The sequence below is a fragment of the Petromyzon marinus genome, chromosome 17 (assembly GCF_048934315.1).
Source record: "Petromyzon marinus isolate PM22_M1 ecotype Great Lakes invasive population chromosome 17, UKy_Petmar_22M1.pri1.0, whole genome shotgun sequence".
Lineage (NCBI taxonomy): Eukaryota > Metazoa > Chordata > Hyperoartia > Petromyzontiformes > Petromyzontidae > Petromyzon > Petromyzon marinus.
The window spans coordinates 9,345,733-9,414,040 of NC_133683.1; the positions used below are offsets into that span (position 1 = coordinate 9,345,733).

The 68,308-nt window shown below is 46.8% G+C and overlaps 1 protein-coding gene across 1 annotated transcript; it reads left to right on the forward strand.

Moving 5' to 3' along the window:
• The first annotated feature begins 3,829 nt into the window (after positions 1-3,829).
• TMEM62 (transmembrane protein 62) lies at positions 3,830-43,491 on the forward strand. The gene is made up of 15 exons (XM_076067594.1): positions 3,830-4,513; positions 4,547-5,088; positions 7,459-7,570; positions 9,063-9,200; positions 11,005-11,050; positions 14,899-15,040; positions 25,323-25,447; positions 34,321-34,443; positions 34,873-35,028; positions 35,765-35,933; positions 36,188-36,304; positions 37,238-37,322; positions 39,301-39,405; positions 42,509-42,627; positions 42,849-43,491. The coding sequence occupies exons 2-15, from the start codon at positions 4,939-4,941 to the stop codon at positions 43,161-43,163; spliced, it is 1,902 nt and encodes a 633-aa protein (XP_075923709.1). The 5' UTR covers positions 3,830-4,513; positions 4,547-4,938; the 3' UTR covers positions 43,164-43,491.
• Positions 43,492-68,308: the final 24,817 nt, after the last annotated feature.

Sequence of the window (68,308 nt, forward strand, 5' to 3'; positions counted from 1 at the left end):
ACCTATGAAGGCCAGCTGAGTCGACCTAGGGGAGGCCCAGGACCGGTTCAGATAATCGTCACTGGTGTTGGCCGTGAGTGGGAATCGAACTCAGGTCGCCAGATTCGAAGTGCAGGGCACGAACCGCTACACTACCGCTCCCCATCACATACACACATTACGTTCGGAAGCAGTTCGTAATGAGCCGCACAAGCGGCTCCTGAGCCGCAAGGTTGCCGACACCCCTGTTCTAGGACAATGTTCCACGAGGTCGGGCCCTTGACTGAATCTCGCCAGCTCGTACCGCGCCGCCGCACAGCATTCTCTCGACCTCGGAAGAGAGGGAGAACGAATTCTCGAGGAGGAACCATCGACGAGTGTGGAGAGGACGGGGGAGCCGCATGTAGGTTTTTTTTATTTTCAGGGTGGTTAGGTTACCCCAAACCACCCTCCACAGCCCCCCTCCCCAAGTCAGAGGTACACCTCCTCCCCTCCTTATAACGCCCCATGGAAGACGTCCGCAGATCTCGTAGAACTTACAGGCTAACCTGACCGCATGTGGGCGAAGATAGAAGCATCGGTTGGACGCCGCACCAATGTGTGTTGAAAATATGAACCCCGCGATGCATTGTAAGGGGCCTGCGAGTTGTTTGGTTGAAAAAACGGGGATTTTTTTCCTGTATATTCGTGTTTTTGGCCAACGAGTGAATGTTTGCACGTGGGAGGAGAGAGAGAAAACCCCGCTATTTGTGCGAGGGGATTCACACTTTACAATACAGAAGGAACAAATGATAGCATGAAAAAAATAAGAATAGGTATGTACCCTATCTGGCAATAAAGCAGGTGTTAAAATTTTCAAACACCAAATAGAAACTTTTTGCAAGGAATCATGTCTGCATTAACCACACGTACTTGTGGTGACCATGCAAACATAATGTACATGCTAATAATGTATGCATTGTTTTTTTAAACTGGTTGGTCTATACCAGAGACAGACTTATTTATAACCTCGTCTCAGCAGTGTCACACCAGAGAACGCCGAAAGGCGAACAGTACATCAGAGCATGAATAGCTTGGGGTGAGTAGCTACAAAATTGGACCTTTTTACCAGGATCAGATGATAGCACTTTGCTTATAGCGCTATCTCCTGGCTAGCCATGGTATAAACTCCTGCTTGACGCCCACGGGAAGGGAGTTTCACAACATATGTACGATCCATTCTAGATTTTAAGTTTTCGTGACTGCAAGGATCCATACTCTTTGGTTCTTTCGGAAAAGTCACGTAGGTAAAATAATAATAAATAAAAACAACTAAATTAAATCACGACGTTTCGGAGGCAACACAAGCTTCCTTCATCAGGTGTAAAAAGCACAGCAAAATTACTGTAGAGATTTTATTTTTAACCTACGTGACTTAACCGAAAGAACCAAAGAGTATATGTACGATCCAGCAACCCTCGCTGGCTCCACAGTGCTGGTGGGTTACAGGGGTGCATAGCCACCTCCTGGCTTTAGTAGGAGCCTCCCAAAGCCTCGTTACAAAGTGCTTGCCACAAATAAACCACAATACTGTATTCTTTGGGTCTTTCGGTAAAGCCACGTAGATAGAAAAACAATATAATCAAACTAATAACAATATCACGACGTTTCGATCACAACACAAGCAATCGTAAGCACCTATAAAGGCCCTCCTGCGTGCCACGAGAAATCCGCACCATCGCCACTGCCAACCGGTATCTGAGGTTGATGAGCCTCTGGGCCCTCTGGTGTGTAGAATATTGTATTTATAACTAGTTCATAAAGGCTGTGTTCGCCTGCCAAAAGTTTTAAATACATATAATGAACCTGACTTTTTTTTGGCAATTTGTATTTTACGATCAAGACACTGAATTTTCCCACAAAACAAAAATTGTTGACTTGATTCAACTTCTTATTTTTTTATTTAAAGCTTTCGTGACTGCAGGGATTCATATTCTTGGTTCTTTACGTGACTTTACCGAAAGAACCAAGAATATCAACTTCTTATATTTAAAGACGTCCCTAAAGGAAAGAACAAAAAATAATCAACTTAAGTCTCTGAGGGGAAGCTCTTGTTATCTTTTACCACTTTCGAATTATTCTGATTTGATCATGAAAAAAAATTTCGTTCAAAGCCACTGGAATCCGAAATATCTCAAAAACAATTAAAAGATAGAATGGTTCTCGCTTTAATTTTATTTGCCGTCTAGCACTCTATCAAACAAAAAACCCCGTAATCGTATATTTCGAACTGTTTCTAAATGACACCATGCACGTTACAGGGCACTTAAAATCGAGATTTGCGGACCTTAAAATAAAAAAATCACCGATTCTCAGAAATGTTTCCTGTTGTCTGTGTCCTAAACGCTGCCTATGTACCACATGACAGCTTTCTAGCTTCTTGGGAAGTACCCTGGAGGTTTAGTGAGACACACTACGGTCTTTATTGATACAGGTATTTAGTTTAACACGTAGGCTTTCGCGACCAACATCATCCATGAAATAGGTTGGGTTTTTTTTGGGGGGGGGGGGGGTTAGATCACGTAAATATATAAATGTTGTGTCGTTAAACCCGCCACCACCCGACACAGCCAACTAGTAAAGGTTGTCACGTAAACAGAACGTGGCCAATTCGTCACTAGTACAGCATTAGTGTGTAGTGTATAGTAGTGTATAGCAGTATAGTGTATATTAGTGTATAGTAGTGTAGTGTATAGCAGTATAGTGTATAGTAGTGTAGTGTATAGCAGTAGTGTATAGTAGTGTATAGTACTAGTACAGCACACCAGTGTGTTGGAGAGCCAAGCCACATTTACAATCTGAAGTTACGACGTTTCGCCAGTAATCATCTTTCGAGGAACGCCAGTGAAGACAGCTTCATTGGCATGTTCTGTTTACGTGACAACCCTTACTAGTTGGCTGTGTCGGGTGGTGGCAGGTTTAACGACACATTTATAAATGGTCGCGAAAGCCTACGTGTTAAATTAGTAAGGTTTGTCACGTAAACAGAACATCCTAATCCGTGACTAATACAGCACACCGGTGTGTTGAATGTTGTGGATTTGCTCTCCAACACACCGGTGTGCTGTATTAGTAACGAATTGGCACCTTATGTTTACGTGACAAAGCTTACTAACAAGCTGTCGGGTGGTGGCGGGTTTAACGACACATTTATATAATAGGGTTTTCCCCCTTTTTTCTGGCAACAAATCTGAAACCTTTTTACGAGGATTCATGTTACTGCATTAACCACAATACCTGCAGTCAAAATGCAAACAAAAAAACATACTATGATAATATATGATGCATTGTCCTTGAAACTGATTGGTCCACACCAAGGGACGGCTTTCTCTTGAGCCTCCACCAAATTGGTGCTCGACCAGATGACACCAAAAGGCGTCACACAGCTCAAGGACAATGCGATCTAACCCCCCAAAAAGGCCTCTATCACAGAGACGATATTTACATCTCTAGAGAGTTGCTGAGCACAGGCCCAGAACGTCAGAGCGAACAGCAACACGCTGCCACAGTCGTAGTTGACACGGATTTAGTTGCTCGCTGGCGTCTCGGGCAATGGCCGTGTTGTTCGCACCCCCCCCACCTCGGGACCAACCGACTCTGCCCTGGCTAAGCGGCATCGCACGAAACGTCGAGCCGCGAAGCAGCGTGGGCGCGCGTGCACTGTACGGTGGTGGGGCGGGGCGCGGAGGGCGGGGGGTGGGGCGGGGCGCGGAGGGCGGGGGGCGGGGCGCGGAGGGCGGGGCGCGAGGGGCGGGGCGCGAGGGGCGGGGCGCGAGGGGCGAGGGGCGGGGCGCGGGGGCTGTCGCGTTGCTCGGTGTGCGATGACGGCAGCCAGAGTTGGGGCGGAAGCGAGCAGTCGACCACCACAACCACCACCACAATCACAACAACCACCACCACTAACTAATACTACAGCTAGACCACCACAATCACAACAACCACCACCACTAACTAATACTACAGCTGGACCACCACAATCACAACAACCACCACCACTAACTAATACTACAGCTAGACCAGCTACAGCTACTACAACCACCAACTACTACAGCTAGATCGGCCACAACCACAACTAAAGCGAGACCAACTATAGCAACAACCACCACTACAGCTAGACCAGCTACAGCCACAACAACCACCACTACAGCTAGACCAGCTACAGCCACAACAACCACCACTACAGCTAGACCAGCTACAGCCACAACAACCACCACTACAGCTAGACCAGCTACAGCCACAACAACCACCACTACAGCTAGACCAGCTACAGCCACAACAACCACCACTACAGCTAGACCAGCTACAGCCACAACAACCACCACTACAGCTAGACCAGCTACAGCCACAACAACCACCATCACTCACTCCAGCGAGACCGACGACAGCAGTCAACAACAGTCAACAACAGCAACGAGGAAGAGCCGGTGGCTGTGGCAAACGACGTGGTGGTGTGGTGGTTGTGGTGGAGCCGGTGGTTGTAGAGGTGGTGGTTGAGGTTGTGGTGATTGAGGTGGTGGTGGTGGTTGAGGTTGTGGTGGTTGAGGTTGTGGTGGTTGAGGTTGTGGTGATGTAGCGGTGAGCGCTGCGCTACGAACCCTGCGATCCGAGTTGGATTCCCGCTCACGGCCACCAACACCAGTGACAATTATCTGAACCGGTCCTGGGCCTCCTCCCCTGGGGTCGACTTGGCCTCAGATGAGTACCTGGTGCGGTGTGTAGTAAACATCGCCACTGGGGAGACAAAGGCGGCCGGGCGTGGTGCTGGCCACCCACCCCCATCGTGTGACGTTCCGGCCTTCAGAGGTGCTCGCCAACAGTCTGTTACAGGCTATACGGGGGATCATTGGTGGTGGTGGTTGTTGAGTTGGTGGTGGTTGTGGTGGTTGAGGAGGTTGGTGGTTGAGGAGGTTGGTGGTGGTGATGTCCCGCGTGTGTCTCGCTGTGTGCGCCGCCTCCTTCTTGGCGCTCCTCGCGCTGATGGAGGCGCCGCGGGCCGCTGAGCCCGGGAGGCGCCGCGCGGAGCCTCCCTACCCCGGGGCGCTGGCCCGCAACCTCGCGTGGTTCCTGCAGGTGCGGCCCGGCCTCGGCCCCCCTCGGCCCCCTCGTGCCCAGGGCCCTCCTCCCCGGTCGCCCGCGGCCCGGCTGGAGCGCGTTCGTTGATTGTCGTCGAGATTGCCGCGGTTTTCGGATTAATACTGCGATGTGTATTCATCAAAAATTAATACCGCAGTATTAATGATGATACGGAAACGTGCCACCTGCTTCACATGGGAGTTAAAGATCCCGTGCAGGGATATGCCTGGTCCAACATTTCCCAAATTAGAACAATTAAGTAGTACGTGACGAAACCCATAAATAAGAATAGGCTTTACTCTGTTCGGCAGTAGAACAGGGGGTGTCAAGATGTACAAACACCAAAATAGATACCTATTTAAAGGAATCAAGTCGGCAATAATCACAAACGTTCTTTTGACAAAACATGCTCTGCTAATAATATACGGCAATCTTTGAAGTGATTGGCCTCCATCAGAGACGGCAGTCTTCTTCAAGGCCTTGCTCTCACCACCAGCAGTATCAGCAGACCAGAGAACAGCGCCAAAAGGCGAACGACACAATTGGGTTTACGTATACAAAGTGTAACATCAACCCGCAGACTGATACCAATTGCATGCCAGGTGCTCTGCCACCTTGTGTTGGCACAGGGACAGCGCTCACTGCGGGGGTTGTGGGGTGCCTTTTCAAGTGTGCTGGGATGTGAAGCCACACGAAGACTCGCTGGCTTGCTACCAGAGGCCGCTGTATCATCAACAACAACACGTGCGCCTGATCACTCTCCAACTCTACATCGTGCTTGCCGCACGTTGTCGTGCAGTGTTCTTTACTCAGAGAGGCGGGGGTGCACTTTGGCCGATAAGAGATCATGACTGTGAGGCCCGTCCCACACCCACCGCCTTCAATGTGTGTGTTGAGCCTCTTTCGCACCATAGTAAGCCAACCGAGCTAATCGGAGGTGCGGAAATCGAAATGTTTTGCGATTTATACAAATAATGCGGTGTTACATTTTGGCTCGTGGAGAGAACGGAAATGTCGAGGGGTGTTATCACCCTTTGTGGATTGTCGGGGGGCCGCGGGGCCTTGCAATGAAGAACACCGGGGTAGACGGTCATCACAGTGACTTGGGTTATGAACGTGGGTTGTTTTGCATTACCGATAACTCCCAATAGGTAAAAACACGGTTACCAGTTCGCAGGACATGTAGAAAAATAATTAGAAAAAACACGTCTATTTTATGGCCGTGTGTAAATTTGTTTTAATCATGCATATGCGTGATTTACTCCCTGATGGCCGTGTATGGCTCATCATGGTATGCACTTAATTAACTAGACCGAGGTCTTCATTCTTGCAGAAGGCTGCAGGTGCGTCTCCGTTAATAAATGTGGACAAAGTGGTAATGTAATTCAATGCATCCATTCTGTCACCCACCAGCCACTGACAGCGATGGATGGTAGTGCACCGGTTGGAATAATAACACTACGCGCATTTGTTTTTTTAACTATTATAGAACAAGGCTACCGTGACGAAGGAATACGCTGTGTTTTAAGTACATAGCCTCCACAGTAGGGGGGCTATGTTGCCACGTGTAATCCCAGTGGAGTAAGTTGCGAGCAATTTTCTAATTTGGACCTGTTTTTGGATGATGTTAACTGGAATCTTTAATGTCCACTGCGAAAGAGATGGCACGCATTTTATGGTTAATGCACCTGCAGTAGTAACCAGGGTGGCCTGTGGGATTCGAACTGCGAACCTCTGTAATAAGCGGCGAATTGGCTGGGCCATGTAACCACCCCATGAGCTTAAAATGTGGTGACCCTGTGGCATGTGACACAGTATTGTATGCATGTTGAACTTATTCCGCACTGCACGTAGCCAACCGTGCTAATTGGTGATGCGGGGAAGGACAACAAACTAAACGCAAAAAGCAGTAATAAAGAAATGTTTTTTCAATCTGTTCCCAGGTTATGACTACAATTTTAAATCTTGAAGGATGAGTTTAAATTATCCAATAGCAAGAATTGATGGTTGTTATTGTGTGAATATATCTGATGATGCGGATGCCTTCATCATTGCCATCATCTCCAGTCATCGGCAATGCCACCGCAACCACAAAGTACAACATGTTAACTGGCCATCACTGCACCGTACCTCACATGCAGCGTTTACCACCGCATGCACTGTTATCCGTATTTATCTGCCCCTATAATGACTCGTGTCTTAGAGGTCAGGATCTGATGATTATCATCTGAATTGTATGGTCAGGGTGTTAGGGTCACAGGGTTTTATGATTAGTGTCTGGGCTACGGTCAGGGTCGTAGGGCTACGGTTAAGCCTCTAATAATGTGTGCCAATACATCTGCATCCTCTTCTCTCCTGGTTGCAAAGATCTCGGATATTCACATCAGCCGTTTCCAAGATCCCGCACGTGCCTCTGATCTGGAGCGCTTTTGCACCGAGGACTTGGACGTCCTGAAGCCAGCGCTGGTTCTTGTTACCGGTGAGTGTGTATGGAGAGACGTAGTGTTGTAGCGATTAGCCTGCTGCACTATGAACCCGTGACCCGAGTTCCATTCCCGCTCAACGTCAGTGACGATTATCTAAAGCGGTCCTGGGCCTCACCTAGGTCGACTCGGCCTTAGATGAGTACCTGGTGCGCTGTGTAAACATCGCCAATGGGGAGACATGCAGCCCGGGCATGGTGTTGACCACCCACCAACCTCGTGTGTTGTGCCGGCCTTCATAGGTGCTCTCTAACAGCACTTGCCCCAACAGTCTGTTCAGGCTATATGGGGGATCTTTGTCTTTATAGTGGAATGACCAAAACTTAAACCTCAACATGAATTTTCTTGGTGCTTCTTAGATCCCCTTCTTGCCCTGTATCAGCAAACACTGAAATCCATCTCAAGTGTCTATTGCTTTTTATGATCCCACTGGAGATAATTTACTCCTACTTACATTTTTATACCACCTCTTGTCATGTTTAAATCGATGCGAAGACGTATAAAGTCTACGATGAACTTTTTAAGCCAAAGCATCCCAGCTGTCACCCTCCCACCTGCACCAAAGTTCGTGTCCACGTGCAGGTCCATTGTCCCAGGGGTGGCCCCAGACCACGTGGAAGAGGGGGAGGGTGGGCTTGTGGAAACGGAGGAGCTGAGGGGGATAGAATTCGTGGTGACACCTTAGGCCAAGGAGTTTTGTTTATATTTACACTTTTCTCTTGTTAATCGCGAGGGATACGTTCCAGATATGATCGTGAATAACACGTTTTGCGGATAATAATGTTAATGAATTGTCTAAAATACATTCATATATAAGCTATTGTATACATACAAATTGTCATAACATTAATTTTTTTTATGATTAGCAAAGGAAATACAAATAAATATTAAAGTGTTAAATAATAATTTATAAATGAACTTACCTTAAATGATGATGATGCTGCAGAGTGGAAGGACGCAATAACGATGTTGGTTTTGACGATAATGATGATGGTGATGATGATGATGATCGCTATGATGTCATTACTACTGCTACATAGATACATCCGGATAGACTTAATCTCACTTAATCTCATCAATTTATTGAATCACTTTCTTGAATCACATTCTCTTTCATCACATTCTTTCTCTATTGATGCAGTCGTGTAGAGTTCCAGATGCGATTTGCAGATAGCCAAAATCGTGAATATCAAGTTCGTGAATAACGATGGAATACTGTATAGGATTGTGGACTGATGGCTTATATGTGGCACTAGGCCCATGGATGATCCTAGAGTCATCCTTGCATTAACACGGTCACGGAAATGTAGCTTTAGCAGTTGAATTGGTCATCGTAATCTGGGCTCTGTGACTGTCTTAGTCCCGACACAGTGGTCGCTTGGAACTTGCCATTATGATTCTATAATTGCACTTCCTGTTGTATTAGGCTACGGCACTGTCACTGGCGCTGTGGTTTGTTTAGGTCTTAACAAGTCAGGTTTTTGGCAGGTGACTTGACGGATGCAAAGACGGAGAATCGCGTGGGATCCATGCAGTACGAGGTGGAGTGGCAGGCCTACCAGACTGCACTCAAGCGCTCGCGTGCTCTGGAGAAAACCGTCTGGATTGATATTCGCGGCAACCATGGTGAGGTTGCATTATCCCCATCAATCACTTTTACTATACACATAAAAAATTAATCATTCTGAGAATGTGAAAATTCCACTTTGGTGGAAACTAGTTCAGAATCAGAATATTTATTTATACTGGAGGAATCTGATGAGCTATAAAGCTCTTTTTCACAGTACAAGAAAGGTAAAAATCACGCAAACACATACAAATACGACTAAACCTTCCCCATCCTACCAGGCAAAGCCCACTGAGGTATTACCTTGTTTTTTAGAAGCAACCTGACCACAAATGATAGCTCAACGAAGTCGACCATCATTTGGACATTTATAGCAACAAAATAATCTAATAATCTCAATGCATGTGTAAAGACTGTCAGCAAGTCTCGATGTGAAGACAGGGTGTCAGCGAGGCTGGATGCACAGAGTCTGGAGAATCTTGGTTGGGAAATTCCCCAGAGGTCCTTGGTTGGGGAATTCCCCAGTGTCCAAAATAGACGGCTGGGGAAATTCCTCCTGAGAATCCACGAGGATTAAAGCATAACAAGAAGGGAAGTTCGGGGCTGTCGAGAGGGACGAGAGCCATCATCGATGTCTTCACGTCGTCGCTGTCTTCACGTCATCACTGTCTTCACGTTGTCACTGTTTGCTCGGTCACACGATCTCCACGTTGGCATTATCCCATGACGACGGGGTCCGAAGCTACATCACGTGCAATAAAATAAACCTCTACAGCTCGAGTCCAGAGTCGTTACACATGTTTATAAATGAGAAGGGAAAAACTAGAGGACCCGGAGAAAAATCCACGTTACCACGTGGAGAACACACAAACTCCAAATATGCAGGTGTTATGAAATAAAAATCGAATTCTGCTGTTCTATTTGAAATGACGTTTTTTGTAGGTAATTTCAAAGGTATGTGTTATAATATTTGAAGATGTTTAACTGCAAGTGTATGAATGAAAACGGTGTTATACTTTGAGGTCGATGGTCAATGAACCAATTTCATTCACCTATAACTAATACCATTCATATTTTTATAAAATCCAGTAGTTCCAGCCCCCATTCCCTATGGCGGCGAGAGGTGGCACCCTCATGAGTAGGAGTCACATGAGAGTGGTGTCAAAGGAGTTGTGGTGACCTTAAAGTGCACATAGCCTGGCACAAGTGCCGTAGTGACGTCACTGCCACTTAGTGGCGAATTGCCGTTTTTGTTGTTCTAGTACAGATACCAAATGGCAGGTGTGTCCAGAACCATCAAGGCAATCGCAACACGGCAATGGAACCGTTAGTAATCATTGACAGCAAAAGCAGATAAGCCTCCACATGGCCAATGGCTTTCCGGATGAGAGAAACAGCCTGCTTAAGAACCTCTTTGCTGGGACAAATGCCAGTGTACGTAATTGTTTTAAAAGATCATTTGGTTTTATTTAGTTTTAATTTTTAATATCGTATATCTCATATATTAACTCTTGCCAAGTCTGTCTGCTGGCCAAGTTACTCTTGAAAAAGAGCTGTGTAGCTCATAGGGTAATTTACTCGGATGATAAACTTCTGATTCTGCTTATGTGCTGACACAAGTAAAACAGCTAGAAGTGAATAGACTCCACACAGATGGGTCATCAACCCACTTGCACAACTGGCTCATGCATTCACCACCTCTCGTCGTTGCATCATATGGGGGTGTCGCACGCACATGACGTCTATACAGTCCACCACACCCGTGCCTAACAGTACTGCAATTAGTATGCCTTATTTACTGTTGTAGGAGCTATAGAATGCCCACGGTGAGCTTACTTCCCTTCCTTCTTCTTTGATTTGCAGATGCCTTTAACATACCTTCCCTGCACAGCATCCAGAATTACTACAGGTGGGTGTGGGTCGGTGTCCATGGGTGTGCAAAATGGGGAGCAGTAGTATAGTGGTTAGTGTGCTGCGCTACGAACCTGGCAACGCGGGTTAAATTTACGCTAACGGCCAACATCAGTGACGATTATCTGAATCGGTCTCAAATGAGTACCTGGTGCGGCGTGTAAACATTGCCACTAGGGAGACAAAGCCGGCTGGACGAGGTGCTGGCCATTCACTCCCTCGTGTGCTGTTCCGGCCTTTAAAAGTGCTCACTAACAGCATTTGCCCCAACAGTCTGTTTAGGCTAAACGGGGGGATCTTTCTCTTTGTTTATCTTTGTGGGTGTGCAAAACCCCATTTCCATTCAGGAACATTCTGGGTTTTGAGGACTTCAGTTGTGGTCTGTCCAGGTGGTGCCTATAGGTACAATGAATCATGGCGTCTTGTCCTTATTGTGGTCCAGGATTGAAGCCAATACTGATTTGGCAGACTGTAACTATGTCGAACTATCTCACCACATCAACATCACAAGACATTTCATTAAAAGCGGTACCCTTTCTGTGATTTACTTGAGGGGTAGAATGTGGAATGAGGTGTGGGCCTTACTAGGGGTGCTTGGCCAGTTCCTCACACGGGATTTCTGCACGTAGGATGGAGCTGTTGCGCTCAGAGAAACCCTTGCCAATTACTGTCGACTCAATTTTCCGCGTGCGGTTTATTAACCACACACCTGAGATTTTGAGATCAATTAACAACTCATAGATTTTCCCTCAAGCCCAAATTAATCATATAAACACAGTTATTGTTATTCTTGGAAATATTTATTACAGGTCACGTGCTTAAACCGAACAAATATGTGCTCCGGTAAATCCAAAACCTACGTGATCGCCGCTACAGTACATTAGTTGCATATCTTACAACAGTGGGCGGAGATTTATTGGTGTTGATTGGTGTGGCTCTGCTCTCATCCACTTAGTGGGCCGAGTTATTTTGTGCGGGAGCAGGAAAGTGTTGTTATCACTGAGCACGCGCATCGATCAGTCGATCGTTAATATTCGTTCTAAATCGAAATTGTAACAATCGTAATTGTCAGTTGTGCTTCATTTTGAGTTTTGGTGATTAAGTTAATCATTTTTTGTGAGTTTTAATTTACGAAACTGTGTTATGGCAGAGAAACTTAAACATAATTTAAACATGTTAGTGGTTTTTAGTTTTTCTAGTAAAGTTACGTGACTTTACAGAAAAAAACCAAAGTATGAATCCTTGCAGTCACGAAAGCTTCAAATCTAGAATTAAAGTGGTTTTTAGCTTAGAGATCCTTGGAAAATGATTTTTTTCAGATTACCCGCTGCCATCCTTCCCGTGATTACTGCGGATAATCGAGAGTCCACTGGAGTTTAAAAAACTAAAACTAAGCAAAGGAGAGGATGGGTCTCGAGGTCCATTCGCTAGGCCAGTGGTCTCGTCGCGATGTTGCCGCTTAATCTTCTGGTGGAACACAAACTTCGTACAACAGTGAATGTGAGAGTGGAATTTAGGAGGACAAATGGCAGTCATCGAGTAAAACAACAACACGGTATAGCCATGGGTCTGACTACCTCAAGATAAACTCTCGCAAGCCACATGTTTTGCAGTTTAATTACCATTGAAGCATATTGTTATTATTTAACTTGGGTATTCTTTTTCCCTTGTTGCTCCGTTTAATATATTTCTACAACTCTTTTGAGAGGTCAAGAGTTATAATGCAGTCAAGTACAACTTTTTTCCTGCCTGGCTAAGTACATTTTGTTTTTAGTGCCACTCACTGCTATTCACTGCTCCCATTGCTCTGATGGGTTAATGTACGTAAGTATGTACAGTGAGGGAAAAAAGTATTTGATCCCCTGCTGATTTTGTACGTTTGCCTACTGACAAAGAAATGATCAGTCTATAATTTTAATGGTAGGTTTATTTGAACAGTGAGAAACAGAATAACAACAACAAAATCCAGAAAAACGCATGTCAAAAATGTTATAAATTGATTTGCATTTTAATAAGGAAAATAAGTATTTGACCCCCTTTCAATCAGAAAGATTTCTGGCTCCCAGGTGTCTTTTATACAGGTAACGAGCTGAGATTAGGAGCACACTCTTAAGGGGAATGCTCCTAATCTCAGCTTGTTACCTGTATCAAAGACACCTGTCCACAGAAGCAATCAATCAATCAGATTCCAAACTCTCCACCAAGGCCAAGACCAAAGAACTCTCCAAGGATGTCAGGGACAAGATTGTAGACCTACACAAGGCTGGAATGGGCTACAAGACCATTGCCAAGCAGCTTGGTGAGAAGGTGACAACAGTTGGTGCGATTATTCGCAAATGGAAGAAACACAAAAGAACTGTCAATCTCCCTCGGCCTGGGGCTCCATGCAAGATCTCACCTCGTAGAGTTGCAATGATCATGAGAACGGTGAGGAATCAGCCCAGAATTACACGGGAGAATCTTGTCAATGATCTCAAGGCAGCTGGGACCATAGTCACCAAGAAAACAATTGGTAACACACTACGCCATGAAGGACTGAAATCCTGCAGCACCCACAAGGTCCCCCTGCTCAAGAAAGCACATATACATGCCCGTCTGAAGTTTGCCAATGAACATCTGAATGATTCAGAGGACAACTGGGTGAAAGTGTTGTGGTCAGATGAGACCAAAATGGAGCTCTTTGGCATCAACTCAACTCACCATGTTTGGAGGAGGAATGCTGCCTATGACCCCAAGAACACCATCCCCACCGTCAAACATGGAGGTGGAAACATTATTCTTTGGGGGTGTTTTTCTGCTAAGGGGACAGGATAACTTCACCGCATCAAAGGGACGATGGACGGGGCCATGTACCGTCAAATCTTGGGTGAGAACCTCCTTCCCTCAGCCAGGGCATTGAAAATGGGTCGTGGATGGGTATCCAGCATGACAATGACCCAAAACACACGGCCAAGGCAACAAAGGAGTGGCTCAAGAAGAAGCACATTAAGTTCCTGGAGTGGCCTAGCCAGTCTCCAGACCTTAATCCCATAGAACATCTGTGGAGGGAGCTGAAGGTTCGAGTTGCCAAACGTCAGCCTCGAAACCTTAATGACTTGGAGAAGATCTGCAAAGAGGAGTGGGACAAAATCCCTCCTGAGATGTGTGCAAACCTGGTGGCCAACTACAAGGAACGTCTGACCTCTGTGATTGCCAACAAGGGTTTTGCCACCAAGTACTAAGTCATGTTTTGCAGAGGGGTAAAATACTTATTTCCCTTATTAAAATGCAAATCAATTTATAACATTTTTGACATGCGTTTTTCTGGGTTTTTTTATTATTGTTTCTCACTATTCAAATAAACCTACCATTAAAATTATAGACTGATCATTTATTTGTCAGTGGGCAAACGTTAAAAATCAGCAGGGGATCAAATACTTTTTTCTCTCAATGTATGTTGAGCATTTGTCGCACCATACGTAGCCAACCTTGCTAATCGGAGGTGCGGGAATTGCCCAACTTCCTTTCTGAGGGATGAGGCATTAAAGTGCACTCTGCTATCTGTACCCTGTCCTGATCTGTGTTGCACATATATTGCAAATGCTTTGATTGGAAATAATGACGAGGATACTGTGCCATACTGCACACTTCATTTATTCAAAATTGGAGCAATTAATTCAAAGTGTAATTGATTAAAAAAAGTGTGTAACTGGTATGTGTAAAAGTGCAATAAAATTATGTAAATTTTGGAGTGATTCGCACAGTTTTCAAATACATTGCACTTTTGTGAATATAGGTTTAACAGTTTCCAAGCATGGAATGTTGTCACGTTGTGGTTGTAACATGTGCAACGTCGGGACGTTACAGGAAGTATTCGGCCCTGGGAAGGGAAGGCCCCTTCCGCCACGTCCTCACCACACCGTTCGGAAACTACTCCTTCATCTGTGCTGACGCTACGCTCACGCCAGGACCCAAGCGGCCAATCAATTTCTTTGGGATCCTTGACCAGGTAAGCACACTGTGCCCCGTGTGCGGGAAGTGTGGGTCAGGTAAGCGTGAACCAGACCAGGAAGTCCTGAAGCAGGGGTGGGCAACCTGTGCCTCCGGAGCCGTGTGCGGCTCTTTTTCCGGATTTGCTTCGTGACCGTTGTTTATTAAGGACCCCACCATCTTACGTGCATCATCACGTTGCATTGCAGCTCTTGAAATATTGAGTTTTTTTAAATCGAATTTGAAAAAAAGGGCTCTTGATATTTTGGTTGGCAACCCCTGTCCTAGATCAGATGAGGGAAATGTGTATAAGGTGAGGAAAGGATATATTGCATAAGCCAAGCATAGACCATGTGAGAGGCGTGGTCTAGCCAAGCAGACCATAATTTTTTTATAATTTGTTTTTAATTGCGCCCTTCACACTGGGACATCCCAGGGTGTCTCACACGATTCAAAGGGCCCTGCTAGTGGCAGCTGTCCCTGCGCAGCACAATGGGACTTCAGAATTTGGCCCACAAGTGGGCATGAGTGTGCCAGCAGGGGGGCGATAGTTACTGTCGTCCCAGTCGTCATCCCCGGATAAGAAAGTCTCAGAACGGGTAAAGAATGTAAAGGCACGGTGAGGAACGTGAAACCAGACTGAGGGAGGTGTAGATCTGGTAAGGGAGAGCATAAACTGTTGGAGAGGAGTTGTAACCAGGTGAATGAACTGCATACCATGTGAGGAAGCTTTCGACCAGTTTTGTGAACCGTGTAACTTGGTGAGTTTGCCTCAACCCAGTATTCGGAGCCTTGAGCCACATGTGATGCCTTAGAATGGGCAGGAAGAGTCCTATTCTAGTTATGGACCCTGTAACATAAACCACTAAGGAAAGGAGCCTTGGGTTAGTTGAGACAGCTTTAGAGCGGGTGAGATAGAGATACTGTAATTTATTGTAATTATTTTGTATGGCCAATAAAGAGCAACTATGAAAGATTCCTTTTCTAAGCGGTTAAGCGATTTCATTGCTTTGAGAATCCGTGAATTTCAGATACACCTGCCCACCGCCTTCCAATTTATATTTGGGGCAGTGCGAAGTTACACGCACTGTACTTCAGTGTCTGTAACCGCAGTTGCACACAGACGAGATTATTTTATTCTCCCCTTGTACATTGGGTATCCGCGTCTTCTGTGCTTTGTGCCGATCCGGTTAACCGCCATCCATTGTTTTGTGAAAGAAGCCGGGCAAGCCGGTGGGGGGGTCGCTGGCTGGTCAGGTGATTGTTGGGCCCTTTGCTTGAAGCCCACTGCTCGGTCCACGCCGTTTCGATGCTGACATTCGCATCTCGGAGTTTGTGCAATGTGTTTCCACAATGGCCCAGTTCTGAAACTCAGCCGTGGATGTGGAATAATAATAGCAATCATAATAATAAACACAATTTTTAGTGCACATATTTCACGAATCAGAAGCAATTGCACGATCGAGAACTTGGAGGCACAAAACCAGAGCTCACAGACCACCTGGCAGATGTGAGCCTTGTGCTGCTACTTGAAGGTGGATGATTCTTGGATGCTGCTGGATATATGCAGTGGGGGAGAGAGAGGTTCAGAGGATGAGTGCATCTACGTATGTATGTTGAACTTCTTTCACACCGTACATAGCCAACCGTGCTAATCTGAGGTGTGGGGGAATGACAACAAACTAAACAAAAAAAGCAGTTTTTAAGAAATGAGTTTTCAATCTAGATTTAAAAGTGCATAGCCTCCAGTGGCTTCTTAATATCAGAAGGAAGAGCGTTCCAGACGGCCACAGAAGCGCATCCGAAAGTGCGCGATCCGGTGATCATCTTGACTAATTGCTAGCCAAAATCCACTGCGAGGATGCCTGGAGTTTGCGTGCTGATGGTGTATGTTCCTTGACGAGATCGGCAAGGTATTGTGGTTCATTTGTGGCAAGCACTTTGAGTGTAATGAGTGCGACCTCATAATGGATTCGTTCAGCAACGAGAAGTCAAATGCAGCTCAAGAGCGCACTGGACGGTCGGTGTAGGCGCAGCTCTCTTGTACCAGAAAATAAGCTACGCCCTTAAGTTGTGGTAGCAATAAGTCTGACGCGTGTTTGAGGTGTCTTAAATCAAACTGTTTCTTTATTTCTTAGTTGCACAAAAACGAGCTCATTCTAAAGTTATATCTTTGCCTGTTCACGTACTGTATCACTTCGTCGCACGTACTGTGTCACTTGGTCACACGTACTGTATCACCCTGTCGCACGTACTGTATCACCCGGTCACACGGTCAAGAGACCGTATCCACTCGCTCCCCCACCAGCTCTTCTCATAGCCCCCATTTTATACTGTAAAAACCGGAATTGACGTAATGGGTTCAACCAACAGAGCGTCTAACCACAGGGGGGTTTCTACACAGTTGGGATATTCCAAATCAAATATAACCATAGTAATAGGTTTTACCCTTTTAACTGGCACAAAAACTGACACCTTTATTCAAGGCATCATGTTTGCAATAACCACAACACAAGCAGTCAAAATGCAAACAAAAGAGAGAACTCTGATAATAATATGCACTGTCCTTGAATTTGATTGGTCCACACCCGAGACGGCTTTTCTTAGAGCCTAGTCTCCACTGGTGTTGGACCAGATGACGCCAAAAGGCATACAACTCAAAAACAGCGCACTATCAGAGTATTGAGGGCTCGGGGTGAGCATTTACATTATGAAACCTCCTTTGCCAGTAACAAGATATAGTAATAGGTTTTACCCTTTTAACTGCACAAAAACTGACACCTTTATTCAAGGCATCATGTTTGCAATAACCACAACACTAGCAGTCAAAATGCAAACAAAAGAGACAACTCTGATAATATGCACTGTCCTTGAATTTGATTGGTCCACACCCGAGACAGCTTTTCTTAGAGCCTAGTCTCCACTGGTGTTGGACCAGATGACGCCAAAAGGCATACAACTCAAAAACAGCGCACTATCAGAGTATTGAGGGCTCGGGGTGAGCATTTACATTATGAAACCTCCTTTGCCAGTAACAAGATATAGTAATAGGTTTTACCCTTTTAACTGGCACAAAAACTGACACCTTTATTCAAGGCATCATGTTTGCAATAACCACAACACTAGCAGTCAAAATGCAAACAAAAGAGACAACTCTGATAATATGCACTGTCCTTGAATTTGATTGGTCCACACCCGAGACGGCTTTTCTTAGAGCCTAGTCTCCACTGGTGTTGGACCAGAAGACGCCAAAAGGCGTACAACTCAAAAACAGCACACTATCAGAGTATTGAGGGCTCGGGGTGAGCATTTACATTATGAGACCTCCTTTGCCAGTAACAAGATATAGTAATAGGTTTTACCCTTTTAACTGGCACAAAAACTGACACCTTGTTTAAGAGTGTGCTACTAATCTCAGCTCGTAACCTGTATAAAAGACACCTGAGAGCCAGAAATCTTTCTAATTGAAAGGGGGTCAAATACGTATTTCCCTTATTAAAATGCAAATCAATTTATAACATTTTTGACATGCGTTTTTCCGGATTTTGTTGTTATTCTCTCTCACTGTTCAAATAAACCTACCATTAAAATTTTAGACTGATCATTTCTTTGTCAGTGGGCAAACGTACAAAATCAGCAGGGGATCAAATACTTTTTTCCCTCACTGTATAACAATAATTATTTATTGTATTTCTGCCACTTATTGGCTTTCTTGAGCCTTTTCTTTATCTTATCCGTATACTTTCATGCTGCTTCTTGTAACAGAGCTTTTTAAAGGTCGCTCTAGTGTCCTGAACTTCGTTTTAACACACACACACTGAACTGTTGGAGTCTGGCATGGTCTTGATAATTCTTCTGGCTGAAGCGGATTAGGTCGATCTCAGCCTGGGTCCAATGTGTCCCACTGTAAGCAGTTCCTTTTCCAGTGTTGCTTTAAGTTTCTGCATGCACTGCTTGAGAAGTATCTTCTGCCTCTCGGGGTTACTTTCAGCCTGACTGATTGTAGCTCGATACTCTTTTATTTTATTCCTCAAATGCAGCAGAATCACTTTCAGTTGGAAAAACCATGCCATTGCTCTCTTCAGATGATACAACTTGAGTAGTGATTGACAAGTCTGTTCACTGGATTAGAGTTATCTTTGATACTGAGGAGATTGACTGTTACCGACTTCTTGATCTCATCATCATCTGAGTTTTGACTCATTTGAATTGGTCGTTCTGGCCATTCACTTGGAGCCATCCACAGGAATTTGGATCCCTGAATCCATTTTTCACTTTTTATGAAGTTATCAGCTTTCAAACCTCTTGAAGCATGATCTGCTGGTTTTACAAAGGTATTGATATACTTCCAATGGGTCGGTTTTCTGGTCTCACGGATTGTAGCGATCCTGTTTGCCACAAAGGTCTTGAAACGAGTGGTTTCATTCTCTATGTACTTCAGCACTGTAGTGTTATCCGTCCAAAAGGTAGGCTCTTCGAGCAGCACTTGATTTTCTTGTCTGAGCATCTTATCCACCTTTATGGCTCTCTCTTCTTCTGTGATAGACAGTATGACAACTCTGCTGTTGCTTACCCACTTTGTCAAGTTGAATCCCTCACTAGAACACAAAGTTCGGATATCTCTTGACAGGGTGACAGCACGTTCTTCCGATGACACAGGCTTCAAGCAGTCGTCGTTGTAGAAGTTTCTGCGTACTGTGTCAACCGCCTCTGGTGTTGACTCGGTTCTTCCATCTTCAACTCTTCTTCTTAGTGCGTAGGATGCACAGCTGGGTGATGACGTGGCTCCAAACAGGTGCGCAGTCATTCTGTACTCCTCTGTGGCTTGACTCGGGTTGCCATCAGGCCAGCACTCGATGTCTGCCATCATACCCCAAAGTTATTTTCCAAATCTGGTCAACACACCATTGAGAGTGTTGGCGAGATTGGGTCTTTGGAGAAACTGCTCATTCAATGAGGTTCCTTGGTATGTTGCAGTGCAGTCGAAGACTACATGGATCTTCTTTTTCTTCGGGTGGTACACCCCATGATGAGAAATACACCACACTCTTCCGTCTTCTCGTTCCCGCTGCTTTTTAGGCACGTTCACAGCAAAGCTCTTTGCAATGTCTCTCATGAAGCTTGTGGTCCTCATGGAAATTTGGGTTCTTGCTCGGCCTTCTCTTGACACTGCTGATGCGCTGCCTTGCAATGCAGCGGTTGTTCAGCATTTCCATCTTCTCATTTCTCAATGGCAAACCAGTGGTATAGTGTCCATCGACCAGCTCAGCTGACCTTGTCACAGATTGCAATGAACTGATGGTCGTCTTGTGACATCTCTGGTTTGTCCTCGCAACTGCGTTCTGAGAAGTCTGTTGTATTGTTGGACTAACAGTTCTTCACTGTTTGAGATGGAGATACGGTTTGCTGTGAAACGTTGCCATTTTCCATTGGCGTCTCCTGTTCTTATAGGTCCGTTCACTACCCAGCCAAGAGTGGTCTTGATTGCGTAGGGTCCATCACCTTCACTATTTATCATCTTCCATAATTCCATTGCTTTGTGTGCATTAGTTCCTATCAGCAGGCCTATCTCTGCCTCAATGCATGGGAGGTGCACTTCTCTCAGACAGGGTCATCTCTCGACATCATGCTGTAGTGGTATGTTTTCTTTCTTCACTGGAATGTCACTGTGGGTGAAGACCTTTGGCAGGTCAATATAATCTCCCTCCTCAAGTCCACTCACTTCCAGGTCTGACAGGATATAACTGTGTACCAACGTCTCCTGACCCATGGTTCACAGAAGGATTTCAGTCTTCCTGCCTCTGACGTTGAGTTGTTTTCTCAGGGTTTCAGGGTTTCAGTACACTGCCTCTGACGTTGAGTTGTTTTCTCAGGGTTTCAGGGTTTCAGTACAAAACGTCGCTGAACTCCCTGGATCCATGAATGCGTATGTCTCCACACTCTTCTCACTTCTTTTGGATTTGATTTTCACTGGAACAATGGTGAGAATACAATGTCCATCTCCAGCCCCGGTGTAGCCACAAGTTTCATGCTTAAGGGACGCAATAGCACTTGAGGCTATCTTCTCTTCAGTGGTGCCATCTTCATTCCTTTTAGAGGGGACACGGTTTTTTTAATGACGTGCAGCATGCTTGGATGCTTCAAGTTACACTCTTGACATGTCATTCTTTTCTTACACTCCTTGCTGAGGTGCCCTTGTATAAGACATCCAAAGCAAAGTCCTATTTTCGTCAGAAACTCACTTCTGTATTTCTGTGGCCTTTCTCTGATCTTAATGCAAGAATCCAGTGTGTCATTCTTCTCACAGAACAAGCAGGATTTATGGAAGGCAATAGCAGGCTTGTCTCGACTATTTTTCTGAGGTGAGTCTGGTGCTTTCCCCTCTTCAGAAGACATGACGCTTATTGCAAGACTGCTTCCTTTAAGGCCACTCTTCTGATGGGTCTTTATGTCTGCAGTCTTGTCTTTTCCCTTTCCTGCAATACCTCTGTTGGTGTCCTGCATGTCTCCAAACAGCAGATCCATTGTAACTTTGGATTGCTTGTCGACAAAGTCCACCAAGTCTGTAAACCTGGCTCTTCCTCCTCGTCTTTCTTGAATATTGAAGGCCTTCCCTATCCACTTCTCTGTCATCTTATACGGAAGCTTTGAGATGACCACTCGCATGTTCGTGGAATTATCCATTTCAACCATGTACTCAATATCTTCCATGGTGTTCCGACATCCAATCAAGAACAATGCATATGTGTGCAACGCTTTCCACCTTCACTTTTGATCTGAGGCCACTGCCAAGCTTTCTCCATATAGGCACTGGCTTCTTCAGCTCATCACCATAGTGCTTCTGAAGTAGCTTCCTGGCTTCCTGGTAGCCCTTGGTTGGACTTATATGTTCACAACTGTGCACGAGATTTTGTGGTTCTCCACTGGTGAATTGTTCCAGGTAATAAAACTTGTCTTGGCTACTCTCTGTCTTACTGTCAATGGTGTGCTCGAAAGCTCTAATGAAGGACTTGTAGACAAGTGGATCACCTTTGAACACAGGAATGTCTCTTTGAGGAAGGTGAGACAAATTGTGCTGTTTTACAAGCATCTCTGTAATCTCGTTCTGACGCTGCATCACTTGATACAGATCTATTTCATTCCTTTCAGGCATCTGGTGGTGTTGACTTGGGTCTGGTCTGTAGTATGCTGTACCTGTACCAGCCTCTCCACCTCTTGAAGGAGTTGATTTGGAGTCCTCGTATGCTTCTATAGCAATGAGCCGGCTGGGTTTTCTCAAATGCTCCGTCTCTATACTCTTTGTCCAGTCGTGAGGTTCTGTTGGATCTTGTCTTGGTCTTGAAATACTCATGCTTGCCATCCAAAGTGTCCACATATTCACCAAACACCTTTAGCTTAGCACTGGATACTGCAATAGCAGTCTCTGATTCCAACAGCTCTTTTTGAGCTTTCAACTTTGTCATCAGCTGTACTTCTTCAGGCTCGATTTCTTGTTTCTTCTTTAAATATGCTGCCTTGTCTAACAGAGCTGCGTGTTCTGCTTCTTCTAGTATACGTGCCGAAATTGTGGAGCTTTTAGAGGAAACTATTGAGTCATTTCCACTTACGGAGCGATGTTCACTTGTGTTTTTGCTCCGTGGAACTGATAGTAATGGTATGCTGTCTCCTAGATGAACTTCATCTTTCTTATCTTCACTTGTATCTTTAGATACGTCTGTGATCCACTTTTCCATGGGCGTTTCTGACTATATGACCATAGGCGCCCTGGCTAGGTGCCTGCACCGCCGCTCTCCCACCAACACCGCACTTTCCTGCTTGACGGGTTCTCACGCAGCTTCGCGTCTTTGTGCTGCCTTGTACTGTAGCTGACTTTGCCATGCCGTCCGCCATCTTGTTTCCTCAGTGCACAACATGTTTGCAAAGGCTTCAAAACTCTGAGTTATTCAATTAAATAACCTTTGCAGATCCGTTCCTAAAATATGCACTGTCTTGGCTTGGCAAAGTGAATACAGCTCAGTTGTTTATGTAGCTAGCAGGCTTCAGTAACTCATTAACGTTTGCTTGTCTTTCACTCTTGGTAACAATCTTCTCTCATACAAACTTAATGGTACCTTCTTCTTAGACACGAACTTGTTGCCTCTATGTTGATGAGACGTGAAGAGCGTTCTATCTTCTTTCTTGCACAGCTTTCTTCCACGTGACTAGAAGTCTTTTGACTTGAGTAGGTTTCTTCCACTTGTGTAGGAGTTTTTTTACTTGAGTAGTTTTTTTCCACTTGAGTAGGAGTCTTTTGACTTGTGTAGGCGCAGCTTTCTTGTACCAGAAAATAAGCTACGCCCTTAAGTTGTGGGAGCAATAAGTCTGACGCGTGTTTGAGGTGTCTTAAATCAAATTGTTTCTTTATTTCTTAATTGCACAAAAACGAGCTTATTCTAAAGTTATATCTTTGCCTGTTCACGTACTGTGTCACGTCGTCGCACGTACTGTGTCACTTCGTCGTACTGTATCACCCTGTCGTACGTACTGTATTACCCTGTCGCACGTACTGTGTCACCCGGTCGCACGGTCAAAAGACTGTATCCACTCGCTCCCCACAGGCTCTTCTCATAGCCCCCCATTTATATTGTAAAAACCGGAATTGACGTAATGGGTTCAACCAACGGAGTGTCTAACCCCAGGGGGTTTCTACACAGTTGGGATATTCCAAATCAAATATAACCAGTACGTCAACAAATGTATGACGGATGTACATCAAATCTATATACAGAAATAATACACTCACTTTCTGTCTTATGGCTCTTACAGTCGGATCTTGCAGTGCCTATCACGACATGTGCCGAAGAATTTTGTACACGCCGCAGAGAAACGCCGCTCAGCCTGGTTCTGGATCCGATGAGCAGATTGTTCGACGTGCTTCGTAGGACTGCGGTGGTTGACTGTGGTCAGTGGAGTGAGCAGGGTGGAGGCGTTATGGCGAGAGACCTTGAAAAAAGCATTCTGGCACTGCGTAGCAATTTTGTACCACATTCTAGATTTGATGAAGGAGCCAGTGAAACATTTTTTTTTGCGAAGCCATGGAAGTTTGTGTGGTCACGCCTAATGCCCAGGATATCACGAAATCCATTGCTTTGGGGGGTCGCTGAAGTTTGTTGGGTTTTTATCTGATAATTTTTTATACGCAGGCTTTCGCGACCAATATCAATCATCATAAATGTTGCTTTTTGGGTTAGATTGCGTAAATATAAATGTGCCGTTTTTTTCTGAAATCCGAGCAAGGATGGCATTTCTAGAATCGACGAGAGTGCCGACAATGCTGCAAGCCAAGAGTGTTTGCTTTGGCCACAGTCAACATTGGCGCGAACGTGCCATATGGCCCTGAGACGGGGACTTCCGCTCCTTTGTTGTGTTGAGGACGTGGCCCGTCCTGTGAAATTGTAAAGTCCACGGTGATACCGAGCATCTTCAAATGATTCAAGAGGCTGGTGGTGATGCCAGCGACGCGTAGATGTCGAGGGAGCGACGGCGATGTTGGCTTGGGCAGATCGCCGTTCATTTGCAGATTTTGTGTCAGCTTTCCTGTCGGTGCAGTTCACGGAGCCTTGGAGCAGCATTGCGGCAAATATCTGGCGGCGGTGCCATAATTGATGTTAGAGGAAGCCAAGCTAGTGACTTAGATGTTAAAGCTCCCGTGATAGACGGCATGGCGATGTTCGGTTGGGACATCGATGAGAGGCGACAGTGGGTGTCTTTTTTTGCTCAAATTAGAGCGCACACTTCTCTGCGGTCATCTACACCAGGACAGTGGCCCCGATATTCGAAGCGCTGAGATGTCTCAGGACGCCGTCTGTGGCGCATCGCTCGTGCCTACGTCAAATAGCATCAGGGAGCACAGACCTCAGGGGAAGCCTACTCTTCAGGGTGCGAGGCACACTGCTGTGTTCGTCCAGGTCAGCCCCAGGTCAACTCGCATCCTGCGGTCGCCACAGCATTGGACGCATGACAGGAGGTTGCTTCAACATGAGGCCTTACTTCCAAGCCACGTCGTAAGCCGTAGACAAATCTATGAACGTGGCACCAGTCTTGACTTTTCTTTCGAATCCGGCTTCAATGTTCGTCGTAAAGGCCAGAACTTGATTGCTTGCTTTCACACACTCGTGCAAATTACACTATCTTTATCGTTGTTTTTAAAGGAGTCTCTTTGCTTCGTTGTGAAATGAATGGGTGGCTGCACCTCACGTATCCTCTGATTTATTTGTGTTTTTTCTCGTCTCTCCTGTAAATGCTTGCCTGAACATCTTCAGGCCAAGATGGAGGAGCTATCTCGACTGGAGGAGGAGAGCCAAAGCAGCAACCACACCTTTTGGTTTGGGCACTACACCACCTCCACCATCGTGTCCCCACACCCGGGCATCCGCCAGCTCATGAGGTGGCGTCTCCAACTGCACGCTCACATTTTCTCTATGTTTATGTAATCTTTTTAAACCTTAATATTCTGAAACCTGACAGAGATAAAATATCTATTGGACCTTTTTGCCAGTTTCCAAAATTATGAAAAATAAGAATAGATATAACTGCTCGACCAGAGCTATAAGTGTTCTGATACTTGCATTGTCTGTTCGCCTTTAGGCGTTCTCTGGTCTAATACTCGTGAGAAAAGGCTATAAAGAAGGCTGTCTCTGGTGTAGGCCAATCAGTTTCAAAGACAATGCATATATTATCAGAGTATGTTTGCATGTTTGCCACAAGTATGTGTGGTGTTTGAACATCTTAACATCTGTTTTATTACTACTCTTTGGGTCTTTCGGTAAAGTCACGTAGATATAAAAATAATAATTAAAAATCACAACATTTCGATCGCAACTCTAGCAATCGTCTTCAGGTGAAAAAATACAGCAGGCGGACTGCTGAGGCAGGAAGAAATATAGCGAGGGAGCTACTGCAGCCAAAGGTTATATAGGTTTGAGATGGGTACAACCAAAGGGTATGTGGGCGGGGCTAGAGATGGAATTTGCAAGTAAATGTAAGATCGCAGAGCTAGGTATACCCCGGCTATTGTGTTGCTAGAGATTAGCATGTCAATCTGTTAATGTAACCCCACGGCTATGGTGCTGAAGAAGCCATTGTATCGCTCATGATTAGAGATTAGCATGTCAATGTGAGACAGCTCCCGCTGCAGCTTCTGTGTTAATGAGAGACATTCAGCCTATTAAACAACGAGTGCCACCGCCGCATTGAGGAAAAGGGAGCAGCAGCTATGTTAGTGAGACATTTAGCCTGTTAATGTAAAGACATTTAACAAGGTAATGTAACTCAGAGAGTCGTAAATAACTGCTAACATAGGCAGGTAGGATGGAAGCATCACAGCCAGTTATGACTTTACCTGGTTAATAACGTGCTTCCAATGATGCTCAGTTTGTACCCATCTCGGTTGAAATTGTGCCTGTGTTTATATATCTGGATGGCTTCATGAACAAATCTTTGGTTGACAGCCAGTGGGTTTGCATAGTACCTTCATCTTGGAGAAATCAATTTCATGTGTGCCCACAGCGTTAAACAATGATCAGCCACGGCAGAGGTGTTGGTCCTACCGTGTTTCAGATCCGCCTTGTGTTCGCAAACCCGGTCTGAGACATGTCGCTGAGTTTCCCTAATGTAACTACTGCCACAGGCACAGCTTAGTTTGGAGACACCGGGGTATTGCATGTCAGGGATCACATCCTTCACAGATGGGATCAGATCACGAATTTTATGTACCGTGTTGAATTGGACCTGGATCTTGTGTTTGCTCATGATTTTGGGATTATTTGTGGTGACCTCTGCTATGTATGGCAAGGTGATGGTTTTGATTGGGTCCTCAGGTGGTTCTCTCCCAACGGTTGGAGTGACAGCTTTATGGATTGTGCAATCCGAATATCCATTCATCTTGCGGGCTTGGTGTACGTGCTCCAGTTCACTGTCTAGGTGGTGATGGTCGGAAATGCAATGAGAGCCCTATGGTGTAGACTTTTGATGAGGGAATTCTTCTGGGCTGGATGGTGGTGGGAGTCAGGCTTTAGATAGGCATCCATATGGGTGGCTTTCCTGTAGACAGTGTCCCAATGAACCATCTGGTCTCTTTCCAATTAAAACATCCAAGAATGGTAACTTACCATCCTTTTCCACTTCCATAGTGAATTTGATGGCAGGGTGTATGGAATTAATGTGGTTGAAGAATTCGTTCAGAGCTGGCAGGCCATGTGGCCAGATGACAAAAGTGTCATCTACGTATCTCTTCCACAAGGAAGGACGTAGGATGGATGTCTGGATGGCATCTGTCTCAAATTTTTCCATGAAAACATTGGCTACCAATGGAGATAAGGGAGAACCCATTGGGGTACCTTCAACTTGTTTGTAGAATGTATCATTCCAGGTGAAGTAATTGTTGGTGAGGCAGTGTCTCACCAGGGCCGGTACATCGGCATTCAGTCCTTGTTGGACCAAATCTTCAATGATTGCAATGGTGTCAGGCACAGGGACTTTGGTAAACAAAGAAACTACATTGAAGCTGACAAGCAAATCACCTGGAGATAGTGAGATGTCTTTAATTAGAGATACCAAGTGAGCTGAATTAAGTACAGCTGAGGTGGTCTTGCAAGTGAATGGCAGCAAGGTCTCAGACAGAAATTAAGTCAGTTTGTAGGTGGGTGAGTCAATGGTGGAGACGATAGGACGGAGTGGTGTACTATCTTTATGGATTTTTGGTAAGTCATAAAATCTCGGTGGTCTAGCAGCAGATGGTTTTAAGGAAAACCGCTTGGTTGGTTCGATTAAAGATGTCGAATCAGTGATGATATTGTTAGTTTTCGTAACCAGGCGGTTGATAGGATCTCTCTTGATTTTGGTATAGCTGCCATCATTAAGTAGGTCCTGAATTTTGTTACTGTATGTGGTTTTATCCATGATGACAGTGGCATTGCCCTTGTCAGCTGAGAGGATGACTATGTCATCTCTCTTTTTCAGTCGAACAAGCTCAACGCGCTCATCCTTGCTGATGTTGCTAATGGGTTTCTTAGCGTTTTTTAGTATTGCAGCGATTTCCGATCTCGCCACATCTGCAGGAATGTGTCCCAAACCTTTAAGGGCTACGTCGACCTGGGCAATGATATCATCAACTGTTTTATTACTGTATATAAAATATGTACACATTCCGAGAGGCGGGGAATAAAAGGGAAAGGAGAACGCATGGAAAGAGGGGAATTAACAACAACACAACAACAACAAATGTACATGATACTGGCTAACCTGCTTACCCCATAGCACAGCCCACCCATTGAAAATGTGATGCACGCACAGTACATTAAAAGGCAGGTTCAGCCAATGACCTTGACATGTGAGTGTGACAGTTGAATGACGGTGGTGTGTGCGAGTCATGTAAAACGGCCAGTCTTAGAACGAGTTCGGAGCCCCAGGCGAGGCGGGCCTGAGCTCCCTGGGTGGCTCGGGGAGGACTTGCATATGGGCCGGCAGAGAATAGCTGGTCAACGGTGGCTCCGCACCACGAAGAGTGTCCGGGGCAGAGGCATCCGGCGACGTCGAGGGCCTCACGCACTCCGGTCCTGTGGGCGGGACCGCAGAACCACCCTGAGGAACCACCTCAGCGGGCGCGCACCCCAGCTCGCCCGGCACACCCGACACTCGGCCCTCGTGGGTAGGAGATGAGGGGATGTGACAGGGAGCAACAAAGGCTTAAGGCAGGACGGATGCACGAACCAATTACGGCGACCGAAGCGGATTTTAACACATTGTGGCCGGTTCGCCTGAATCACCTCAACTGGCCCACGCCAGAGATTGTACAGCTTGGGGGATGTACCCACGGGCACCTGAGGGCAGTGCAGCCATGCCCTGTCCCCCCGAAATGGTGACTTTCGGCTTCCTTGGCGCCATGTTCAGCTGGACGTCAATGGGGAGGCTCTGTTCCCTACCATACATTAAAAAGAATGGTGAGTAACCGGTGGAAGCATGAGGGGCCATGCGATAGGCCGCAAGCACCCCTGGAACGTGCAGGTCCCAGTCGCCCTGGGACTCCCCGACCTGCTGACTCAGCATGGAAATCAGAGTCATGTTGAGTCGCTCTACCATCCCGTCCGTCTGGGGATGGTAGGGTGACATGCGAACCTTCTTCGTGCCCAAAAGGTCGCACACCTCTCGCAACAGTTTGGACGAGAAATTTTTCCCTTGGTCGGTAAGGAGGCGTTCTGGGGCCCCCTTATCCAGTACGTATCCGTGGAGGAATGCGCCGGCGATGGCCGCAGCCGATTGGTTGGGGAGTGGCCAAGCTACCGGCCAGCGGGAGAAATACTCCATGCCCACTAGCAGATATTTATTCCCTTGGGCCGTGACGGGAAAGGGCCTGAGGACATTGAGCGCGACAAGCTCGTTAATGCGCGACACTTGAATAGATTGCAAGGGCGGACAGCACTTAGTAGCTGGCGGTTTTCGGCGAGCACATTGCACAAAGCCTTTAAGTATATTCTTCATATCCCCAGCCATTCCGGGCCAAAAAGAATCGAGTTGAAGGGTAGCCAGGGTCTTCTGTACACCGAGATGCATAAGTCGCTCATGTACAGCCACTATCAATCTACCCCTGAGGGCTGTAGGCACCACAAGACTGTAGCGACGCAAGCCGCCGTCCCAAAACATTAAAAGGCCGTCCTTTAGAATGACAAGGGCCACCCTACGCCGGCCCGACACGTTCCCCTCATCACCGACGCGACGCCGCAGCTTCAAGAGGCAGGTGTCCTCCACCTGGAGGCACCCCCATTCATCGTGGCTCAAACCGAGGGTGGCATCGTGCGCAACGAGATCCCCAGGGCCATCACGGGTGGAAGCTCCCGCCGCCGCTACAACCACAGGGGGTACCGCTGCGGTGGCCAATTTGCAGCGGCCCGAACCAGAGAGGCATGCACAGTCCCCAAGCGGAAGGAGCTGTGAAAGCGCGTTTGCATTAGTCTGCCGCACACCCTTACGATAGGAAACCCGAAAGGAGTAATCTTGCAGAATTTCCAGCCAGCAGGAGAGCTGGCTGGACGGTTGCTCGACGCGTAAAGCGTATTGGAGAGCAGCGTGTATGGAACGCACCTCGAACCCCACTTCTGACACCAAATGTAATGGGTTCGATTGAGGCGCACACTCAACTTGGAGATAACACTATTTATTAACGCATAACAACCAACTGGAACATTATACACTGGGTGGTGACTACCGTTCCTAATCTCACTAACACTCGGAATACTACACAGCGTGACCAGGGCAGGTAATGGGCTGCCTGGTCACGGATGAAGGTCGGAGACTCCCAAGACTGTTGATGGCATCTTCATCCTGGAGTTGAACAGCCCCGCTCTCTATTCACGCCCCACTTATAACCGCTGCGGTGTGGCCGGCTCCGCCACAGGCCACGCCCCCCTTCTCGATCCTTCGAGAAGGTCCGGGACCCCAACCACGTGACCCTCAAGCTCCCCCCCTGGGGTCCCTAGCCTCCCTTTATTGGGTCACGTGTCCTGTTGGGTTCACGCAGAGTGTCACGGCCTGACACGACCCCCGTGACACCCGCCTACAGCACCCATACTGAGCCAACACAGTAGTGATGTCATATGTCCCCCCGCTCGTAGAGTCCCCCGACACAGTAGTGACGTCGTATGTCACTACACGAGTAATCTATTCCTACAGAAAAAATAGTCCTGTATCTAAGCTGGACCCAAAGAGTAACCAACGTAGAAGTAAGAAGAAGGTTGCACGTAGAAGAAGACTGATGATGCAGGCAGTGGTGAGAAGGAAACTGGACACATAGGTAGGGTGGACAACAAGTGGACAAAAGTGTATTGTTGTTCGGAAAAATTGAAAGAAACGGAAACAGAGGAAGACCTCACAGAGCATGGCTTAATGACGACATAAGGAGAGATTGGTCCAAGACAGATATGGCACTACTTGAGCATACTGACATGAGACAGAGGAAAGTGGAAACAAATGATGACATGTGCAGTGGACACCTACGGGCTATCTGCCAATGGATTGTGATGATGATTTTGAATCTTGGGATGTAAGGTTTATTGCCATTCTTCTCATAAGATTATTGATCTAATCTAATCTGACCAATCTCTCAGTTCTCCCAGACCAGGGGTCGGCAACCAAAATAACAAGAAGGGCCATTTTTGTTCGAATTCGGAAAAAAAACTCAATATTTCAACAGCCGCAATGCGTGTGATGAATACGAGACGGTGATGGTCATTAATAAATTACGGCACGAAGAAGTCCTTAAAGAGCCGCACGCGGCTCCGGAGCCGCATGCTGCCGATCCTCTGTCCTCGACCCTTATGATGCTTTGGGATCCTGGGATGAAATGCGGCTTACAAATGTTAATTATTCTTATTTTAAAACCACAGGGCCGGTGGTTCCCGGCCTGTGGGGCTACGCGTGACATCACTGGGCGGGTTCGTTCGTTCGTTTCTAAATCCGCCTGTCCTGGTGAGGGTCAAGGCGGCAGCATGTTGAGTAGGGTGGTTTAGACCTCCCTCTCCCTGGCGACGGACTCTCGCTGTCCCTGGGTAATTCCCAGGCGTTCCTAGGCCAGCCAAGCGCCAGCTTGTCCTGGGCTGGCCCCGGGGTCTTCACCCAGTGTGACGTGCCCAGGAGAGTTCCAGAGGAAGTTACCAGGTGCCCAAACCACATCAACCGGGGAGGGGGGGGATGCGCGTGACAAACCACGTCACGGCGGTGGTCACGTTGAATTATAAAGCAGCAGCGCTTGCTCTGCGTGTGCATGCACGAGCAATTCTACAGCCGTATACTTATCTTCTGGAGATCTGTGAAAAGAGCTTTATAGCTCATTGGATTTCTCCAGTATAAATAAATATTCTGATTCTGATCTGTTGCATGGAATTCAGTGAACCCGAGCCCTAGTCCTCCTGGGTTATCCGCGTGCTCTTCTAGGGCATGTTTTTCTCTCATTTATACAGATTTGTTTAACTTTTGATACACGCTTTCTATTAACTCACTCTGTTGTTGTATCCTCGTCTTGTAACAAATTTTTAACCCACTTCCCAATGTGGTATCGACTGCAAACTTGGTATACTTATGTCATACTGATGACAATACTATATTCTATCATTAAAAATAAAAAATATATATTTTTAAACATTATTTTTCATATATTATGTTTCGGCTTGGGTCTATTTGCCCACGCTCAACTAACGTTGGCTGTAAATCACCATGGTCCCATAAGTTATGGCAAGCTTCGGGGCCACTTCCTGGAGTCGTGGCGTTTTTCCATGACTGAACGGTATATTTCATTAAAGCGTGTTTTAAAAAAAGTTTTTAAAAATATTTCTTATTTTACAAATATGAATACGCAAAAATGATGATAAATGTATTACTTCAAGCCCGGCAGAAAATCTCTTCAGTTTTTTTTTTCCACGGTTTTACTTAACTTGACTCATGTTTGTCGTGGTCAAATCATGTAATCGAAAGTTAGTCTACTTCCTGTTGTCCAATCAATTCCAAATTTTGCACACGTACTCAGATCTGGTGACTATGCATGCCTGTGTAGAGGTGTTACGGGAGGGAGACACGCGGTTGTAGGACGGTGGCCACAAACACGTCCGCTACGGCCACCACCCTGGGGGGCTGTGGGGGATGCTGTGATCCCTCCTAGCCCCACCCCTCAGAGAGGGACTGTATAAAAGGTGGGACCCGGAGAGCTGAGGGGCAGTTCGACTCAAGCAAGATGAAGAGCCAGTGAAGAAAGAAGATCGACTAGCTAGACCCCGGAACTCCTTTGGCCCGCTGTTCTTTTGAGGGCCGGGCAAAGCAAGCCAGGGTGCGACACCAGAGCCACGAGCCCCGATGTCCTTTTGAGGGCCGGACTCGTGGGGCTGGTGATCGGGACCTGCACCGAAGCTAGGCCAGGTCAGATAGCCTCCTGAGAGAGGACCAGGATAAAGGGAACCAGGGAGCTAGCATGGGCTAAAGCTCGGGGAACTTTCCCTCTATAGAGTATGGGTGAAGAGGCCATTACCTCTTCAAGTATCAGATTCGCCACTGTAATTTAAGTGTTTGTAATAAATACGTGTTGCCTCCAAAGAACAGTCTCCGACGTCAATAAGGCCACTACACCTGTATCAAAATCGGCATCAATTAATAAATTAATTGGCTCCTTTAAAGCAATTCACATTTTGTATGGACGCCTTATTATTTATATCTATTTTGTGTAGGTCAAAAACGCCGCGGTCCCTAAACTCTCGAATCGCCTCGCCCAAGAAGCAGGCGCCGTGTGAACTGGTTACGGGCACCCTCACTCCACACAAACAAAAGTTGTATATTGAAGATTCATTTATAAAAGAACTAATTTATTAAAGTAAGCGTTGATGTGGGAGCAGGCGCTGTATCACTGACGTACTTCTCGACCGCAAGTTAAACGAAGTTGCGAATAAAACCGTTGTTTTTAAAAAAACACTTTTTTTAAGGAGTTTATTAAGAGTTAAACTGCCTCAGCCTCTCCACTCCGCTTTGTGGAGATGGGAAGTGACCCGGCTTTATCTGCACAGTGGTGATTTCTTGAAGTGTTATTGAAGCGTACATATTAAATTGTCAACATTTAGCTAAGTTTTATTAAGTGGTAAATTAAATGTGTTCAGTATTAATTATACAGCAGTAATTAAAATACAGTGCATATTCTATTAAGTAATTGAATAATAACTGCTCATATACCAAGGACAGCCACACCAAGTCCGATGAATCTTGTGAATAGGGTCCTGCTACATCAGAACGTTTGACCAACACATTGTAACATTTTAGCAATGGGAGGAAACCAGAAAACCAGAAGGAATCCCATGCTGAATAGAGGGAGGAGATAAACTCCACTGAGGTGTCCGAATCAGGAGTTGAACCCAGGTGCCTCTTACTGTCAGGCACAAGTATGACCACTGTGCGACCATGTTGTCACACGAATATAAAAATTTATGCCGGTAGGAGTACACGGACATTTGATAGGTCTGGTAGGAGGTACACGGCAAGCAACATGTTGGGAATCAATGCCATAGACCATTCCGTGCCCCTTTAGTGTCTCCATAATTACGCCACGGTGCCGAGATGTTAACTACTTCACCTGGTATAAAGGAGAAAACTAGATTCGAAGTTTTCGTGACTGCAGGAATTACTCTTTGGTTCTTTTGGTAAAGTCACTTCTCTCATGGATTTGCTCGTCACCTCTAGAATCGCTCCTTCGATTCTGTACGGGGCCCGTGTCTTCCTCTGTTGCGCATGCAGCCGAGCCTCTGCGTACCTGTGCGGGCACCTGCACACACTGGGAGGACTGGCACCCGTGATGCACACGCGGCACAGCACCGGCATGCTGGAGCTGGAGCTGGGAGACTGGATGCACAACCGCAGGTACCAGCACCGCTCAGTAAAATGCGGGTCACCCCACTTCCCTTTCTGGTTTTCCCACTTTGGAATTCCCTCCTCCCAGCATCATCTCGTTTTCCTCAAGTTCTTACGTACACCTTAATCAATTCAAGAAACGTGTCAGCTTATCTATTACAACTTTGATGTTTTGGGCCTTTGGACCTGTGCTCAGCAACTATGTTTCAAAATAAATTCATTCAGATCTATACAGCCAGTTGTAGAAACGTAGATGCTCGTAGCTTCTCTGCATTGAGGTCCCGAGCAGGACACCTCCAATTAGCGCCACGGTTGGCTATGTATGGTGCAAAATAAGTTTAAGCAGGACTTAAACTTATCACTCACACTTGAACCCCCGGAGCAAAGATGCGACTGGCAGATTGTGGTGGAACCCCCCCCCCCTCCCCCTACTCACAGGTACCGCGTCATGGCCATGGATCACGACCTGCTGAGCTTCGGGGACTTTGAGTTGGACCGCTGGCCAGCGGTGCTCATCACCAACCCCAAGGCGGCGCTGTACAGCCGGGCCACACGCGAGCCGCTTGGTCGTATGAAGAGATCCAGCCACGTCAGGTCGGCACCTGCCCTCCTCAATCGGGATCGGAATCGCCATGCTTATTTATCCTGGAGAAATCCAATGAGCCTACAAATCTCCCTTGTTTTTAAACAAATGTCCTGGAAGGGGGGGGGCAGGTTAGAAAGTTACATAAACAAACAATACAACAGAACGATAGCAGTGGAAAGTATAGGAACGACTAAGCGAATCACAAAAAATATATGAATATAATAATACTAAACTATTTTTATTTTATCAGAAGCGACCTGGCCACAAATAATAGCTCAACGAAGTGACTTATCATGTGAATATTTATTGCAGCCAAATACTCTAAATGCATGTTTCTAAATGACTCCTGAAATGGGACACCTACTCTTAATACGCCACGGTAGCGAGATGTTAATTACCTTACCTGGTTTACAGGAGGTTGTGGGTTATATCCAGACCCTGATGCCTGTATATTTAGAGTTTGCATGTTCTCCCTGTAGGGTTCTGATGTTCTCTCCCATGCTCGTGTCCCTGACCCGTGTCTGTCACCCATGTCCCTGACCCTGTCCCTGACCCTGTCCCTTCCCCTGACCCTGTCCCTTCCCCTGTCCCTGTCCCTGACCCGTGTCCCTGACCCGTGTCCCCCTGACCCTGTCCCGTGTCCTCCTGACCCTGTCCCTGATTCCTGTCCCTCACCCGTGTCCCTGACCTGTGTCCGTGACCCGTGTCCCTGACCTGTGTCCGTAATGCGTATTCGCCCCGCAGGGTGCTGGTGTTCTCTCCTGTGCGTGTGCTGCGCGTGTCCGTGAGTGTGGATGGCGCACCGCTGGGAAACGCGAGCCGGGCTGCGGGGGACGCCCCACTCTACGTCCTGCCCTGGGATCCACATCTGTACGCAAATGGAGCGTTGCACCGCATCGCCGTCTCCACCGTGGTGAGCGAGTGCACCGCATGATCCTCCGCCTTCCTCTTGCGACCCGGGCGCTGGCAGTCGTGCCGCACGTGGCTACCTGCAATCCAGCACTGCGGAGACGGCGAGGGTTGGTGGGTTTGCACGCAGGCTCGTTAAACTCTCTCTCGGCCCGTGAGCGTCGAGGTTCATATATTCATTTCCATCTGTATTCCATCTATAAGGACATCGCAATGCTGGCCGGCTGACTGCCGTTTGTGTTTGTGTGCGCCCCACAGGACGCGGCTGGCCGGGAGAGCCGTGCGGAGCATGACTTCTGGCTCTCGGAGGAAGACCCTGGGTTGAGCTTCTCCGTGTGGCCGTCTGCAATCCTCCTCATGGACCTGCACACCCTGGTGCCTCTCTTTCTCTCTCTGACCTGCACACCCTGGTCCCTCCCTCTCTCCCTCTCTCTCTCACTCTCTCTCTCTCTCACTCTCTCACTCAGACCTGCACACTCTGGTCTCTCTCCCTCTCTTGGTCTCTTCCACTGTTTTGCTTTTCAGCTCTGGCTTCCTCCATTTTTCCTCTCCTGCCGTGTCTCTCATCTCCTTTATTTCGTTTCCATTTTATCACCTCTCTGCCTCTACACTCTCAAAGTCACGAATGTGGCCAGGCCATATTTCGGGTGGCAATGGCTAGTCTCGTGAGGTTGTATCCATGGATAACGCAAGTAACTGGGCCTGCTGGTCATTTTAGAGATGTGAACTTATGGCAGCGTGAGGACGTCGATGGGACGCATCTTGAAAATGTTCACGAGCTACTTGCACGCTATCTGGCAAAGTCCCTCCATGTTTAGTCGGAGGATCCCTCATTTCAGGACCGATCCGGCGTGTTTGTCCAGCGCTCGAGAAGCAGGGGGCCATTACGGTGGCTCGAGTTGTTGCTTTGGAGACTGGGAGATCGATTATCGATGTTCGGTTTGCCACGTCGGTGGCATTAGTCATGATTTCTCACTTAACAGAGCGGTCCGTGTGAAAGGTGCTGCCATCTTCCAATCCATAACGTCCTCTGAAGCTGTAAACTCCCTTAAACCTGCCTTCCTCCTCCCATGACTCACTGCTCTGTCGCAAACAAACTATAAACTAAACTATTGGTTATTTTACCAGGTAAGGCACACTGAGCTATGTAGCCCTTTTTCAGAAGCGACCTGGCTATCACAAATTATAGCTCAATGAATTTGCTTATGACGTGGAAATGTATAGCAGCCAAATACTCGAAACACATATCCCACTCCTATCCCGCATGCAGGCGACCTTACCGTGCTGGTTTTCCGTGCGTGTCCGCAGGGCTGTGTAGTCTTCTTGCTGTGCTCCCTGCTGCACACACTGGTGCTGGCGCTCGTGCGCTACCACGGCTTCCCTTCCCTGCTGGGTGAGTCAGTGTCGGGTTGACGTCGGCTCCATGGGACGGATACGTGACTCAAATGATATCTGTGGTACACCATGTACGTGGCATTTAAAACTACCAGCCACAGTTTTTGTTTTATCAGGCAGATAAACTAAACTAAAAACTCATTTTTATTTTACCAGGTCAGGCCCACTGAGATCTGGCCACAAATGATAGCTCAACGAAGTGGCTCATAACGTGGAAATGTATAGCAGCCAAATACTCTGAACGCATGTTGATTATAAATGTGGTGGGAAAAACCAGAAGAACCGGAGAAAAATTCACGCAACCGCGGGGAGACAGACAGTGCAAATTCCAAATATAGAAGCGTCAGGGTCGGGATCCAACCCACGACCTCTTGTATACCAGGCGAGGTAGTTAACATCTCGCCACCGTGTCACCCTCTTCTCATCCAATACAAAAATCTCATCCATTACAGAACGTTTGTGTTGTTCAATGCAGAAACTTCGATTAATCCAAAACAGAGCCTTCAAACGATGCAGAACCCCTTCAGCTTCCGGTTCACTTTGCAGGCCAGTGTCAACCACTCATGTTAGCTGTGTAGCTCAACACGCTAACCACTGCACCACCGCTCTTCCCAAAACCTTTTTCCACGTCTAAAAAAAAACACCCTTGCCTAACTTATTCCTAAACCTTTGTCTCGTCTGATAAACAACTCTTTCCATTTCCAATATCGAATATTTAGCCTCATCCAAGACAGAATGGTTGATGGATCCAACATTTAACCCTCTTCACATCTAATGCCATTGCAGTATTGCTACTGATCAAACCAAGGTTAAGAAGTGACCACGGCCAAAGCCACCGATGCCACCCCACGCCTTATTGCCAACGCATTCCACGCCCCCCCCCCCACCTCCTGCTAGATCCATAAGTTACAGAAAAGTCAACATGCGTCCTCCAAGCTCTGCCCTCACAGTCTCCCACCGTCCTCGGAGGAGGATCTTGTGTACCTCGCAGAAATAATCACGCATGACAACATCGACTTGAAGAGTTGACCAGAAATCTGACAGTACTGCAAGTCAGTTACTCAAGAAGACCATTTCGTGAGCACACCACACCCTTGTCCTTGCATTGGCTACTAATCTAATATCAAATTCATTATAAAGTTCCTGCTATTTACCTACAAGGCTGTCAATGGGTTAGCCTCACATTACTTACAGGAACTGATCAACTTCTATACACCACCAATGAGGTCCTTGAGATATTCTGATAGCCTTCTTCTTAGTTTACCGAGGTCAAGGCTCCGTTCCTGGGGTGATAGTGCTTTTTACAGTGCTGCTCCAAGGCTATGGAACGTGTTACCTCTGACAATAAGACAATCAAAATTCTTCAGAGCTATTTAAATCTCGCCCTGAAAACTCACCTCTTTAAAATGTCCGTTTCCCCATAATTTTTGTCATTTACCGCTGGCTCTGCCTTATTTCCTGCTTTCCATAACCCAGGGTGCATTGTGATCCTTGGATGAAATGTGCCTTAGAATTTTAAAATTATTATTACTCACCCCCTTATCTCTCGTTTATTGCTACACACGATGAGGACCTGGCTTACGAGACCGACCGATTCTTCTCGCACACACCGTGTTCATCTGCCACACCGGAAGTGACGTCGCACTCCCCGCTTCGGAGAAAAGGGTTGTCGTTTAAGAGCTCGGTGGGGGGGGGGGAGGAAAAAAAAGAACTATGGGCAGGGAATTTCAAAGAAGCGGAGCACTCTTCATAGAGAAGCGCTTTCTGCTTCGGAGAGCGCTCCTCTGCTTTGGAATTCCCTCCCCATCGTCCTTTTTTCTTTCTTCTCCCCCCCACCAAGCTTTTAAATGACAACCCCTTTGGTTCGATTCGTGAAACACGGCAACGTGTCAATTTACACGCGCCGAAAGTGCTGCCGTGGCTGCTGCCGGTTGCTTGATGTCTTTTTGTGTCTTCGCGCTGTGCGCTCTGTGCAGCGTCGTCGGGGTGGCTGGCGCGGTGCTACCACTCCTTCTGGCTGCTCTGCCGCAGCGACAGACTCTTCTACCCACTCTTTGTGCTCTCCGTCTACACAGTGATCGGTGGGTGGTGTCAATGCAGAACACGTGATGCATGCCGGTCTGTAGGGGCGCAGCTACCTATTTCAATTGGGGGGCTATGCAAGATCCCACTGTGGGCCCCCCCACCTTTCTCCTGACTCACTATTACTGAAATAGCTACCGATGTTTTTCACCCCGTATACCAGGGGTCGGGAACCTATGGCTCGCGAGCCAGATGTGGCTCTTTTGATGATTGCATATGGCTCGCAGATAAAACAAAATATTCTCACTTGTTTTAATCCATCCATCGATTTTTCACTGCGCATGTCCTGTTCAGGGCTGCAGGAGCAATTGTCCATTATTTTAATTGGATGATACTGGCCTACGTTTGCCGTTGCTGGGTAAAACAGGTAAACGCCCCCTTTTGAATCAGTCTGAGACTGCGTCTGCTCGGTCATTAGCTCAAAGCTAACCCTTCGACGAAGAAGATGGCGAAAAGAAAAAAAGACGACGAGTATCGTACATTTCAGGACGAATGGACCGAAGAATTCGCCTTTGTGGAGAGAGCGGGTTCTGCGGTGTGTCTAATTTGCAATGACAAAATTACATCGTTGAAACGGTCGAATGTAAAGCGGCACTTCGACACGCGCCACGCTACCTTTGCATCAAAATATCCTGCGGGAGACAGCAGAAAGAAAGCGTGCCAAGAGCTTCTGAGCAGGGTGCAAGCTAGCCAGCAGCAACTCCGCGTATGGACCCGGCAAGGTGACTATAATTCGGCTAGCTTTGCTGGTTCTTTAGCAATAGTGAGGAACGGAAAACCATTCACAGATGGCGAGTATGCTAAAACGTTCATGCTGGATGTAGCCAATGAACTTTTTGATGATCTTCCGAACAAAGACAAGATAATCAAACGGATACAAGACATGCCTCTGTCGGCAAGAACTGTTCATGATCGTACCATCGTGATGGCAAACAAAGTGGAGGAAACGCAAGTGAAGGACATAAATGCAGCGCCGTTCTTTTCTCTGGCTTTGGATGAGTCAACAGACGTGAGCCATTTGTCGCAGTTCAGCGTGATTGCAAGATATGCTGTTGGTGACACACTGCGCGAAGAAAGTCTTGCTGTTCTGCCATTAAAAGGGTCCACAAGAGGTGAGGATTTATTCAAGTCTTTCATGGAGTTTGCTCAAGAAAAAAGTCTACCTATGGATAAACTTCTCTCAGTGTGTACTGATGGTGCTCCGTGTATGGTGGGGAAAAACAAAGGATTTGTGGCGTTTCTCCGTGAACATGAAAATAGACCCATCCTAAGTTTCCATTGCATTATACACCAGGAGGCACTTTGTGCTCAGATGTGTGACAGGCAGTTTGGCGAAGTGATGTCGCTGGTCATTCGTGTGATCAACTTTATTGTTGCCCGAGCCTTAAATGATCGCCAGTTTAAAACACTGCTGGATGAAGTTGTAAATAACTATCCTGGTCTGCTTTTGCACAGCAATGTGCGTTGGTTGTCAAGAGGGAAGGTGCTTAGCCGTTTTGCGGCTTGCCTGAACGAAATCCGGACTTTCCTTGAAATGAAAGGCGTCGGGCATCCTGAGCTAGCCGACACCGAGTGGCTCCTCAAGTTTTACTATCTCGTAGATCTGACTGAACATCTGAACCAGCTCAACGTGAAAATGCAAGGCATTGGAAATACAGTGTTATCCCTTCAACAAGCTGTATTTGCTTTTGAAAACAAGCTGGAGCTTTTCATCACGGATCTTGAAACAGGTCGTTTACTACATTTTGAAAAACTGAGCCAATTTAAAGATGCATGCACAGCAAGTGAGCCCATTCAAAACCTTGATCTCCACCAGCTAGCTGGCTGCACATCCAGTCTCCTACAGTCCTTCAAAGCACGCTTTGGAGAATTTCGTGAGCACACTCGTCTTTTTAAGTTCATCACCCATCCAAACGAGTGTTCACTGAACACAGCCGACCTGAATTACATCCCTGGTGTCTCCGTCAGAGATTTTGAAGCAGAAGTGGCTGACCTGAAGGCCTCAGACATGTGGGTGAATAAGTTCAAATCACTGAATGAAGATTTGGAAAGAATCACACGACAGAAAGCGGAGTTGGCGAGCAAGCACATGTGGACAGAAATGAAAAAACTCCAACCCGAAGACCAGCTGATTCTCAAAACTTGGAACGCGCTTCCTGTCACATACCACACACTGCAGCGTGTGAGTATTGCTGTATTGACCATGTTTGGATCTACGTATGCATGTGAGCAGTCATTCTCACATCTTAAAAACATCAAGTCCAACCTACGATCACGTTTAACGGATGAAAGCCTCAACGCTTGCATGAAGCTTAACCTCACCAAGTACCAACCCGACTACAAAGACATCAGCAAATCCATGCAGCACCAGAAGTCGCATTAATGGTGAGTGTTATAACAACATTATTTAAAAGAATAAATTCAGAGGCTTATTATACTGACATTTAGTTGAATTCACTTTTAAAATATATTATATGGCTCTCACTGAAATAAATTTCCAAATTTTTTGCTTTCATGGCTCTCTTAGTCAAAAAGGTTCCCGACCCCTGCCGTATACAATGTAGGCTGTAACTATATATAATTTTAGTTGCACCGTGTATTGGGTTTAAATGAAGAAGTCTCACCGCAGTGACAGTATTCATAAAAATATTTAAAGGTAATTAAGTTATCGTGAGTCTCACTTTCATGCGCAAGTCAGTTTGCAAAATAATCCGGTGGTGTTCAGTAACAAACACCAGCGGTAGCGGCTACTAGATTTTACACTGTGCGTATCTTTCGGAAATATTTTTTTTATTTGTAACCATGTCTTTTTTAGCATTTATGCTTAATTATTGGAATAACCTTTCTTAACATTGTATTTGTTTTGTATCTCGTGCCCCCTTGTGGCCGACTGGGCCCCTATGCATCGCATAGCGCTGCCCCATACCCCTGCCTGTCTGCTCTCAGTCCCTGGAATGGAAGAGCATCCCCACGGGTCATCCCCTTGTGTGCATCCCACTCCACGGCTTGTAATACAATGGCCACTCTCATTGCCGGGCTCTTTTGATCACAACGGTCTAAAACGTTCACAAACTCTCTTGTGTCCACCCCCACCCCCCCCAGGACCGTGGTTCGTCGGAGAAATGATCGATGGCAGCTACGGTGCTTGTTTCTCGTTCGGCATCGTCACCGGAGAGAAGTTTTTCCAGAGCGGCTTGACGTTCTACATGGGTATCTTTCAGGTGATGAGCGTCGCAGTACAGCGCCGCTTGCGTTAGAAACAGGCATCCACGTTCGTTGTCGGGCACTCTGCTCCAGGCCCTTGACCTCCTCAACCACATGGCTCGCCGCACGTGCCAACCCATGGGCGTTCGGCTTGCCGTCGTCGCCACCATCGTCGCCCATTTTGTCCATCTCGTCATTGTCCCTCTCACCCCCCCACCCCCACCCCCATCCGGGCCAGGTGCTGTTCTTCAACGTGCCGCTCACGCTCTACTCCTGCTGGGTGCTGCGCCTGCGTGCGTCCACGGGCCTCGCGTTCGGGTCGCACGCCCGCGGCACCGCGGGACGCTGCCGCACGCTGCTGGTGCACGTGCCGGCCCTCGCCCTGCTGGCGTGGCAGGCGCAGGGCGCCGCGGCGACTCTGCAGGCATACGGCGCGCTGGCGTTTGTCCTGAGCCCCATGCGCACGTGGACGCTGGTGCTGGCCGTGGTGCTGGCGCAACGATCGTGGACTTGGGACTGCACGGTGCCGTGTGCCACCCGCAGGGACAGCTGAGTACGCTGGAGCTGACCGCTTCCCTTTTAGTTACCCAAAACGTTCGAATGAAAACAAATACACCAGGATATTTAATAAATTACTTTATACGCAGGCAAACTGCGCCTAGCGCTCAAGGTGCATTCCTAGAGAAGTGAGCACTACTCGAATCAGTGCTAAAAAGGGGTCATATCATTGTATATATAGGGATGCGTTCCCAACATCGTTATTTCGTATGAGCAATGTATGAGGGCTTCATTGGAGTATGAGTAATCACGATAAGAATAATACAGATGGTAAACTTTTGATGAATGAAAATTATTTAATAAAATAACATCAGTAAGTATTATGTACTGTACTCGTGAGTGCATTCTACTGTACTCTTTCTACAAGGCAGTGGTAAGAGAGGTTATAGGAGCTGTTGCTGCTGCACTCCCGATCTGCATCAATCTCAGAGAAGAGCTCCAGGACCTCCGTGCTGGTCTTAGCGATGCCCTCAATCTATATTTCTGTGGCGAGGTTTCTCTTCGGTGGTGCTTGAGACTCTATCCTGGTGTCGTGAGTTATGACCTGGCTAAACATGCTGGCTGTCACCTGATGAAGCTAGTTGTAATTACTGGCGAAACATCGTACTCAGATTTTAAATGTTGTGGCTTGGCTCTGCAACATACGGGTGTGCTGTACTAGTGACGAATTGACATGTTCTGTTTACGTGACAACCCTTACTAATCTTGATTTGAAGCTTTCGTGACTGCAGGAATCCATACTCTTTGGTTCTCTTGGTAAAGTCACGTAGGTATAAAATAAAATGAAATAAATCACAACGTTTCGATCGCAACACATGCGGTCGTCCTCAGGCGGAAAAAATATAATCCAGCAGTGGAACTGCTGAACTAGCAAGAGAGCTGTTACAACAAGGAGGTTATATATGTGGCGATGGGCAAGCAAGCGGGGTCTGAGCCGGATACTCGGACCGTACAATCCGCAAAGGTGCCTCCCCAGCCACGGGGAGACAACCTTCTGAGGATCCAACCAAAACCATCACTTTACTATGCATAGCAGGGGTTACCAAAAAGATTTCCAAAATCTTAAACAAATACAAGATCCAGGTTCGTTTCAACACAGTACACAAAATCCGTGATTTAATCCCATCTGTAAAGGATGTGATTCCTGACATGCAATACCCTGGTGTCTACAAACTGAGTTGTGGTTGTGGCAGCAGTTACATTGGGGAAACGAAACACCATGTCTCGGACCGCGTTCGTGAACACAAGGCAGATCTGAAACACGGTAGGACCAATACCTCTGCCGTTGCTGATCATTGTTTTAACGCTGTGGGCTCACACGAAATAGATTTTTCCAAGACGGAGATACTCTGCAAACCTACCGGCTACCTTCAGAGATTTGTTCATGAAGCCTCCCAGATAAATAAACACAGACACAACTTCAAACGAGCAGATGGGTACAAACTGAGCAATCATTGGAAGGACGTTATTAACCAGGTAAAGTCTTAACTGACTGTGATGTTTCCATCCTACCTGCCTATGTCAGCTCTTATTTCCGACTTTCTGCGTGTGCCTCTCTCTCTATTCTTCTCTCTTAGATCTCTCACATGTCCTTTGGATTGCACTCTCATGCTCACATGTCCTTTGGATTGCACTCTCATGCTCACATGTCCTTTGGATTGCACTCTCATGCTCACATGTCCTTTGGATTGCACTCTCATGCTCACATGTCCTTTGGATTGCACTCTCATGTTCACTTCCTTTGGATTGCATTCTCATGGTGCTAATCTCTAATTAACACTGCAGTTGTGCGCATATGCAGGTATGATACTCTTATGCGGTGACGGAAGCTCATTCATGCTAATCTCCCTCCCTAATCACTCTCTCCCTAATATCCCCCATTAACACAACTGAGGTGCTCGCGTCCGGGGGTGGAATTCTTTTCCAGCTCAGACCCCGCTTGCTTGCCCATCGCCACATCTATAACCTCCTTGTTGTAACTGCTCTCTCGCTGGTTCAGCAGTTCCACTGCTGGATTATATTTTTTCCGCCTGAGGACGACCGCTTGTGTTGCAATCGAAACAACGTGATTTATTTTATTTTATATTTACATGAATTTACCGAAGGAACCAAAGAGTATACAACCCTTACTAGTTGGCTGTCGGGTGGTGGTGGGTTTTAACGACAAATTTATATATTTACGCGATCTAACCCAAAAAACCTATTATGGATGCTGTGATAATATTAAAAAAATATATAACATCGATATATTATTCTTTGTATGTAATAGTTACCACGAAGCGTAATAATCGAATCGTGGGCGGTGGAGGTCTGTGGTTGGCTCAGAGCCGTGCGTCGCTCTCATTGGCTGAGCTACTGGCAGGGGTGGTGTGACGCTTCCTCTGCGAGCGCTGCTGCGTGCTCTCACACGTGTGCCCGTTAGGGGCCTTCCATTTAGTACGGATGCAGGGAGGGTGTTAACCCAAATGCGCATGCTTATGGGGGGGTCTACTGAAAATGTACGTACACATGGGAAACGGGGGGGGGGGGTGAAGCCTCAATAATAATTTGTCTACATTGGCCTTCAAATGAGCCACAGTTCAGTTTCTTCAGCTGTCAGACAAGTAATACCGAGAGAAGTAGGACTGTGGGAGAGGTATCACTTGTATGCCACCATACCCCTGATTGCAAGCTATCATGCAGCTTAGCAGTGAGTGACATAGTCTTGCGGCCTGCCCCATGGATTACACATCCTTCAATCTGGCCTCACTGCAGACTACCGCTGGCTCAAGATTCTAGCTGCCGCGGTGCTCTGTTCGTGCTGCTGCTGCCCGGACTTCAGTACTAATGTAGTGGGTTCTTTTATGGAGACAGAGACGTTGAGGTAGAGGCAACACGGTGTGTTTATTTCTAACTACAGCAACTCCCTTACGCCCCCTATCTAGAGAGGTATGGCCTCCGGGCTATCATGACCTAAACACTGCCGCCTTCTGGCTCCCAGCCCTCCGGCTATCCGTGTCCTAGGGGAGGCTACCTGACCCGACCCAGCCAAGGTACCGGTCTTGACCACTGGTCCCAGCTCGGCCCGGCCCTTACAAGGACGTCAGGCTCGAGGTCCCAGGGTCCTGACTAGGGAGGCTATCCTGACCCGACCCAGCCAAGGTGCGGGTCCGACCACTGGTCCAAGGTCGACCCGGCCCTTACAAGGGCAGTGGGCTCGAGGTCCCAGGGTCCTAGTCTAGCTGTTCTTCAGTTTTCATAACTCTGCCCTCAACCTGTGTTGAGGTCCGGCTTTTATACACCTCTCCGGTGTGTCAGCCTCTGGCCACGCCCCCTTTTCAGGAGGTGGGGGCCCCGGGGGATCCCAGGATCCCCCGCAGCCCCCTCCCTCCTGTTGGAAGGGGCCTGCGGGGGATCCCAGAACACCCCGCAGCCCCCTCCTTCCCGGACTGTTCGCCATTGCGGGTAAGTGCAGCACATCTACAGCGCTGCACATGCGCGTACGCGATTCGACACTACACTAACACTGCTCTGTACGTCGGTCTACTGTTACAGCAGATGTTCAGTCGACGCACTTTGTATTGAGAATAATTCACCGAGGTTTAATTGTGTTTTAAGATCATAATAGACGTGTCTTTGAATAACCAGTGAAGATGGATAAAATGGTCAAGTATAACTGTACAAAGCTGTGTTTAAAGCTAGGCCGATATTTAATCTGCATGGATTAAATATCGGCCGTTCTATAGGAGCTGGGGGGGGGGTGCGTCAAGCGTACGTACGCAGGTCGGGGGGGGGGGGTGTAGAATGTACGCATGCGTACAGGGAGGGGGGGAAGGGGTCAAGTTTTGACAGATTTTTGCGTACGTACTAAATGGATGGCCCCTTAAGAATTTCTAGATTTTAATTTTTATCGTAGAAATTTTCTCCTCCGGGACAAAGAGCGCCATCACGTCCCGGCATTCTAAGGGTCTGTGCTTGCGAGGTCTGCCTGTACCCCCAATAAACGACTTTAAATACTCTGTAAGTCACCAAAAGGGATGTTGCATTCCAGAATCCATGCATGTATAGTGTGCAATACAAAGGCACACACTATACAGGAGGCAACACGTTTAATAAACAACCTACACTCTGGGTTCTATAGCTATGTGTGGCTATACGGTTCGCTATGTACGTGTAAGTTAACTGTAACGAACGGGCCAGTCAGCACACACGTTGCCTGACCCACGATCCCCAGCTAAGACTTGACGACGAACGAGGCGCGAAGATGATCCTCACAATGAACCCCGATCCCTCGATGCTCCCCCTTTATTTCCGTGTTTACAGCCTCACCCCCTACTGTATCGAGTCAGGAGCTCCTCCCGGTCATGTGTCCCTCAAGCCTCCGAGAGAGGTTCCCGGCGCTCAGCGGCACTCCAGAAATAGTGGCTGGCGCTAACTGTATAGTGACAGTAGATTTGAAGCTTTTGTGACTGCAAAGATACATACTCTATGGTTGTTTACCAAAAATATTTCCAAATTCTTAGTTTTTTTGGTAAAGTCACGTTGAAGAGAAACAACAAAATAATAAAATATATATAAAACAATAAAAAAATTCTCACGACGTTTCGACCATAACTCAAACGGTCATCTTCAGGTGTGTTGGTTTGCATAAATTTATTTTTAAACGGCGCATTTATTTAATTATAAAAAACGTTGGCGTCACGCGCAGCGATTTGGCAGTTTGCCCAGGACTAGTCCATCTATTTTTTTTGAAAAGAGGAGGGGGGAGACGAAATTTTTTATAATGTATGCTGTCTGAAAGCCACTGTAAGCATGAACAATTAAGAACTGAAATGGTTTATCAAATCTTTCCAATGATTGCTAAGATAGAATCCATCTTCTCGGTTGAAATTGTCTCTGTGCTTGTATATGTGGATAGCCTCATGAACGAATCTCTCATGGAAGCCAGATGGCTTACAAAGAACCTCCGTCTTGGAAAAGTCAATGGCATGTGAGCCTACTGAATTAGAACAATGATCTGCTACGGCCGAGGTGTTGGTCCTACCGTGTTTAAGGTCTGCTTTATGTTCACGAATGCGGTCCGAGACATGGCGTTTGGTTTCTCCAATGTAACTACTACCACAGAGGCAACTTAGTTTGTAGACACCAGGGTATTGTATGTCCGGAATCACATCTTTTACAGACGGAACCAGATCACGGATTTTATGTAATGTGTTGAAACGGACCTGGATCTTGTGTTTATTCAAGATTTTGGAGATCTTTTTTGTGATCCCAGCAATGTAGGGTAAAGTGATGGTTTTGAAAGGCTCCTCAAGAGGGTTCTTCTTCATGGTTTGAGTGATAGCTTTGCGGATTGTATAGTCGGAGTAACCATTAGCCCTAAGAGCTTGGTGTACGTGCTTGAGTTCACTGCTTATGTGTTCCTGGTCGGATATGCATTGGGCTCTATGATACAGAGTCTTGATGAGAGAATTCTTCTGTGATGGATGGTGGTGGGAATCCGGTTTCAGATAAGCATCCGTATGGGTAGCTTTCCTGTAGACAGAGTGGCTCATTGAACCATCAGGTCTCTTTTTAATTAGGACATCCAAAAAAGGTATCTTGCCATCTATTTCGACTTCCATGGTAAATCTGATGGCTGGGTGTATGGAATTGATGTGGTCGAAGAATTGGTCTAGAGCAGGCCGACCATGTGGCCAGATGACAAAAGTGTCATCCACGTACCTCTTCCATAAGGTTGGGCGCAGAGTGGCGGTCTGGATGGCGTCAGTCTCAAATTTCTCCATGAAAATGTTAGCTATAACTGGAGAAAGGGGGGAGCCCATTGGGGTGCCCTCAGTTTGTTTGTAGAAAGTTCCATTCCAAGTGAAGTATGTATTGGTTAAACAGTGTTTAACAGGAACCTGTACCTGACACCATTGCAATCATTGAAGACTTGGTTCATCAAGGACTAAACACTGAGGTACCCCCCCTGGTGAGACACTGTTTAACCAATACATACTTCACTTGGAATGGAACTTTCTACAAACAAACTGAGGGCACCCCAATGGGCTCCCCCCTTTCTCCAGTTATAGCTAACATTTTCATGGAGAAATTTGAGACTGACGCCATCCAGACTGCCACTCTGCGCCCAACCTTATGGAAGAGGTACGTGGATGACACTTTTGTCATCTGGCCACATGGCCGGCCTGCTCTAGACCAATTCTTCGACCACATCAATTCCATACACCCAACCATCAGATTTACCATGGAAGTCGAAATAGATGGCAAGATACCTTTTTTGGATGTCCTAATTAAAAAGAGACCTGATGGTTCAATGAGCCACTCTGTCTACAGGAAAGCTACCCATACGGATGCTTATCTGAAACCGGATTCCCACCACCATCCATCACAGAAGAATTCTCTCATCAAGACTCTGTATCATAGAGCCCAATGCATATCCGACCAGGAACACATAAGCAGTGAACTCAAGCACGTACACCATGCTCTTAGAGCTAATGGTTACTCCGACTATACAATCCGCAAAGCTATCACTCAAACCATGAAGAAGAACCCTCTTGAGGAGCCTTTCAAAACCATCACTTTACCCTACATTGCTGGGATCACAAAAAAGATCTCCAAAATCTTGAATAAACACAAGATCCAGGTCTGTTTCAACACATTACATAAAATCCGTGATCTGGTTCCGTCTGTAAAAGATGTGATTCCGGACATACAATACCCTGGTGTCTACAAACTAAGTTGCCTCTGTGGTAGTAGTTACATTGGAGAAACCAAACGCCATGTCTCGGACCGCATTCGTGAACATAAAGCAGACCTTAAACACGGTAGGACCAACACCTCGGCCGTAGCAGATCATTGTTCTAATTCAGTAGGCTCACATGCCATTGACTTTTCCAAGACGGAGGTTCTTTGTAAGCCATCTGGCTTCCATGAGAGATTCGTTCATGAGGCTATCCACATATACAAGCACAGAGACAATTTCAACCGAGAAGATGGATTCTATCTTAGCAATCATTGGAAAGATTTGATAAACCATTTCAGTTCTTAATTGTTCACGCTTACAGTGGCTTTCAGACAGCATACATTATAAAAAATTTCGTCTCCCCCCTCCTCTTTTCAAAAAAATAGATGGACTAGTCCTGGGCAAACTGCCAAATCGCTGCGTGTGACGCCAACGTTTTTTATAATTAAATAAATGCGCCGTTTAAAAATAAATTTATGCAAACCAACACACCTGAAGATGACCGTTTGAGTTATGGTCGAAACGTCGTGAGAATTTTTTATTGTTTTATATATATTTTATTATTTTGTTGTTTCTCTTCAACGTGACTTTACCGAAAAAACTAAGAATATGAATTACTGCAGTCACGAAAGCTTTAAATCAAAATTTAAGATTTCCAAAATTCTAAACAAACACAAGATCCAGGTCCGGTTCAATACAGTACATGAAATCCGTGATCTGATCCCATCTGTAAAGGATGTCATTCCTGACTTGCAGTACCCCAGTGTTTACAAATTGAGTTGTACCTGCGGTGACTGCTATATCGGGGAGACGAAACGACATATTTCTGACCGAATTCGTGAGCACAAATCAGATTTGAAACACAGTAGAACGAATTCTTCGGCCGTAGCTGATCATTGTTTCAACACAGCGGCTTCTCATGACATTATTTTCTCCGATACCAACGTACTCTGCAAACCTCCCAGTTATTACCAAAGATTTGTCCATGAAGCCATCCAGATATACAAAGATAGACACAACTTCAACCGAGAGGATGGTTTTAAATTGAGCAACCATTGGAAAGATGTCATCAACCAATTCAAACTTTAGCTGCCTTATAATTTTGATTTAAAGCTTTCGTGACTGCAGAGATTCATATTCTTGGTTGACTTTGTACAGCCATTTCCATTTCTTCCAGTGGTTGTACTCGCTTTCGAGCAGCGCGCCATCGCTTCCCCCGAACCCCCTGCAGCATAACAAAAGGCAGCTTAACTTAGCCCTCCCCCCCACCCACGTCCCTTCCTAGCTCCTCCCCCACCCCCCCTTAACCTGTATATAATCTCGGGTGTCTCAGAGCTCTTCACTTAATACAGAAATTTTGCTGTGACTCTTCCACCTGAAGACGGAAGCTTGTGTTGCCTCCGAAACGTCGTGATTTAATTTAGTTTTCATTTATTTTATTTTACCTACGTGACTTTACCGAAAAAAACAAAGAGTATAGTGACAGTATTTACGTCACTATACATGTGTCTGCTTTTCTTGGCTTTTATGTACAGTGAGGGAAAAAAGTATTTGATCCCCTGCTGATTTTGTACGTTTGCCCACTGACAAAGAAATTATCAGTCTATAATTTTAATGGTAGGTTTATTTGATCAATGAGAGACAGAATAACAACAAAATCCAGAAAAACGCATGTCAAAAATGTTATTAATTGATTTGCATTTTAATAAGGGAAATAAGTATTTGACCCCCTCTCAATCAGAAAGATTTCTGTCTCGCAGGTGTCTTTTATACAGGTAACGAGCTGAGATTAGGAGCACACTCTTAAATGGAGTGCTCCTAATCTCAGCTTGTTACCTGTATAAAAGACACCTTTCCACAGAAGCAATCAATCAATCAGATTCCAAACTCTCCACCATGGCCAAGACCAAAGAGCTCTCCAAGGATGTCAGGGACAAGATTGTAGACCTACACAAGGCTGGAATGGGCTACAAAACCATTGCCAAGCAGCTTGGTGAGAAGGTGACAACAGTTGGCGCGATTATTCGCAAATGAAAGAAACACAAAAGAACTGTCAATCTCCCTCGGCCTGGGGCTCCATGCAAGATCTCACCTCGTGAAGTTGCAATGATCATGAGAACGGTGAGGAATCAGCCCATAACTACACGGGAAGATCCTGTCAATGATCTCAAGGCAGCTGGGACCATAGTCACCAAGAAAACAATTGGTAACACACTACGCCGTGAAGGACTGAAATCCTGCAGCGCCCGTAAGGTCCCCCTGCTCAAGAAAGCACATGTACATGCCCGTCTGAAGTTTGCCAATGAACATCTGAATGATTCAGAGGACAACTGGGTGAAAGTGTTGTGGTCAGATGAGACCAAAATGGAGCTCTTTGGCATCAACTCAACTCGCCGTGTTTGGAGGAGGAGGAATGCTGCCTACGACCCCAAGAACACCATCCCCACCGTCAAACATGGAGATGGAAACATGCTTTGGGGGTGTTTTTCTGCTAAGGGGACAGGACAACTTCACCGCATCAAACGGACGATGGACGGGGCCATGTACCGTCAAATCTTGGGTGAGAACCTCCTTCCCTCAGCCAGGGCATTGAAAATGGGTCGTGGATGGGTATTCCAGCATGACAATGACCCAAAACACTCAGCCAAGTCAACAAAGGAGTGGCTCAGGAAGAAGCACATTAAGGTCCTGGAGTGGCCTAGCCAGTCTCCAGACCTTAATCCCATAGAAAATCTGTGGAGGGAGCTGAAGGTTCGAGTTGCCAAACGTCAGCCTCGAAACCTTAATGACTTGGAGAAGATCTGCAAAGAGGAGTGGGACAAAATCCCTTCTGAGATGCGTGCAAACCTGGTGGCCAACTACAAGAAACGTCTGACCTCTGTGATTGCCAACAAGGGTTTTGCCACCAAGTACTAAGTCATGTTTTGCAGAGGAGTCAAATACTTATTTCCCTCATTAAAATGAAAATCAAATTATAACATTTTTGACATGCGTTTTTATGGATTTTGTTGTTGTTTTTCTGTCTCTCACTGTTCAAATAAACCTAGAAAATTATAGACTGATAATTTCTTCGTCAGTGGGCAAACGTACAAAATCAGCAGGGGATCAAATACTTTTTTCCCTCACTGTATGGGTGGCTCTCTTGATACAGTATAACATTGAAGACGTTTACTGCATCAAAGGTGACATCTAGAGCTTCCTCTGATTCACTGATTACTGGGCCGTATAACAAAAATGGTTGCTTGAGATCTGCATTAAATTCTTTCACTGATTTTTTTCCTCGCAAGAGCGACCATTTGTGAATTTCTAGTCATCTCAACCCCCTTTGTTTCTGCTCCAATGCTGCCACTGCTTGCTCCGATGTCTTCAATCAAAACAAAATCTCGACACGTTCATACATGATTGTTGCGTCATGTTCTGTTTCTCATTCTTTTCGTAATTTTTTATAGAGGTTACATTTACCCATTTGTCTTTGTCTGCTCGGAATCCCGATGCTGCTACAGGAGCCACATTTCTAACGATGCTGCCTCTGCTAGTTCGTCAATTATTCAAGTGGTGACATCCAATGAATACATTTACTCCTCCAGGCACGTTACTCTTTGTTAAGATCTAAAAATAATTCAGCTTTGATATCCCGTGTGACGGTTGTTTTTTTTATCTGATTTTAATTCGGTTCATTGCTGTACTTTATTAGTTTTGATTTTGTTATTTTGGATTCCCAGGTAACGTTTGCAAATGAGACTGCCCTGGTCTGGTTTGGTTTCCACCTGGTCAAACAAATGAGCTGTGCCATCTACTTGACTGTGTTAACGTGTAACTTGCATCGCACCAAGCTGAGCACTTCCTGTAAATTGTCAAATATAAAGTGGAGAATATAATATAATAAAATTGTACTTATAATATCGTGGCCCAATGTTCTGATTTTGGTTTGCTTGTTAGAGCAAGTGTGAACACATCTATTGTTGTGTTGGTGATAGTGTTTATGAACAGAAAACAGGATTCTTTTAAATGGGAAGTAAGCATATGGCTTTCAAAGTTTTGGCACAAGTAGAGTGAACTGTAACTTAATGACGGTGAAAGGAAATTTGTCACGGATCGTGGAAAGAAAATGTTGTGGCCTGATGATGATGTGATGGGGAGGGCCACGTGTGTGGTTTAAACAGTTGCTGAGCACACGCCTAAAACGTCAAGGGGCCAGCAACAGACAGCACCGTTAAAAGTCAATAAATATATAAACACCCAGGTCTGTCATTCTGTCATTGTGTGATTAACGCGGCACGGATTGGTTGAAGTGCGTCACGTGACCGCGAGCAAGCAGCCAACCAGAGGTACGCCCCTCACAAACATGTACGCGCCCCAGGTGATATTGTGCCGTAATAAGGCGCTGTGGGCAGCTGATCTGCCAGCACGCTCACGGGCTGACAGGGGTGGGGGCTAAGGGGGAGGGGAAACCCCCCCCTCCATAAGACCCCTTAAGATAAGAGCCCCCCCCCACCGGAGGTTGACACCCCAGAGCCCCCAGGGGTGGGGGCTGAGGGCTGAGGAGGAGGGAGACCCTCCCCCCCCCACCACTTCCTAAGACCCCTTAAGATGAGACCTTCCAAATAATCCTAACAGTTTTTTCAGTGATTAATAAGTCACAGCTCTTAGAAGTGAATGTAAATATCACAACTAAAGTTTAAATACATTTTCATTCATTCACATTAAAGTTACATCGCGGGATCGTCAAAAAAGGTATGTAGATTTCGATTTAAAGCTTTCGTGACTGCAGGGATTCATCTTCTTGGTTCTTTCGGTAAAGTCACGTAGAATGGAAATAAAATAATAAAAATAAAACAAAATAAAATTCTCACGATGTTTCGGCCACAACACAAGTAGTCTTCTTCAGGTGAAGGAACAGAACTGTCGGGACGACTGCGCTTCAGTGAACGCTGCTAAGATTCGCAGCGTCTTTTAAGCTAGGTGGGAGAAGTAAAGTGCCTTGACAAAGGAGTTTACATATCAAACAGGATAATTTAGCATTGAAATAGCTGTGTTAAAGTGTTGGATCAGCAGGGTGTTAAAGTCAGAAATTAGCATGTAATTGGGAGATTAGCATGATGTTAATGTGAGGGATTAGCATGTGACTGGTCGCGGAAATAGCTATGTTAAAGTCAAAGTTTACATATCAACAGAGGCATTTAGTATGTGGACGCTAAAGGACTGCAACTTCCCAACTATCATACAATAAACTGATGTGAAAAAAACTAAGTATAAACTACAGCAATATAATAAATGTACTCAATATATTCTTCAATAAGTTGAGCTATTAACAAAGTAACTGGGTATACACTACACTATATAATGAATACCATATAGTAAACTAATAAAAAACTAAAATATAAACTACATCAATGTTATCAATAAACTCTATATACTCTCCAATCAGCTGAGCTACTAACAATAAGTCGTTATACATTACAATGCCATATGGCGAAAAAATGGGTGGCGTTTTTTTTTTCATTTCAACGTTAGCACCACGGAAAGCGACAAGCTTTGTTCAGACGGACGAGTCCATCTATGCTCGGAACGGAGGAGGGGGGAGAAACAGCCACAATGCGCTGCTCTGTCCTGTGTTGCGTTACAACTATGTTATAGCCTAGACTACTATACATTGCAATGTTATACCTTCCAATCTAAACTACATTGTATAATATCGTATACACAGCCCAATGTAAGCTCTAACTTTATGCATTATATTGATATGTCTCCAACTAAACTTTATTCTACATTACACGACTATACACCGTAATATACACTGCCATAGACAAACCCACCCTTGAATTATGCAATGCATTACTATACACTACCCTATACTTTAGACTGTAAAATATTAGACTTGTAATATTATACTGTGTTATTCTACCAACCCTACTGTATACCACACTGCTGTATATTCACTATACAATTACGATACTATATATTGCTTTATGAATTATGTTAAACATTACAATGTTACACTATTCATTATTATACAGCATGCTATAAACCATATCATTGACCGTCGTGTGAAAGGTATTAAGAGGCAGTGCCAGAGAATGGACTGCGGCCTGAAAGTCACCGTAAAATACAATCAATTAAGAACCGAAATGGTGTATAACGTCTTTCCAATGGTTACTAAGCCAGAATCCATCTTATCGGTTGAAATTGTCTCTATGTTTGTATATGTGAATGGCCTCATGAACGAATCTCTCATGGTAGCCGGATGGCTTGCAGAGAACCTCCGTCTTGGAGAAGTCAATGTCATGTGAGCCCACTGAATTATAACAGTGATCTGCCACGGCTGAGGTGTTCGTCCTACCGTGTTTCAAGTCTGCTTTATGTTCATGGATGCGGTCCGAGATATGTCGTTTGGCTTCTCAAATGTAGCTGCTGCCACAGAGGCAACTTAGTTTGTAGACGCCCGGGTACTGTATGTCTGGAACCACATCTTTTACAGACGGAATCAGATCACGGATTTTATGTACTGTGTTGAATCGGACCTGGATCTTGTGTTTATTCAGGATTTTGGAGATCTTTTTTGTGACCCCCGCAATGTAGGGTAAGGTGATAGTTTTGAATGGATCCTCAAGAGGATCCTTCTTCATGACTGAAGTGATGGCTTTGCGGATTGTGTAGTCGGAGTAACCATTAGCCTTGAGAGCTTGGTGTACGTGCTTGAGTTCACTGGCAATGTGTTCCTGGTCGGAAATGTATTGGGCACTATGGTATAGAGTCTTGATGAGGGAGTTCTTCTGGGATGGATGGTGGTGGTGGTAATCCGGCTTTAAGTAAGCATCCGTATGGGTAGCTTTCCTGTAGACAGAGTGGCTCATTGAACCATCAGGTCTCCTTTTAGTTAGGACATCCAAAAAGGGTAGCTTGCCATCTTTTTCAACTTCCATGGTAAATCTGATGGCTGGGTGTATGGAATTGATGTGGTCGAGGAATTGGTCTAGAGCAGGCCGGCCATGTGGCCAGATGACAAAAGTGTCATCCACGTACCTCTTCCATAAGGTCGGGCGTAGAGTGGCAGTCTGGATGGCGTCAGTTTCAAATTTCTCCATGAAAACGTTGGCTACAACCGGATATAGGGGGGAGCCCATTGGGGTGCCCTCAGTTTGTTTGTAGAAAGTTCCATTCCAGGTGAAGTATGTGTTGGTTAAGCAGTGTCTCACCAGGGGGGGTACATCAGTATGCAGTCCTTGATGAACCAAGTTTTCAATGATTGCAATGGTGTCAGGTACAGGATTTTTGGTGAATAAGGAAACCACATCAAAACGGACAAGTAGGTCGTCTGGGGACAGGGAAATACCCTTGATTGTCGATACCAGGTGAGTAGAGTTTAGTACCACAGAGGTGGTTTTTCCAGTAAAAGGTCACAGGATTTCAGACAGAAAACGAGCCAGTTTGTAGGTGGGGGAGTTGATAGTGGAGACGATGGGACGAAGGGGTGTATCTTCTTTATGTATCTTTGGAAGGCCATATAATCTTGATGGCCTGACTGCAGAAGGTTTCAACGAGAACTGTTTGATCAATTCATGCTGTTGAATCAGAAATGATTTTGTTGGTTTTAGTAACGAGGCTGTTGGTGGGGTCTCTTCTTATTTTTGTATAGCTGCCATCGTTGAGTAGTTCCTGAATTTTGTTGTTATATTTTATTTTGTCCATGATGACAGTAGCATTGCCCTTGTCGGCTGAGAGGATGATAATGTCATCTCTCTTTTTTATTGAGATAATTCAAAGCGTTCATCTTTGCTGATGTTGCTAGGTGGCATCTTAGCGTTTTTGAGGGTTGCAGCGATTTCAGATCTTGCTACATCTGCAGCGATGTGACCCAGGCCCTTGAGTGCCACGTCGACATGGGCAATGATATAATTAACTGGTATGTGTCTAGGTGTGACTGCAAAGTTTAGCCCTTTAGCTAAAACGGCTTTCAGACCATCAGAAATAGAACTGTTACTGCGATTAATTACGACTTTGTTAACGTCTAGCTTTTCGGTGTGTGGGTCCGATTTCTTGTTGGAAAGGCGGTTGAATTTGGAAATCAAATTGTCCTTACATTTGGTCGATATAGTGGCAGCTGAAGAGGCAGTCATATTGCCTACATGTTCCAAATCCAATGTGGACATTGTTGCCGTCAATGATAAGTGTGATTTGTAGAGTGTCTTATCTAACTGATCTAGTTCGGTGCATGTATGTCTGAGATAAGAGCTAAGCTAGTTCTAGCTAGAATTCGTTTTGCATTAAAAGAAGTTACAGCAGCAGAGGTTAGCGTAAATGCGGTTGGTATTACCTTAAGAGTTGCGGCATCTCTTTAGAAAGGTGGGAGACTCGATTAGCTGAGGCTTCTTATTACGGAGTTTGTTGAAGGATCTCAAGGTTATGTGGAATCCCTCCCCGTAGAGGCGGTTAAATTGCGATTTAAAGCTTTCGTGACTGCAGGGATTCATCTGCTTGGTTCTTTCGGTAAAGTCACGTAGAATGGAAATAAAATAATAAAAATAAAACATAATAAATAAAAATTCTCACGACGTTTCGGCCACAACACAAGTAGGTGAAGGAACAGAACTGCCACTCTACGCCCGACCTTATGGAAGAGGTACGTGGATGACACTTATCATCTGGCCACATGGCCGGCCTGCTCTAGACCAATTCCTCGACCACATCAATTCCATACACCCAGCCATCAGATTTACCATGGAAGTTGAAAAAGATGGCAAGCTACCCTTTTTGGATGTCCTAACTAAAAGGAGACCTGATGGTTCAATGAGCCACTCTGTCTACAGGAAAGCTACCCATACGGATGCTTACTTAAAGCCGGATTCCCACCACCATCCATCCCAGAAGAACTCCCTCATCAAGACTCTATACCATAGAGCCCAATGCATTTCCGACCAGGAATACATTGCCAGTGAACTCAAGCACGTACACCAAGCTCTCAAGGCTAATGGTTACTCCGACTACACAATCCGCAAAGCCATCACTCCAGCCATTAAGAAGGATCCTCTTGAGGATCCATTCAAAACTATCACCTTACCCTACATTGCGGGGATCACAAAAAAGATCTCCAAAATCCTGAATAAACACAAGATCCAGGTCCGATTCAACACGGTACATAAAATCCGTGATCTGATTCCGTCTGTAAAAGATGTGGTTCCAGACATACAGTACCCGGGCGTCTACAAACTAAGTTGCCTCTGTGGTAGCAGCTACATTTGAGAAGCCAAACGACATATCTCGGACCGCATCTGTGAACATAAAGCAGACTTGAAACACGGTAGGACGAACACCTCAGCCATGGCAGATCACTGTTATAATTCAGTGGGCTCACATGACATTGACTTCTCCAAGACGGAGGTTCTCTGCAAGCCATCCGGCTACCATGAGAGATTCGTTCATGAGGCCATCCACATATACAAACATAGAGACAATTTCAACCGATAAGATGGATTCTGGCTTAGTAACCATTGGAAAGATGTTATAAACCATTTCGGTTCTTAATTGATTGTATATTACGGTGACAGACCGCAGTCCATTCGCTGGCACTGCCTCTTAATACCTTTCACACGACGGTCAATGGTATGGTTTATAGCATGTTGTATAATAATAAACATTGTAATGTTTAACATAATTCATAAGGCAATATATAGTATTGCAATTGTATAGTGAATATAGAGCAGTGTAGTATACAGTAGGGTTGGTAGAATAATACATAGTGTAATATTACAAGTCTAATATTTTACAGTCTAAAGTATAGGGTAGTGTATAGTAACGCATTGTATTATTCAAGGGTGGGTTTGTCTATGGCAGTGTATATTATGGTGTATAGTCGTGTAATGTAGAAAAAAGTTTCGTTGGAGATATCAATATAATTCATAATGTTAGAGCTTACATTGGGCTGTGTATACGATATTATACAATGTAGTTTAGATTGGAAGGTATAACATTGCAATGTATAGTAGTCTAGTTTATAACATAGTTGTAACGCAACAGAGGACAGAGCAGCACATCGTGGCTGTTTCTCCCCCCTCCTCCATTCCGAGCATAGAGGGACTCATCCGTCTGAACAAAGCTCGTCGCTTTCCGTGGTGCTAACGTTGAAATGAAAAAAACGCCACCCATTTTTTCGCCATATGGCATTGTAATGTATAACGACTTATTGTTAGTAGCTCAGTTGATTGGAGTATATAGAGTTTATTGATAACATTGATGTAGTTTATATTTTAGTTTTTATTTGTTTACTATATGGTATTCATTATATAGTGTAGTGTATACCCAGTTACTTTATGTTAATAGCTCAACTTATTGAAGAATATATTGAGTACATTTATTATATAGATGTAGTTTATACTTAGTTTTTTTCACGTAAGTTTATTGTATGATAGTTGGGTAGTTGCAGTCCTTTAGCATCCACATACTAAATTCCTCTGTTGATATGTAAACTTTGACTTTAACATAGCTATCTCCGTGACCAGTCACATGCTAATCCCTCACATTAACATCATGCTAATCTCCCAGTTAAATGCTAATTTCTGACTTTAACACCTTGCTGATCCAACACTTTAACACAGCTATTTCAATGCTAAATTCTCCTGTTTGATATGTAAACTCCTTTGTCAAGGCGCTTTACTTCTCCCACCTAGCTTAAAAGATGCTGCGAATCTCAGCAGCGTTCATTGAAGCGCTATCGTCCTGACAGTTCTGTTCCTTCACCTGAAGAAGGCTACTTGTGTTGTGGCCGAAACGTCGTGAGAATATAATTTCATTGTTTTATTTTTATTATTTTATTTCCATTCTACGTTACTTTACCGAAAGAACCAAGAAGAAGGTATGTAGAGTGAAAGTTTTAAGTGAAAGCCGCGTAAAGCCGCTCTTATTCGACATTGAAAGTCCTCAAGTACAGCAAAGCCATTCGCGTTCTTTTTACAGTACTCTACAATAATACTTTTCAATAATACTTTTGATGGTAAAACACACGTGCACTACACACACATCTGTTACATACGGACATATACACACGGTTCTAATTACATTAGTACTGCAGTTTTTTTGGTGCTTAAATCCACTGCTGGATGAAGGCCCACCGCACGCTCTGCGAGTGGATCGTAAGGATTTACTTGACCAGTCTGTTGTTGGGGGGCGCCATAGACGCCCCCCAACAACCTAGTTACTACTATAATGAGCAAAGAATGTCTGCTTGTGTGTCCCGCGCGTGACGTCACTCAACATGCCGCACCCCCCCCCCAAACCATCATTAATATTCATGAGCGGGTGGATTTTTACACTCACGCAGGTCGGGCGGAAATAAATGTTTTTTTCTCAAATTCGTTTTAAGTTTGACGTTTCTTTATTGAAAGTGGATCTAATAAATAATTTGACGCAGCAAGAAAGTGGATTTGGTGTCTTTATTTCTTCACCACTTGAGACAAAAGGCAAGTCTAATTTATGCTTCAACATTATGGTAAAATAGACTTTTCTCGGTGATTTTCCAGATATTGTATCGATTTCCAATTAATTTCAACCCCAGCGACCGAAAGCAGAAGAGAATAAAGTATCAGAGCAGTGAATTTGAACAAATTGAAGGTCATATTCTTGGTTCTTTCGGTAAAGTCACGTAGAAGGGAAAAAATAAAATAATAAAAATGTAAAACAATGTATTGTTTCCCTTCTACGTGACTTTACCGAAAGAACCAATAATATGAATCCCTGCAGTCACGAAAGCTTTAAATAAAAAATTGAAAGTCAGTTATATATAGTGCTACAGTGACATGAAGTGAGGTGTTTTATGACTTAGTTTTGTGCAAAAATCACTGCCATTAATACAGTGCTACAGTGAACTGCAGTGAAATGTTTTATGACATACTCTTGTGCAAGATTCACTGCCATCAAATTTACACAAGATACAATTATACTCTGCTCCATTTTTTTTGTAAATATTACAGCTTCCGTCCTAGAACGGGCAAACAAGCTATTAGATAAAGAGTTCACGCGTAATCCTCAATGGAACAAGTTGGCAGATTTGTTTTCTTTAAGCAAGTGAGAACTCAAGAGACCAGGAGAGTATAATTTGCAAGAGTGACCATGGGCATCATTCTATTTTAAAAAAAACGTATTTTACCAGGTAAGGCACCACTAAGCTATTAGCTATTTTTCAGAAGCGACCTGGCCACAAATGATAGCTCAACGAAGTGGCTTATCATCAGGTGGAAATTTATAGCAGCCCAATACTCTTAAACACATTTCTAAATGTGGACGGAATAACCAGATGACCTGGAATAAAATCCACGTGAACACTAGGAGAACATGCAAACTCCAAATATACAATGGGTGCCAGTGTCAGGCTCGAACCCACAGCCTCTTGCCGTCGGGGGGCAATGATTGCTCTATATAATTCCAATTGAGTTATTTGTGGGTACGGTACTGTAATTTTAGAATTTAGTTAATTTGGACCCAGATACCGACACACAGTGGCCCACTAGCAAATGACGTCAGGGGATATTTAGCGCCTACCGTGAAGCAAGACTACGTGTCGTAAGGTGGTTATCCATAATAGAGGTATTTTGGGTTCGATCGCGTAAATATAAAATGTGTTGTTAAACCGGCCACCAACCGACACAGCCAATTAGGGTTGTCACGTAAACAAAACATGTCAATAAGTTACTAGTTCAGCACACACCGGTGTGTGCTGAACTAGTGACTAATTGGCACGTTTTGTTTACGTGACAAACCTAACTAATTGGCTGTGTCGGGTGGTAGCGGGTTTCTCGACATTTATATTTACACAACCTAACCCCACCCCCCCATCATGGATTATATTGGTCGTGAAAGCCTACTACCTGTTAAACTGAGTAAGCTGATTATTTACACCCGCAGTAATTATCAGGATGGCCCCTGGAGTTGAACTGTGAACCCCCTACAACGGTCAGTGAGAAAGGGATGATGGGGAGGACATTCCAAAATGGAGCAGTGTGAGGAAAGAAACAAGAAAGTGTTGTAACCTGCGGCGTAATGTGTGGACATCGTGGAATAGATTAACCGAGTTAGTCTTTGTAGAATCAGAATTTTGATTTATCCTGGAGAAATCCGATGAGCTATACAGTAAATCTCTTTTTTTCACAGATGTCCAGTAGGGGGCAGGTCAGAAAGTTACAAAAACAAACGATACAAACAAAACCGATTGGAGTGCAAAGTATAGGAGAGGTAAACAAATCGCTGAAAATAAATGTTAAATAAATGACATTGAGTACAAATTGGAAGAGTATATCATTTTAACAATGAATGCAAGCTAGGGCAAGGCAGCAAACCAACAACAGACCGAGAATACGGTAAGACAATAACAAAACAGTAGTACCTCAATAGAATTGCACATTAACATGGAACTAGCGATGCCACACGGTTAAGGATCAAAGTTACAAACCACATTTGTAAATGTGGTTGTATGCAGCACTCATGTTCGGCTTCAGGATATATTTTTTAAGGAAGATATACGATGCTAAGGGAGGACCCAGGGTTGTTCCAAAACTTCTGTGCTGCAACAGCGAAGGGGTTGTCACCCATTCCGATTCTCGTTCTTGGGATCATTAATCGGAGTTGCGGGGTCAATGTCGATTTCATCTCGCATCAAGTGATTTGAGATTGGATTTGAAGTAGAGGTCACATTCGTGGGTCCTGTGTGGTACATCCGTTGCAAATCAAAGAACAGACCGATGAAGGAAGCGGGTTTAGTCTGTTTCGTGTTTCATTCGTAGCTGCTAGACCGAGTGCTCAGCATGGGTGCTGGGATCACTGAGTATGGGCTCAGGCAGGCCACTGAGATGATGAGCACAGGAGACGGATTAAAATATTCCACACCCAGTCATCTCGATAATTGAAGTACTCTATGTAAATGACGAGAAAACCCATCGTACCACAAACGTTAGTGCACGAAGTAAAAACGAAAAATGTTCAACAACACGCAAAAAAGAGCACTGCATGTACAAAAGCTTTCCACCAATTCATTATGCAGAACCACCAGTTCCTCAAGAACCGCATTGTTGAGCATCGTGGCTTCAGTCACCGTCAACAAATTGAGACAAATGTGACTAACATGCGGTAGTGAGACAAACCGCGGACCGGTGATGGCGCTGGGGACTCATCAGCATGGTCACTGAATGTGGCGCAGTCAGCTGCTCAGCCCACAAGGCCGTGTGACCACCGGCATCTTGATGTCCCCCGTTATCTTGATGTCCCCCGCAATACGCGTGAATGCCAACGGGCTCTTCCCCCGGGTAAAGGTCAACACGGATCTACGAAGTGTACTGGGTCCGTGATTACACCTGGCCGTGACACGGGGAGTCAATGTCAAGCAACCCGACGGTCAGAGTGGAGGCGCAGCAGTTGTCGCGCCTCGGCAGGGAGCCGCAGGGTTCGGATCCCGACTTGGCCGCCTTTCTGTGTGGATTCACGCGCCTCGCGGGGGTACAATTCTGGCTGTCGCCTGATGAGGCTGGTTGTAACCTACCGGCGAAACGTCGTACTCGAATTATACTAGACAATTTTTATGATTTTACCAGGTAAGGCCCACTTAATTATGTGGTTCTTTTTTAGAAGCGACCTGGCCACAAATGATAGCTCAACGAAGTGGCTTATCGCATGAACATTTATAGTAACCAGATACTCGAACCCCGTGTTGAGTCTAAATGTGGAGAACATGCAAACTCCAAATATACAGACGTCAGCGTTGGAATCGAACCCACAAACTCCTGTATACTAGGCAAGGTCGTTAACATTTCGCCGCCGTGTACGAGTAACTAATTGGCACGCTTTGTTTACATGACAAACATAACTAATTGGCTGTGTCGGGTGGCTACGTATGGTGCAAAAGAAGTTCAACATACATACGTACAAGGCAACTGCCAGAGGCCAAACATCCCCAATGCTGATGAATCACCTAAAAAACGACTCAACTAGGATCACACAGCAGCAACATCGCCCCCCTACTGCGCAAACTTGGCAGAACTCGCCTTTTGAAAGCACTGCAGAGACTCAGTGAGGTCACCTTGGGTCAACAAACACCACACGAGCACAGGTAGAGGGGGGGTCACGACCCCTCGCCCAGTACACCCCACTTCTCCCAACATCTTCTCTCTCCACCTCTCCCCCACCTCCTCTCCCATCTCCCTCTCTCCCATCCCATCTCCCTCTCCCCACCCCCTCTCCCTCTCTCCCACCCCTCTCCCCTTTCCCACCTCCCTCTCCCTCTCTCCCACCCCCTCTCCCATCTCCCTCTCCCCACCCCCTCTCCCATCTCCCTCTCTCCCACCCCCTCTCCCATCTCCCTCTCTCCCACCCCCTCTCCCATCTCCCCACCCCTCTCCCTCTCTCCCACCCCCTCTCCTCTCTCCCCCACCCCTCTCCCCCACCCCTCTCCCATCTCCCCACCCTCTCTCCCCTCTCCTCACCCCCTCTCCCCACCCCTCTCCCATCTCCCCACCCCCTCTCCCTCTCTCCCACCCCCTCCCCCTCTCCCCCACCCCCTCTCCCATCTCCCTCTCCCCACCCCCTCTCCCATCTCCCTCTCTCCCACCCCCTCTCCCATCTCCCCACCCCTCTCCCTCTCTCCCACCCCCTCTCCCCTCTCCCCCACCCCTCTCCCCACCCCTCTCCCATCTCCCCACCCTCTCTCCCCTCTCCCCACCCTCTCTCCCCTCTCCCCACCCCCTCTCCCCACCCCTCTCCCATCTCCCCACCCCTCTCCCATCTCCCCACCCCTTCTCCCTCTCCCCACCCCCTCTCCCATCTCCCTCTCTCCCACCCCCCTCTCCCCTCTCCCCACCTCCCTCTCCCTCTCTCCCACCCCCTCTCCCATCTCCCTCTCTCCCACCCCCTCTCCCATCTCCCCACCCCTCTCCCTCTCTCCCACCCCCTCTCCCCCACCCCTCTCCCCCACCCCTCTCCCATCTCGCCACCCTCTCTCCCCTCTCCCCACCCCCTCTCCCCACCCTCTCCCCCTCTCCCCACCCCCTCTCCCCACCCCTCTCCCATCTCCCCACCCCTCTCCCATCTCCCACCCCCTCTCCCTCTCCCCACCCCCCTCTCCATCTCCCTCTCTCCCACCCCCCTCTCCCCTCTTCCACCTCCCTCTCCCTCTCTCCCACCCCCTCTCCCATCTCTCTCTCCCCACCCCCCTCTCCCATCTCCCTCTCTCCCACCCCCTCTCCCATCTCCCTCTCCCCACCCCCTCTCCCATCTCCCTCTCCCCCACCCCCTCTCCCATCTCCCTCTCCCCACCCCCTCTCCCATCTCCCTCTCTCCCACCCCCTCTCCCATCTCCCCACCCCTCTCCCTCTATCCCACCTCCTCTCCCCTCCCCCCCACCCCCTCTCCCTCACCCCTCTCCCATCTCCCCACCCCCTCTCCCATCTCCCCACCCCTCTCCCTCTCTCCCACCCCCTCTCCCCCTCTCCCCCACCCCCTCTCCCCCACCCCTCTCCCATCTCCCCACCCCCTCTCCCCATCTCCCCACCCCCTCTCCCCCACCCCCTCTCCCCCACCCCCTCTCCCCCACCCCTCTCCCATTTCCCCACCCCCTCTCCCACCTCCCTCTCTCCCACCCCCTCTCCCATCTCCCCATCCCCTCTCCATCTCCCTCTCTCCGACCCCCTCTCCCATCCCTCTCCCTCTCCCCACCCCCTCTACCATCTCCCTCTCTCCCACCCCCTCTCCCATCTCCCTCTCCCCACCCCCTCTCCCATCTCCCTCTCTCCCACCCCCCTCTCCCACCTCCCTCTCCCTCTCTCCCACCCCCTCTCCCATCTCCCTCTCCCCACCCCCTCTCCCATCTCCCTCTCTCCCACCCCTCCCATCTCCCTCTCCCCACCCCCTCTCCCATCTCCCTCTCTCCCACCCCCTCTCCCATCTCCCTCTCCCCACCCCCTCTCCCTCTCTCCCACCCCCCTCTCCCCTTTCCCACCTCCCTCTCCCTCTCTCCCCACCCCCTCTCCCATCTCCCTCTCCCCACCCCCTCTCCCATCTCCCTCTCTCCCACCCCCTCTCCCATCTCCCTCTCTCCCACCCCCTCTCCCATCTCCCCACCCCTCTCCCTCTCTCCCACCCCCTCTCCTCTCTCCCCCACCCCTCCCCTCCCCCACCCCTCTCCCATCTCCCCACCCTCTCTCCCCTCTCCTCACCCCCTCTCCCCACCCCTCTCCCATCTCCCCACCCCCTCTCCCTCTCTCCCACCCCCTCTCCCCTCTCCCCCACCCCCTCTCCCATCTCCCTCTCCCCACCCCCTCTCCCATCTCCCTCTCTCCCACCCCCTCTCCCATCTCCCCACCCCTCTCCCTCTCCCACCCCCTCTCCCCTCTCCCCCACCCCTCTCCCCCACCCCCCTCTCCCATCTCCCCACCCTCTCTCCCCTCTCCCCACCCCCTCTCCCCACCCCTCTCCCATCTCCCCACCCCTCTCCCATCTCCCCACCCCTCTCCCTCTCCCCACCCCCTCTCCCATCTCCCCTCTCTCCCACCCCCCTCTCCCCTCTCCCACCTCCCTCTCCCCACCCCCTCTCCCATCTCCCTCTCCCACCCCCTCTCCCATCTCCCTCTCTCCCACCCCTCCTCCCCATCTCCCCACCCTCTCCCTCTCCCCACCCCCTCTCCCCTCTCCCCACCCCTCTCCCCCACCCCTCTCCCATCTCCCCACCCTCTCCCCTCTCCCCACCCTTCTCCCCTCTCCCCACCCCCTCTCTCCCACCCCTCTCCCATCTCCCCACCCCCTCTCCATCTCCCCACCCCCTCTCCCATCTCCCTCTCTCCCACCCCCTCTCCCCTCTCCCACCTCCCTCCCCTCTCCCACCCCTCTCCCTCTCCCATCTCCCTCTCCCCACCCCCTCTCCCATCTCCCTCTCTCCCACCCCTCTCCCATCTCCCTCTCCCCCACCCCCTCTCCCATCTCCCTCTCCCCACCCCCTCTCCCATCTCCCTCTCCCCACCCCCTCTCCCATCTCCCTCTCTCCCACCCCCTCTCCCATCTCCCTCTCCCCACCCCCTCTCCCATCTCCCTCTCCCCCACCCCCTCTCCCATCTCCCTCTCTCCCACCCCCTCTCCCATCTCCCTCTCCCACCCCCCTCTCCCACTCCCTCTCTCTCCCCACCCCCTCTCCCATCTCCCTCTCCCCACCCCCTCTCCCATCTCCCTCTCTCCCACCCCCTCTCCCATCTCCCTCTCCCCACCCCCTCTCCCATCTCCCTCTCTCCCACCCCCTCTCCCATCTCCCTCTCCCCACCCCTCTCCCTCTCTCCCCACCCCCTCTCCCCTTTTCCCCACCTCCCTCTCCCTCTCTCCCACCCCCTCTCCCCATCTCCCTCTCCCCACCCCCTCTCCCATCTCCCTCTCTCCCACCCCCTCTCCCATCTCCC

What these genes read in the sequence shown, in the direction of transcription:
- TMEM62 (XM_076067594.1), top strand. Translation starts at nt 4,939, where the DNA reads ATGTCCCGCGTGTGTCTCGCTGTGTGCGCCGCCTCCTTCTTGGCGCTC. An exon ending in AGCGCTGGTTCTTGTTACCG is followed by an intron (nt 7,571 to 9,062) that starts GTGAGTGTGTAT and finishes GGTTTTTGGCAG; the next exon opens with GTGACTTGACGGATGCAAAG. An exon ending in TGATATTCGCGGCAACCATG is followed by an intron (nt 9,201 to 11,004) that starts GTGAGGTTGCAT and finishes TTTGATTTGCAG; the next exon opens with ATGCCTTTAACATACCTTCC.